The sequence below is a fragment of the Grus americana genome, chromosome 9 (genome assembly GCF_028858705.1).
Source record: "Grus americana isolate bGruAme1 chromosome 9, bGruAme1.mat, whole genome shotgun sequence".
NCBI lineage: Eukaryota > Metazoa > Chordata > Aves > Gruiformes > Gruidae > Grus > Grus americana.
The window spans coordinates 5862264-5932524 of record NC_072860.1 but is presented as its reverse complement, the minus strand read 5'-3'; the positions used below and the strand labels follow the sequence as shown (position 1 = coordinate 5932524).

General features: G+C 45.3%; 2 protein-coding genes and 2 long non-coding RNA genes across 5 annotated transcripts in view; 3 read left to right on the top strand and 1 right to left on the bottom strand.

The window, feature by feature from the left end:
* ITM2C (integral membrane protein 2C) overlaps positions 1-20962 on the top strand; it is a 24176-nt gene extending 3214 nt beyond the window's left edge. The window contains exons 2-6 of the mRNA XM_054835523.1: positions 10804-10941; positions 12767-12955; positions 13269-13379; positions 17096-17246; positions 18552-20962. Coding sequence (XP_054691498.1) covers positions 10804-10941; positions 12767-12955; positions 13269-13379; positions 17096-17246; positions 18552-18643 — 681 coding nt within the window. The 3' untranslated portion in view covers positions 18644-20962. The remainder of the gene's footprint in view (positions 1-10803; positions 10942-12766; positions 12956-13268; positions 13380-17095; positions 17247-18551) is intronic.
* Positions 20963-32736: 11774 nt separating this feature from the next.
* On the bottom strand, positions 32737-67054 carry LOC129210063 (G-protein coupled receptor 55-like). 2 transcript variants are annotated; one of them, XM_054835521.1, is made up of 4 exons: positions 65026-65117; positions 36343-36431; positions 34557-34861; positions 32737-33879 (listed from the first exon to the last, which is right to left on the bottom strand). In XM_054835521.1, the coding sequence occupies exon 4, from the start codon at positions 33864-33866 to the stop codon at positions 32964-32966; it is 903 nt and encodes a 300-aa protein (XP_054691496.1). In that variant the 5' UTR covers positions 33867-33879; positions 34557-34861; positions 36343-36431; positions 65026-65117; the 3' UTR covers positions 32737-32963. The 2 variants fall into 2 exon arrangements, with proteins under 2 accessions (XP_054691496.1, XP_054691495.1); XM_054835520.1 differs by lacking the exons at positions 32737-33879; positions 34557-34861; positions 36343-36431 and adding exons at positions 58509-61997; positions 66281-67054 and having other exon boundaries at positions 65026-65258.
* On the top strand, positions 39041-40731 carry LOC129210065 (uncharacterized). The gene is made up of 3 exons (XR_008578295.1): positions 39041-39553; positions 39673-39805; positions 40543-40731. It is a non-coding gene; the product is annotated as an uncharacterized LOC129210065 (long non-coding RNA).
* LOC129210064 (uncharacterized) lies at positions 47096-62582 on the top strand. The gene is made up of 5 exons (XR_008578294.1): positions 47096-47167; positions 47331-47523; positions 48237-48414; positions 49201-49361; positions 60888-62582. It is a non-coding gene; the product is annotated as an uncharacterized LOC129210064 (long non-coding RNA).
* Positions 67055-70261: the final 3207 nt, after the last annotated feature.

Sequence of the window (70261 nt, the reverse complement as noted above, 5' to 3'; positions counted from 1 at the left end):
AAGGGGTTTCATTAAAATCTTCTGCTTCACGAGGGGTAAACAATAAGAACTGGAGGGAAGAGGCGCCTCTCATCCCTTTTACTCTGTACGTAGCGGAGACCGGCTGCTCGGCTGCCCAGGGCTCTGCTGAACGCTCCTCCCTGCCGTCCCGGGTGAATTGTGCCTTACAGCAAACGCTGCAGCGCAGACCGGGTGCCCGTGGGGAGCGGGGCAGTTTGCAGAGGATGGGAAGACATCTGTGTCCGTCAGGGGATGCTTTCACAGAAACCTTTGGGGAGAGGAAGCAGAAAGCAAAACCTGTTGTCTTGCGTCTGGGAAAGGCCGTGCTGATGAGACGGCACGTGCGATCGTGCTGCCGTGCAGGCATCTCTGCCGGCCCTCTGAAGCTTGGGGGTAGCTGCTGTGCCAGTGCGATGCTGGGGTTTGTGAGCGACCGCCTTGAGGTGGAAGACAGATAGTAAGGGAAGGGGATGTGAGGAAAAAGTCTTTGAACAGGTTTTTTGACAAAGCAAGCTGTAAATCCTGAGAGAGGGAGAAAAACTAGCTGACAGTGATGTGGATTGATTATGCTCAGTGACGTGTTTGTGTGCTTGAGTCCAGGCTTGATGCTCCTGAGCTGTGAGTATTTTCACCGTGTTGAGGTCTTGATTGAGGGATCTAAACACAGTAGATATTAATTTGAAGAAGCTGCCTCCTGTAACAGAAGGTTATTCCTGGCCTTTGCCCAACCCTCCCGCATCCCGTATGGGCTGAAGTGATGACTTCTTTTTGTATCCTGTATGGAGTCATCAGCTTCAAAAGAAGCCTTGTCGCTGGTTCTCGGTTTTCCGTGGTTTGGGGATGCCTTGGAAGCGGAGGAAAAGGGCTGAACTGGAAGAATGTCTCTGGACCCTTACAGGATCTGCTCTAGTGGAATGGTAGACTTGAGTGTCTTTCTGGACTCCGGACATGAATATTTGATATTCTAGCTGAGCATGACAAAGGATCTGGCTAAAATTGGCGGGGGGATTAAGAGAGGGAATGACTATTTCTAGCAGAAATGTTATAAATGCGACTGAATTCGGAAATGCAGAGCTGTCTTTTACCAAAGAGATGTAGACCGAAGAGCTGGAGACAGAGAAACTTGCAGTGTCTGTCTAGAGGCGTGCATTCTCCCAAAACTGGAGGAGAGCCGAAGCCAATGCAGCTTTGCACATAGGTGCTCTTCACGTGGGAAGAACCTAGCACGCTTGCCTGCCTTGGGCACAGCGAGTTCTTTGGCAAAACACAGAAAACCAAGAAATATCTTTAAAAAGTAGCAGTTTTAAAGGGTACAAATGAACCAAATGTAATTATGAGGTGGAAGCTTTGCTGCACACACTGCATGTATTAATACTGCAGCGCTATAGGTCCTGTCCATAGGACGGGGGCCCTCCTTGCTGCTGTAAGAAGCCCCGTGCTGGGCAGCGATAAGCAGAACGCTGGTTTGCACCCTGTTGTTGCACCCTGCTGCTCACGTGGCGCTTCGGGGAGAGGTGGCCTGGCAGGTGGGCTGCATGGCTGCTCGGAGGAGGGACGGCAGTTCCCACGCAGCAGAGCACCGCTTCCAGGTCTGGAGAAACGAAGCGTCTAGGGAGGATGAGTTGTCCTTGTGCGCAGTTCTGCAGTTCCTGCTTTTGCGCTACCAAGTCTTTGCTCATTAATGGGTTTACAGGAGATGGAAAAGGCATTTTTACTTCTAGATGAATATTTTCTTCCCAGGTGATGATGCGCTTGCTTTGCAGAGTTGTCTTCCTTGGTGTCATGCCCTACTGTTGAAGTGAGTTTGAACAATAAAGCTGAGAAGGGTAAGTTTGCCTCTTCGCTCTTGCTGTTGTTAAACTAGACGCCATTCCTTTGTGGTGGATTTTCAAGTGTAGGACTGACTGTCAGGTTTTTCCAACGCTGCTGCTGCGAGGAGAGGTAATCACTGTCAGTGTTTCTGAAAGGGAGCGGTGACTTCATTTCATGGCGTGACACTGTGTAAGCCCTCATTTTCAGGGAAGAGGCAAATGTTGTAACCTGAAATCTGGTTCCTTGTTAAGATGCTTCAGCTTGAACTCTGGGAAAGGCTGGACTCTGACCCCTCTGCTCAGAGCGAGTAGTGCGGGTTTATGGCTCTGATGCCCCCTCTCATCTGCAGAGCCAGCAGAAGGCAATACCTTGGTTGTTCCAGCTCGGAAGTGCCCTGGGCATGGCTGCATCCTCCTTTCCACCAGCCTTTTGGAATCGGTCGCCTCTAGTGGAAGAGTGAGGTGGAACAGCGGTGGCTTAATTGGCACAACCAGATCAGCAGTGCTTGGCTTGCCCTTGGTGACATCCCAGATGCCTAATTTGCTCTTGACCGTCTCCGCCTGCCTGACTGTAGAAGCTCAGAGGTGGGTGCTGTAGTTTTAAATTGTACGTTTGTTTGGACCTCAAAACTATCTGGATGTGGAGCTCCCTGGGGCGAAGCAGTGGTTAGAGCCCAGCCGTGGTGTTCAAGTGAGTCCTCTGCCCCACTGCTGCTCTACTCTGGTGCCTCAGCAGGATCCAAACCCATCCCTGATGGTGAACAACTTCAGGTGAAATCGTGTGCAACCTTTTAATGTCTGTGGAGGTCTTTTCCCTGTCACGTTTTCTACTTTCAAATGCATTGAGACAGCACGCGATCCTTCGCACCTTTTGCAAAATCAATCGCTAGCTCTCTTGGTTTGTGCCCAGGACTCCCTGGGCCTCTTGTGCAGGTTGGTAGGTGGTTCTGGTTTATATTGGAGCAATTGTACAATTTTAGTCTGGAAAAAGGTGAGTGTGTGGCTGTCAGAAGGGAAGTCCGTCGAGCTCCTTCCCGAGCGTGTGGTCCCACTGTCCTGTCACGGGACAGCTCGTCACTTCGGTGGGCAGTCAGGCTTGTGGCTTGCTTCTTCCCAAGCCACACGTGAAGGTGGAAGCAAGCAGGCTGGTTTTGTGGGCAGCTGGTAGCAGCTTCTCTTCACTTCACCTGGGTGGAGAAGGAAGACGCTACACTGAGGACAAGCTAAAAGCTGTTGGCATTTCCTTGCATCAGTTTCTCAGCATTCTTGAGTATTTTTGGCCTTGGTCAAAGGTCTTTTAAGGAGTCAGGTGTCAGCCCACCTGCATATGTCTTTACCTTTGAAGTAAGTCTCTCTCCAACTTTTCGAATCCCTCGATGTACGAGTTTCCTCTATTCCCAGAGCAGCCGCTCTGCTTCACTCTTGCTTGAGCTGCCTTTTGTCTTTAATTGCTCTAGGTATGTTTTGAGACCCAATGCCAAAGCTTAACCTTTGTTGTTCTTCTGGGGAAAATTCCCATTCTTTTAATGCCACCTCCCTCTTCGGGGTTGCAAAAAACCCCCCGGCCTTCGCTTGGCCGTGCTTGCTCCTTCCCTCTCCCAGGTGGGGTCTGCACGGTGCTCCAGAGCCTTTTAGCTGAGGTGGTGGAGCTGCCCCGGGGCAGGGACTGATTCTCCCCATCATCACGGTGAGTGGCTGCAGCTCCTGTTGATTTCTGGAAATCAGGCTGTGTTTATCAACTCTGTATTTTGGCAGTCAGGCTGTTAAATACCCAGGTTGGGACATTTTTTGCCTCTTTATCACAGCTGTTTATTTTCTCTCTGCCTGTCTGTTCAGCGTGACACTTGGGGCTCTAGCTATGTGCTGGTAAGAATAGCTTTATTTTTACAAGGGGCTTTGTTGGCTCTGCTAATGCTCTGAATGGTCTTACTCCTGGGAAAGAGGAGAGGGAGGCTGGAAAAACTCCAGCTGGAAGTTGTTGTGCCTCTGCCAAAAAATAAAATAAAAAATATATATGGAAATGAATTCCTCACCCCTGTGCAAAGGGGGAGGAGAAACAGTCCCTTTGTTCCAGAAAGAGATGGAAAAAGGAGAAAAGAGGGGGGTTTATATCTCTCTTGCTGACAGGGGAGAAGGAAAATATGATCACTGAGCGCTTAGGAGCTCCCACATGCTAGGCTGCGTTTTTAACATCCTGCTGTCTTTGTCATATAGTAACAAAGCTGGGGGTTTTAATTAGCCAGTGGTTGGTTTTGATGTTCTAATTTCCAGTGCTGCGAAGTGACTCCTGAGGCAGGTGGCTTTGTTGCTAGTCACGTGTGGTGGTGTCATTTAAAGATGTGATTAGATTCATTTATTGCAACCTTTTTGCCTTCAGCTGTGATAGTCTCTGATAGTCTCTTAATTACAGCCTCTTTTTTTTTTTTTTTTTGGCTTCCAGGCATCTTTGAGTCCAAAAGCTGTCATGTTCTCCGTGGAAATGCTGCTGCGTGCCCTGCACAAGCGCTGCTCAAGTGCTGCGAGTTCGGTTGCCTTGGAAACCGTGTGCCATATATATACGTGTGTGTATCTCTATGCATACACACATTGTTTTCTTTATGATCTAATGTTTTTCAGCCTGGAAGGACTCTCCTTCCAGGTGCTGGGCTTGTTCAGGGGCCTCTCGTAGCCAGTGCTGAGCACTGGCCCCTGTGACTCTCTGCCAGGGCCATGGCCCAGGCACTCTTCCCCGTTTGGTGTTGCCTGGTGTTTCGCCTCACTTCACTCCCTCTCCCCTCTCCAAGCATAGCTGCTTTTGAGGACAGGACTTACTTTTTTGTTCATCTGGCAGAGGAGCCGTTTTTGGAGCCTTGGAGATGCTTGGGTGGGTGGAAGGATGAACTGCCTTTGATCCCTCTCTCTTGTCTTCCTTCGTCTGCCTTTTCCCTGCTTGTAGTCTCTCACTTTTCCTTTCTCCAGAGCTCCAGCTTGGTAATCGCTCCAGTCCCAAACCCTGCCTGGCCACCCCTGCTCGCTCTGGCCATCCCTGGGAGCTATTCACCACCAAGCTCCCCCAGGTCTGAATGCCGAAATACAGGAGTAGTAGTCTCTGGGAGGCAGGTCTGGATCTCCTTGCCCTGCAATTCATCCCACAAATTCTCTGGTGCTTTTTATCATACAGAGCAGCAGCAGTAAGTGCCGGCAGTCTCCAGCGCCTGCAGGTAGTCGGGATGCTGCCCGTGGAGTGGATGGACGGGAGGGCTTTGCTCCGCATGCGGGAAGAGCAGGCTGCATCCGTGTGGACGTGGAGGTTGCTCTCCCTAGAGGTGACGCTCAAATCCAAGCCTGGTGCATCAGAGGAGAGGTCAGTCCGTACCAGCTTACACCCGGTGCAGCAGAACTACAATTTGCCAGCAGTCAGCTGTGGGGTTTTTCCATCTGAAGTCAATGGGAGGTGTGGCTATTGCAGGTCCTTATGTTTTGTAAAGCGGTAACTGATTTTGATTGTGAATATGGGACTTGACGTGCTGGAGATAGAGACCTTGAACTGATTTTTTTTCTGTTCCCATAGTCCATATTGGCCTTTGGTTACCAGAAATGAGTAAACTGCAAGATCAGTGAGATTTTCTGATGTGGGTTTCTCGGGTTTCGAGTCTGCTACCTTTGATGAAGCCTTGGCTGCCTGTGGCAGTGGCTGTAGTTTCATCTTCTACGTGGAGAGCTCAGGCTGCTGCTCCCTTGAAACAAGCAACCTCCCAGAGAGGGATGACATATTTTGCTGCCTTTCAGATAGCACTCCTCTCCAAACCGCATCCCTTTGAGTATTTACTCTGCATCGCCTTTCTCTCCTCAGTTGTCAGTCGTCAAAATCGCATCTATTTTTACTCTCCCGAAGCTTCTTTGCCTGTTGGGGGGTGTATATTTAGACACTTGCTGAGCTGTGCCTGCTATTCATCACCCCCTGCTACACCTAAAACGAAAGATTTTAAACCTGTGTGTTTCAGAAATGCAGGAAAAACAGTTTGTGGAGAACTCGGAGCTGTTTCCAAAGCTGAGGAAGCAGAAAAAGGGCGTGAGGCGAGCCCATCTCTGCCGAGGCAGTGTGTGATTCAGGAGGGAGCAAGGCATGACATGACACCTTTAATTTCCTCACTTCTGTCATCTTCAGCAAGACATTGGTGATGGAGTGATAGAATCAAATATCTATTTTTCATAAGGCTGTACTGTATTCATGAGAAAGGCAACACCTCACTGGGTATCGTTCTTGCTAGCAGCTTGTGCTCGTGTTGTGTGTCCAAAGGCTCAGGACCTCCAAGGACATTTTTTTCAAAAGGCTAAGTTCTTCAAAAAGACAGAGGACACCAGGGCATGGCAGTCTCACTGGGAATCTACGTGGTTCTCGCTGTCAGAAAATCTCTCGTGTGGGCATTAGCCCTGCTTTGCAGGCTGGGGAAGGACGCAGAGGGTGAGCGAGGTGCTGCGGCAGCCCAGTTGCCGGCACTGGGGACTGACGTTTCCAGCTGGGAGCGAATGCTTGCAGGCTCTCGTCTTCCCTGGCCTCACAGCGCTGGAGATGCTGACCTGGGACTGGGGAGCTCAACGCCGGGCTGCAAACTCCTCTTGACCCCATATCTGCAGTGCTGTGAAGCCCGGGGGATTTTGCTCGGCCCTCAGCGGTGCCTGGCAGGCATCGATGGTTTCCCTGCTCTGTCTTCCTCTGGCTTTCGGACTTGATTTCCATGTTGCGGACCAGACATCGCACCTGTACAGCACAGCCAGGCTTCTGTCCTACGCCCACTTGTAGGAGAGGCGCTCCTTAGCCATTGAGTAACAAACAGGGATAACGGGACAGCAGCCGTTTTTATCGTGTCCTCAGCGAGACCTGAAATTCTGAAGAAAATCCCCAAGACTGAATTAGGATTTCCCCCCCCCCACCGAATGGTCTGTATCATAACTTCATCCTCTCCCATCTGGGCATCTGCTGCCTGTGCTGTTCCTGCACCAGCCCCGCGAGCAGGCAGGGCGTTGAAGCGTATTGAAGAGCCCATTTTATCCAAGGAAAGGAATTTCTTTTTGTATTCCATTATCTATCTGCTGCCAGGCACTGGGTTGAGTGTCTGCAGAGCAGCTGTGCCTGCAAACTGGAGCCGAGTCAGCATGTCTGGTTATTCAGGCTCATGTGCCGGAGCTGCCTCTGTCTCTTGTCCGGTGGGGTGAAGTATGAGCAGGACAATGCCTGGCAGAAAACCAAGATGTGCAGGTGCTCTTCTTGAGAGATGGTTGCTTTCCGCCATTGCCCATGCGGAGGAAGAGCGAGCTGTGCTTTCCCCTCGGGTTGCTCAGGAAAAGGAGCTCTGCCTGCCACCTCTTCCAATTTTCCCACTGGAAAGGGAGCCGGACCAGCCCTTTCTGTAGCATCAGCGAAGCGGTGGCCTCCGCTGCCTGCACTGGCGCTGGAGCGTGTGGTGGTGCGAAGAAAGGATCAGCATGTGGAGTGGCAGGGTTTTCCTGCCCTAAAATCATAGAATCATTTAGGTTGGAGAAGATCTTAAAGATTGCAGTGGGATGTTCTGCAGAGCTGTGGATCTGTCTGTGCATCCTCCTCGTGTGTGCATCCGTAGCACCTGGACCGTGGGCATCGTGCTCTTCTTCCACTGCTGTCGCTTTTCCGTGTTTTTGTTCATGGAGGAGCAAATGGATGTTTGTCCTCTGCACAGCCCAGAGAGCGGAGGAAGGGCCTTATGTTGATTTTTGTGTAAAATATGCCCACTGTTGGAATATCGTGCTTAAAATGATGAATAAAGGAAAGCCCAGCTGCTGAACTGAAATACCTGTGCCTGCATCTGCCCAGAGATGGTTTTGACCCCAACATTTCCCATTTCTTTTGGCCAAAAAAAGGCTGAAAAATAGTCGGATGGCTCGTTGCAAGAAGAATGTCTGGTTAATGAGTTCTTATGGAATATTGTTAAACATCTGGTGAACATACAGTATTTTTGCATGTTAATATTTTGATTTTTGTCCTCGATGGAAATGCACGTCTTGAAGGCGTAATTCGCTCTTCAGGGGAACCCCACTGCCGAGTCTAATTCTCTTCCCCACCACCGAAATTTATGGAGGTCGGGAATGCAGCCAGATCTGCAAAGTCTGCCGTGCAGCATGAGCACGGTGTGTGGTTTGGTTTGCCGGTTGGTCCTGGGGGTCTTTCTGGCGGGGATGGCTTTCCTGCAGCTTGCTGCTGGGACTGCCTGGTTCTCTTTACGGGAAGGTTAGCTTCGGGGAAAACTGCTCCCTTGCTGGGGAGCCAGGCGTTCCTACGGCAAGAACAGATGGAAATCAGCTGCGATGGCTTTCCTGTTTTTTAAAATACCCACATTTCTACTGCAGGGAGCGGCGGTCCTGTGGGGAAGGAGGGACGTTGCGGAATGAGCAGGGCAGCAGCCTCAGATGGAAGAAAATGCCTGGATTTTTCCAGCCTGGTGAAGATTTGTTATCTTGGGTGAAATGCTGTTAAAACAGGTTGTGCGCTGCTCCGTGCACGGGCTGTCAGCACTGAGAATTTCTCCAGCCCAAAGCTCGGGTACCGACTGACATGTAGTTGCTTTTAAATTGTAATTCAGTCATTGTGACAAAGGCTGGTGGCCTTTTAATCTGCTGGACTGGGGACACAGATGCATGTTTCAGTGAGGGTTTACAGAGGTGATTTTTATGCAATATTCTGCAGGACTGTGGTTAATTGTTCCCTTGGCCTGCCTGGCAGCATTTTTAACCTCGCTGCCTTAATCTCTTCTCCGTCAGAACGGTTGCTGTTGAGTTTTTCTTTCCTCCCTCAGAATTTGAGAGGGTTTTTTAATTTTTCCTGGTGTTTAGTAATTTTTCCCAGGGCAAAGCTCTACTTCGCTTCCCCCACCTTCTCCTGAAATGCAAAACTTGGGCATTTTTCCCCAAACCAGGAATGCTTTGTAGGGAGCCCAGCTCATCTCCTTCGGCGATGAGGGGTGGGATGTCTCGCTGTGTCTTTGGCTGTGCAAAGAGCACAGACCTGCTCTAGCAAATAGCAAACCAGTGAGGGCTTATTTGTCCCTCCCTGCCATTCTTCAAACACAGTTTTTCTTTTTCGTGGGAGTAATTTTTTTCTCTTTGAGCTGCTGTGTCCTTCTGAACCCTCTCCCCAAGCTCTCTGCGGAGTTAGCGCTTGCAGCTCACCAAGGAGGCGAGCAGTGCATTATCCATCACAGGAACCTGGCACCTTTCGGATGTAATTCACTGACGGAGCGTTAAACATTTTCTCAGCCGTGCTTCGGTGTCAGTAGCAGGAGAGCTTTTCGTTCCTCTTCACCCCCACTGTCTGCACTGTTTCTCTGATGACAAGTATCGGGGGAAATCTGTTTTTGTGAAACACTTGACATGTAGCATGACTTTCCTGCCCTAGCAGTTCATGTCAGAGAGCCTTTAAACTTCCTCTAGTAATGTGATTTTTTTTTTCTTTTTTTATTTTCTTTGCGGCTTGTCACAGTTGCTGCCCCTCATCCGTAGGAGGAGGAGAAGGGAAAGATTGGAAGTGAATTTAAAAATGTGGTATTTTTCAGTTTGCTCATCCCTTTATTTGCTGGAGGAGCAGTTACAAGCTGATTAAACACTGATCCTTCATTGTAGGGAGCTGGCGGTGAATAGAGGTGCTGCAGATCTTTCAGCAGCTGAGATGAAGAAGAAATAAATATAGATTAATTTCTCCTGGAGGTGTGCTGGAATTGTAGCTCTCCCACAGCAATTTGGTCTTTGCGGTTATCGGTCTGAATGTGGCTAGAAAAGAAAAGGTCGATAGCTGGAGCGGTCCGTGTCGGCTGGGAGGGGAGTGGGTAGCAGAGGGGTTGCAGGATCCTGGCTCTGCCCCTGTTCTGCACCTCCGTGGAGCTCAGGTGCCGGGGAGGTGGGGGGGGATCCCCTCCTGGCGGGCTCCCCAGGGATGCTGGGGTGCCCTTGCCTCAGGGGTAGGAAAGACCTGTTAAATCTGTTCCTCCAGCTTGTACGGGACTCTGGCTAGCCGTGGAGAGAGTGTCTTTCTGATCAAACACGTCCGATCACGTACCACGGAGAGGGAGTTAATGTGCAGGAGCCCTCCCTGGCGCCTCTCTCCCCTGCTGCCTGCTCAGCTGAGGGCAGCTTTCAGCTCTTCCGTGCGGAAACGGGGGCATCTCTGAACCGACTTCTTTCATCTGCTTCTGAAAGGCCTCACAGCCTCCTGCTTAACATTTCGGAGGGTTATTTTGGTAGTAAAAACAAGAGCGTCGTAGGCTGGGATGAGTGGTCGCCGGGAGGTAACACTGCCTTTGCACTGCCCTCCTTTTCGAGGGCTGTAATGAGGTGAGCTGGCTCCTGTCTATGTAGCTTGGGCAGCACTCTAAAAATGGCAGATATGTTTTCTGTTGATGCTCTGACCACGTTCCTGGAAGGTGTGCAGGAATCTGCTTGAAAATGAAGTTGAGATCAACGTAGCTGTTTGGGTAGGCTTACCCCAGCGTGGCCAGGAGGTACCTCTCTGAGACCAGTAATTTCCATGTCAAAATTTTCCCCTGAAAAATACTGCAAGAGTGGCAGCATATCAACAGAAATTTTTGAGTATAAATACATAAATGCTGTTACATTCAGTCGCTAGGAACTGTTAGTTCCTGATTTCCTTTTTTTCAGCTGATCCTTATCGCCCACTGATGCAAAGCTTGACTTTGTTCTGAGCACTTGGTGGGAAACAGAGTAGGTATATATACATATACGTTCACACACACACATATATATATATTAAATATATATATATTTGGAGTGTGGGAAAGGAAAATGCCCAAGAAGTGTTTTACTCTTGCCAGAATGCCGCCGGATGCGAAGCGGCTTTGCAGGATGGTGCCTGCCTTCTTCAGTCGCACGCCATGAACTTGTGCGCAGCCTTTGCTTAAAATATAGCTGCTTTCCTGATCCCTCGCAGCAGCAGCAGCTGACCAATGCTCTCATTTTCATCTCACAGGAGGAGCCGGCTCCTGCGGTGCAGGGCCGGAGGTCATCGCTCAGCGGGGTGTGCTACCTGACCATGGGTCTGCTCGTGCTGCTCCTGGGCTTGGTCTTTGCCTCGATGTATGTGTACAGATACTTCTTCATCACCCAGGTAGGGGCAAGTCGGGAAGGACTGCTGACTCTGAGCCAGAGCAGCCAGACAAACTGCTTCAACCTTTATAATAGGTGGTGCTGTTAGTTATTGCTTTGCACTGTGGTAACTCGGGAGCCAGTCCTCTGGGCACTGCAGACGAGGCACGTCTTAAGTGGTAGGCTCAGGCTCACCTCCATCCCGACTGCCAGGAAGGGCTTTCCAGAAACCTTCCCCTCCCTTGTGGCTTTGTTTTGCTTTTTTTTTTATTTTTTTTTTTTTCCAAACTCCATAAAAATATCCTGCCAGTTCTACCCTTTAAACCCAACGTTATTGCTGTCAGGGATGAAGCAGTCTGAAAGCACGGCTGCTTGGGAGGGGAGAGCAAGTGCTGGAGAGAGCTGGGAAGTACAGGCAAGGGAACAGATCTTCGCAGTAGGTTTTTACAGCTGTAGCACAGCAAAAGTCTGTAGGTGTAGCAAAGAGAGGTGCTGTTATTAATAAAGCAAGCAGAGAAGTGAAAAGTAGGAGATAGTATGGAAGGTGAGCCCTCGACCTCCATTTAATTCAGCACCTTTTCTTCCATGTAGTCTTTGCAAAGCCTGGCCTAGCTGAGGCACTGGGCTGGCAGCGTTGTGGCGGGTCAGAGCATAGGGAGTGAGACAGGGCAGAGCTGCTTTTTAAGGACGAAACTGCTGAGCTCTGTGGCTCGTTGTTTAGCCGAGAAACTCCAGAGCATCGATTTGCACTGAAGCCCTCATTCTGCTGCAAAGCAGCTATTAGTGAATGAGTTCTCCCAGTTCTGCCTTCGTCTCTGCAGCCAGCACTTACCCACTTTTTATACACTCCCTTGCTCCATAGATTTTCTTGCTGTGAAATTAATTTGCAATCTTTAAGTGCTTTATTACCCGTGCTCATTTATACTTGATCTGGAAACCCTGTGACAACCGTAGGGCTGCTCAGCCCTCCCACACACCGCTGTGTTGGTGTGATGGGACCCTGTTGCAGCGTTTCCTTATGAGAAGAAGCCCCTGGCACTGAGGGAAAGTTATCAGCCAGGTGATGGACAGTGTTCAGTCCATCACCCTGTCAGTAACCTACCCTGAATAGTGCTGGGAAATGCCTGCTGGCCCATTTGGGGCCACCCGTTGTCACCCCCACTGCAGGCTTGTGATACCAGATGGCAGTGTATATCCAATTACACGGCAAAGCCTGTTCGGCATGGCCAGAGATGCTTTGGGGACCAGGGCAATGGGGCCTTTATGTCTCAGTCTCCAATGGCTGCAGTTTGTCCCTGTGATCTTCATGCTCAGACTTCACTCTGTGTTAGCTCTCTTGCCCGTAGCTTGTGCTTCTGGAGCCGTGGCGAGCAGCAGCTCCTGTTTTGCAGTGAGGCAAAGCTGCTTTGTCGTGGTGGCTTTGCCATATCCAGGCTACAAGTGCCTTTAGGAATGATACTCTGCTCGCTCCAAGCTTATATGCCTTATGTAGAAAAGTGCAGTTACTGGAACCTATGGAGGGATGTGAACAGCCTGGTTATGAAATTTAAGAGCCTACAGGCAGTCAGTTTGCCTTTCTGAATTACCCCTCGTGAAATCCCCCGGGGAATCCTTTGCTCCCTTTGGAGCTGACTAGCAGGATGGGAGATGTGGCTGTTTCACAAGGGTGTTTTGCACTACCTTCACCAAGAACGGTTTCTGACAAAAAGACTGATCTTAAAATATTCTCAAGCATCTGTTTGAAAAGGATGTTTTTACCCAGTATGGGTACATTTCTTCCTGTGTTTGCTGTAGTTGTTAGTGGGGTGTATGAGTGTTGTACCTCCACCTGGATCTCGTTCCCACAGCTGCCCCGTGAGAGCGTGTTCCACTGCGGCGTCCTTTACGAAGACTCGCTGTATTCGCCGTTCAAAGGGCAGCTGGAGTTGCACGAAGATGTCAAGATTTACATTGAGGAGAACTACGAGCAAATCAACGTCCCGGTGCCCCAGTTTGGAGGGAGCGACCCTGCAGATATCATCCATGATTTCCAGCGAGTAAGGAGCTCTTGGGGCCTTTGGGGGTGTATGATGGGGCTGAGCTGGGGTGCACCAGCATGGTGCTGACGACCTAGTGCTATCTCTGTTGTCACATATGTCTACGATGATCTTGTTACTGAGCTGTCCTCCTTCCCAAGGCCCTCTCTGAGATTTTCCAACCTGCTGGTCTTGCTTGGTAGGGAGGTCCTTGGACAGGTTTGTTGCTTAAAGCGATTTCCTATCTGCCCTGAATTCCCTTTTTTCACCCATCTTCACAGCCACGTTTCATTGTGAAGGGCTCAATTTCTTAATTTCTCTACTTGGAACGCAGGGTCTGACAGCTTATCACGACATAACGCTGGATAAGTGCTACGTCATCGAGCTGAACACCACTATCGTGATGCCTCCTCGCAACCTGTGGGAGCTGCTGGTTAACGTTAAGGTACAGCTGCAGTCCTTCTTATTTTGCATGCTCTTCTTGAGTTCGCTCCTGAGTGCCAGCTAGAAGCTTGTGGGAAACCAAAACTGCTGTGTCTGTGGAAGTAAGCCTTGGCCCTGACAGAGCTGAGCCTTCATGTAGAGCAAAGGCTTCGGTGGGTTTAGCTGAAATACTGATTTTGCAGACAGCACTGTAGCACTGGCATGACGGATCAACTTGACCAGGGTGACACAGAGAAGCAGCAGATTCCTTCCCTCTGTTTACTGATAGTAGGAATCAAGGAAAAAAAGAAAACTTTCCCTCCTTTCACTCTTGCCGTGGTTACCGCTGCGGTTTGCCATTTGCAGAGCTCTCGGTGTCCCTTGGGGGGTGCCAGGCCTTCAGCTTTCACCCTTTGGGGAGGAGTCTGTGCTGCCCTCCCCGCTGTGCCGAGGGTTGCAACACTGGACTTGGGCTCGTGCAGTTTTGCTCACAGCAGGCATTAATTGGGTTTAGTACCAGCAGGTTTGTTCAGTTCAGAAGCCTGTGCTGCTATTGCAGTGACTGAAAACAGTCGTCTTAAAATAAAGTACTATTTAATCTTAGCAGCAGGAAAAAACCCAGGATTTTTAAGACTGCAGAAGGTGCATATCTATCTCAGTCTTTTGCAGGTACAGCAAAGCACTGAGCCTGGGACTTACTCCCTTCTGTGACGATCTATTGAAAAGAAAAGAAAAAAACAATCTGACTCTTACTCTTTCTTAAATTCCCTTTGCTCACTTGCTGCTACATGCAGTGTGATGAATTTTCTAGGGGTTAAGCTCAGAGACAAAAGGTTGTGTCTTGAAAGATGCCTGATCTCCAGTCCTTGTCAAACTCCCAGTTTGTTGCTTTGCAGTCCTCGCAATTTCATGCACTGTAACCGTCTGGCAAATGTGCTGGGAACCCTGCTGGGGTACAACACATGTTTACTTACAACTCGTTCCAAAGCAGCCACAGCTTCTGACCATGGCAGGTGACCAGTCTCTGGGGCAGAGGGAAATGGAAAAGGCAGGATTGCACAAGCTGACAGCATAGCCCCAGAAAAAAACCTGAGGAGATTGGGAATGTTGGTCACATCCTAAAATAAAAGATGTAATATCACAGTCAATGAAAATGATGCTTTATCTTTATCGAAAATGGAATTAAAAAGGGGACAAAAATACAGTTAAAATGGTCTTACGTGTTTGATTCTTTAAAGAGAGTACAAACAGATGTGGGTTTAAATAACTTTCTGATTATTGGGATGGGTAAGTGTCCAATCTGTCTATGGAGGTTTTAACACGCACCTTAGAGACATTGTTTTTAAGTGTTTAGCTTGCTCTTAAGCGCAGAAAAGGGTTTTCGGCATGAGGACAGAAGCGGTGGAACAGGTTGCCCAGGGAGGTTGTGCTGCCTCCTTGAAATCCTTGGAGGTTTTCAAGACCAGACTGGATAAAGCTGTGAGGAACCTGGTCTGATCTCATAGCTGCCTCTGCTTTGGATGCTGGATGAACTGCATTGGTCCTTGAACTTGGAGGCTTTTGCCTTGTTCCTCTTGCACTTCCTTTTGCCTTCTCCACTCTTCTGAATCCAGTTCAAGTCCCTAATGAATGCGACTAGTTTCCACCTGAAAGTTTAGTTCTGAAGATGTTCAGTGGCTTCAGTTCTGTTTCTAGGACCAAACCTCGGTCCAGCAAATAATATTAGCTGTTTGTGCCAGCAGGCTGTGGCAGTACAGGGATTGAGTGAAGCTCCTTTGCCCTTTCTGGTGCCGGGGTGCCCCTTTGCAGAGTGGTTGCTGCATGCCCTGTGCTTGCTCTGCCATCCCTGCTGTGTGTGGGCTGCGCCAGATCCTGCTCAGGTCTCCGCGTATGTGTTACCAGGCCCCTCGTGTCTGGTTTTTCACCGTAAATGGCTCTGCTACTTCTTGCAGACTTTATTCTATGTAGGTGTAATGGTTTAATGAACAGAGCTACATTAGTATCTGAGAGAAAAGGATGAAGGGATGCTCTTCCTGCAGCAGCAGGAGCTTGGAGGTGGCCCAGTTAAATGGTGGACGATCCACACCTTTTGCAGAACCCAAGATGCTCAGTGCTCTGGTTACCTTCAGTTCTCCACCAAGAGTTTTAAGAAATCGTGCTTGTTCTGCAGGCCTGCAATGGAGGAGCAATGATTCCTGACTACTTCAGCTGTCACAGCTATTTAAATGTAAAACAATCAAGAAACTAGATTGTGTGTGCGCGTCTGTCTCTCTAAGCCCTGTTGCCATGTCAAGGATATGGCAAATCCCGAGCCCCAGCCCTGGGTGTTAACATGACAGCCCTGCCAGAAACTGCACGTATCGCGTGCCCTCTCCTGCACTCTCCCGCTGAGAATCCATAATTGAATTTCTTGCAGAACTGTTGTGTTAGTGTAGTACAAACTTCCACTAATAGTCCTCCAGCATCAGAGGAGAGCATTATTGATCCAGTAGGCTATGCTAATGGTGCTAAGTTAAGACAGCGTGTTTCCAGGTCCATCTCTATGGAGATAACCAGTCCTGTGCTGAAAACTGAAGAGGTGATACTTAAAATTGTGCTGTTGATTGCTTTCTGCCTGATTATATTTATATTGGCCCTAGGATCTGCTGGTTCTTTTATTTGACTCTTAAGCGAAAGGGACCACAAGTGAGTCTTTGCTTCATGGCCGAGTTAGCATCCGTTCCGCTCAGAAGTGCCCCCCCAGCCCAAGCTGTACTTGTAACACAGCTGCTTATTGCCGCAGCGATGCCCAGACAGCTGTGAGATGCCCTGAGCATCTGGAGATCAGCCTGCAGAGTCCTCCTTGCTGAGAAAGGTCTCTTTTCTCTCCATTGCCTCCATTCCTGAGGTGCTCCCTGGTCTCCCATTTTCTCTCTCCCAGTTTTTTCTAGCCGCTGGTGGGTTTGTGCCATGTCCCCCCTCCAGGCACCCACTCATCACCCTGAGCTCCGTAGCGGCCTCCACCCCAGCAGCAGGGAGCTCACGTGTGCTGCTTTGCCTCAGCTCGGTCCCCAGCAGGAGCCGCCTTCCCGCACTGCCCCAGGGTCGCTGGGCGATGTCCCTGGGGTGACAAAGTGTGCGAGAGCTCCCTTTCCCCGAGCGCCCACCACTACCATGCAGGGCAGTGTTTCTAAATGTGGTGCCCATGGCCCATCTCTAGTCCCCATTCCTGGGGGCTATGAGGGCAGGAGATGATTGTGGCTGTGCTGAACGGACCGAGGGGCACACGTGGAAAACTCAGGAAGCTGTTGGAATCTGAGCAGGGCTGGCCTTTTGGGGTTTTTGCCTTTTGAAGTAAATGTAAAATGCGCATTTTCAGTGGAGTTCCTGGCATTTTGCTTGAGCCTTGATCCCTCTCCGGATGGGTTCCTGATGCTCTCAGAGTTACAGCTTCACACACTCCCCTTTAAAACTGGGGTTACTTTATAACAGGGTTGATTCAACACTGGCTTCATCCCCTATGTAAACAATCAATTTTTGGATCTAATCCGTTTTGTGTGCCCTGTGCTAGTAGCAGGGGACAGTTTACTGCAAGGACAGGGACGCGTGTTAACCGGCCTTGGTAAGTGGAGTTTGAGCGTTCACACAGTGAATTTCCCGCTGTTTGCCTGTCCTTGGCGCTCTGTGTAAGACAGTTCTGTTCGAGGAGGAGATCATGGCACCCTTTGTGCTTTATTTTGGTGGAAACTGTCGTTTCAGAAAGGGACATACCTGCCTCAGACGTACATAATCCAAGAGGAGATGATCGCGACTGAGCACGTCAGTGACATGGAGCAGCTCGGCTCCTTCATCTACCGCCTCTGCAGCGGCAAGGAGACCTACAGGCTGAAGCGGAGGAGCGCGAGGAGACGTAAGAGCCTTGCGGTGTTCAGCTGTCCTAACTCTCTTCTCCCCTGCATCACAGCTGTTATTTCTGCTGTTACAGCCATGCTGGCCTCCGCATGGCGAGAGGGGAGGTTTCCCTGCGGGTGTAAGCACACAGGAGATCTTTTGAGGTGTTTCCCATCTAATTCATTTAAACCCAAATCTGGGGTGATGCTGCTGCAAATGGGTGATGGCTGCTGTGTTTCTGTCGCTGCGTCTATCAGCCTAATAGAAACATTGAGAAAATGGTTGCAGGAGCCAGCAATTCCTTTACACGTGGGGTCCTGGGGCTCAACTAACAGTAGTGCTGTTGGGAACTGTTTGGAAAATTTCCCTAATGGAGACACCCGCTTCAGTTGCTACTATTCAGAGCAGATTAGATCTGCAAATTACCTTTAATTAATTAAGTTCCTAATAATATGGGACAATCTGTGAAGAGGGAACATTGGACTACCTTAAAATGATTTCATGAAAATCAGCAATAGGTATCTTATACAGAAATGGTAATATTACTGCAAAAAGCTCCTTAATTTCAGTATTTGTATTTGTTTTTGGATACTGGTGTGCTTAAAGGCTTACCTGAAACATGAACCTATAGTCAGTTTGGATCTCTGGGGAAGCTGCAGGCTGCTGAGAGCGTTTGGGTGCAGAAGTCACTGTGGCTGTAGTCCATGGCTGCCTTCCCAGCCACAAGCTGCACAATTGTGCACGGGGCTGCCGACACGCTGGCTGCCGCTCTCGCAGAGCCCTGGCACCGTCCTGTGTCAGCAGGGCACCACCGGGTTTGCCCTAAGAGGGGAGTAGCTGCCTGGGAGAGCCGCCCAGAGTTGAGGTCCTGCAGTTTAAGGGCGTGAGGAGCATTACTTGTTTCCCAGAGAGGCTGAGGCCATAGCAGGATCAGTGCCTGCAGGGATGCAAACAGCCAGAGGGGTGGCTATTGTAAGCCCTCCTTGGCTGCGTTCAGAGCTGTGCTCTGTACCAGCCTGTGACTTCTGCCGGTTTCGTGAGGCTTTCTGGTCTCAGAGATAATATTGAGATGCTGTCAGCTGAAACCAGCTGTTTCCAGGTGGCTCCCCCAGCTCATGGCAGCTCTTGCTGCAGGACCATGGCCTACAGAATGTGGCTTTTCTTCCAAAGACCAGATTATGCTGCTTTTCATGTGGGCTGTGTTGTCCCTGCATTTCAGTGTTCAGCGGTTGCATCTCATCTGCTTTCCTTCCGCCACTTGCTGCAGCTCTTACAGCTTATAACGTGTTGAATTTCCCCTCTCCTCTCTTTCAATCACTTCTAGGTATCAGTCGACGTGAGGCTGGAAACTGTCATCGTATTCGTCACTTTGAAAACACTTTTGTGGTTGAAACTGTTATCTGCAAAAAGTCGTGAAGCCACTCTACGGATGTAACCTTCCTTGGCTTTGCTTGCACACCCATGCACACCCATGCTCTCAGCCCTCTCTTTAGACATGGTAACCTGTCTTACTTTTTTTACTCCCTCCCCTGCTTGTGCAGCTCTAACTTCCTGGGTCCATTGTGGCCTCACAGTGAATTCTCTTCTCTCCCTGCTACCTACCCGAGACATTTGGGCTTAAATTTACACAGTGGTCAAAGATAACCTGGGAGTAGATCAGCTTCTTCCATGCCACAGGACGGGAACCTCTTCATGGGAGCAGGTTTGGGGTAGAAGGGATGGCTGAGAACTAGGAGTGCTGGAAGTAGGTGCTCTTTTCCTGGCTCAGCGATTTCAGGCTGGTATAGTGCTTTGAGGCTGCCTTGGCACCGGGGCAGGAGGTTACCATTTTCATGCTGATGTAATGACCAGAAATACGTAACCAGATGCACTTAGGAAAAGAATAGTCGTGACAGGGTGATTCAGAAAGCACAGCAGAGGGAGGGTTTCTGCCCAAACTATGCTGTGGTGGTCCCAGCTTGCTGTGTGCTGTCCGCCTGAAGACCAGATTTTCGAACATTGAAAGCAACCACTGTGTGTTGTTTTTCTGTCTGGTTCCTGGACTCACCCCTCACCACATCTCCTCCTGAATGCAGCACGGCTCAGCCTGACCCGCTGAGCAATGCAGGGTGTCCTCATGGGTGCTCGGGGTGGGCAGGAGGCCAGGGCAAGGGGCAGTGAGGTGGGCTGGGAATGACACGAATGACACAGCGTCTTCCTGCTCCCCGGCCACAAAGCAGAGGGTGAAGTGCAAGGCTGTGTAGCCTTTTCTCTAACACACAGTTGCAGCTGGACAGATCTGCTGTCACTTTGCTCAGGTAAAGAGGTGAATCTTTGATGGAAGGTGCCAAAGCTCCACTGATGTCCCACCTGTAGGCTGTGGCTGTGGCTGGAGCAGAGTGGGTTCCTCCAGCCCCGTGTCTGTCCCAGCCAGCTCTGCTTGCCTGCAAAGATGAGTTATGTTCACAGGGCCTGTCTTCCTGAGCTGTCGAGATCCCAGCTGTGTGCGGATGGGGTGCCGTGCCTGCGTACAAAGTGGTGCCAGCAGCAGAACTGGTAGTTACTGGCAAATGCAGAAGCAGATTTTTTTTCTTTTTTTTTAAACAGAGTGTGTATTCTTGTATAACTCCTCTGATGAAAACTGTTTTGATAGTAATTACTGTAGTCCAGCCGTGTATCACATTATCTGCAGGCACCATTGTAGTACAGATATTGATACAAGCTGATCAATATACTGCAGAGAAATTGTGTGAACGAAACTGCATTTCTATTGATCATCAGACAGAAGAATTGCAGAGTAATTAAATATTCTTCCCTCTGTGCCATAAATATAGTTAAAACTAATTACGTTCTTGAAATGCAGGCAGTTTTTTGGCTTGAAAGAATGGGGTGAGTTTCAACTTGGCACGTTCTTGTTAATTGGTTTCCAGCAAATCTGGACTTGTTCACCATCTGTTGAAATGAGCTTGTTGTTTTAGAAGAGGAAGGATAAAGTAAATGCAAGTACAATCCTTAACTCAGCAGAACCAAAAAAAAGTGAATATTGTTTAGAATAAAACTTTTAAGTAATAATACTGGGAGTTAATTATGTGAAAACAAAACAGGATCTCAAAATGGTCATGTAATGCAATAGGAATTAGTATGTCTTTAGAGGCTGAGAAATCATTTTTAATATATTAACATAGTCAACTATAAACGTTAAGTTTTAACAAGTAGAGGAGGACACTTTGGTTTCATTCTGCTTTAAGCTTGATGTAAAACAAAGAATTCTGTGCACTTCATGCAGGTTGGTAAGGAAAGCTTCCCACTGCCAGAGGGGTATTTGCTTTTCTAGCATTGTGTTTTTCCAACGATAACTTGCTGCTAGGCCTAACCTTTCATTGCGGAGTGGATGACAAGAAGTGGGTCAGAGAATTGGTTCGCTTAATGGAAGTGCCATAAACTGGTAAATTTAAGCCCTGTGTTTCTCTTCATTTCTAGGAACCTAAGCCTGCACTCAGGTGAGCATACAGACCTTTTTCCCCTTCCTTCTGATGCTGCATGAATTAACTGGTCATTGAATATGCTAACTCTGTGCAATCCCGCAGCTGTAAGGACAAACCTTGGTTCTTTAAGGTGAACTAATGTGGTCACTGTTTCATAGGATGAGAATGCAGTTGTCTAGAAAGAAAACATAAGATGCTTTGTATATTTTGTCTGGTAGGACTCTTACTTCTTAGGAAAAATCCATGGGATAATAAAATCTTTTACCTCTGATACGTAAAGCGTGTGTGTGTTTGGGATGAAAAGCACATGCCCTCCACGAAGCTGTTGCTCGTGGGAGGCAGCCGCCAGATCACCCTGGAGGGGCTGGGGCCGCTGGGCAGTGGGAGGATGCTGCAGTGTGGGGACCCTTCCCCACGGGTGATGGGAGAGCTGGTGGGGACGTGGCAGAGCAGCCTGCTGGGGAGCCCGCCCACACCTGCAGGCTCTGTGGGGCTTTTCCCCTGTCCTTGCACTTCCCGGGGAGACCCGAGGGCAGCCCGTGGTGCGTAAGTCGCTGCCAGACTGAGGTCTGTGAAGCAGCAAGATACCTCTGCTGCTTGGGCAGCTAGTTGGCGTCTGATCTTCACGCTCAGCCTTGCTTCTCCAGCTCCCTGACTTCTACGTAGAAATTTGTTTGCGTGTGGCCTGAGCCGGTTGTTGCCTTCTGGCTGGCTCTGCAGGGCAAGCTTTCAGAGGGCTTCCCTGCTCTCCTCGCTGCACGCAGCGATGTGGGTCCCTTAGTGCTTTCCTGAGCTTGCTCCTCCCCTCTTTCATCTTTCTGGTAGGGAAGTGTCAGAATATTGTTCCTGAACTCAACTGTTCCTCTTTCCACAGTTAGTCTCTGGTCAATCAGTGAGGAACTTCACGTTTTGCTTGTTAGGGTCATTTTTGCTGCATTTACGTCTTCAGTATCTGGACGCTTTTTCCATTATTGGGGTTCTGCGCAAGAGAGCTGCATCTTACGGTAGTTATTTTTGCCAAAGCCACTTCTCCTGGGCTGTGCCGTCCATCGGCACTGGAGCAACGCTGCATCACCCCATGGGCAACCTGACCCCTTCAGACATGTTCGCCTTTTGGAGGCTGAAATGCTGATGTTAACATGACTGATGCGTTTCAGTAAATCCAGTTACCAGTAAGTCACCAACCTTGAGGCTTGTCCAGAGCAAAGAAAACCAGCTTATATTGTGAAATTTTACATTTTCTTTTGAACATTCACTCTTGGTTCAGTTTTTCATTTCCTGAGGTTGTGTTCATTACCCCTCGCTTTTAGGAAACTTGAAATAACTCAGTTCTACTTCCTAGTCTTGCTCACACTCTGGCAGGAGGCTGCTTTATTTGATTGAACAGTAGCACAGATAAAAGCTTGGCAATAAAGCCTGCTTTAGGAGGACTGTGGCAGAGGAGCAGCTGCTCTCCACAAATCACTTTTTGGTTTTGGGGATGAAGAGGGTTTGTTGGGCCACTTTTGTGCTGTGAAGAATGAAAATACCTGTCGGGTGTTACCCTGTGAAATGGCTCCCTGATGCACGTATCTGGAAATTGAGCAGTCCCCATTTTATTATTGTTTATCAGACTTCCAGTTGCCCTTACTGGGAATTGACTACAGCCTGTTTAGCTCAATGTGAACAGCTGTCTGATATATTTTGTGGATGCCGAGCTACTGAAAGCCTGTTCTCACTCTTAGACATACTTCTGCATGTACCTTAGGATGTACAAAGTTGTTCCTGAGCATTTTGCTACCATCGTTCTGATTTCCACCCAGGACATGATAAAAGTAAGTACTGTGGATGGTGTCACAGCTTCCTGGAGAAAAAAAGCTATATAATCTACCAAAAATAGCTTCCCAAATTAGTGTTCCAGGTCTCAGGAAAATGCCAGTTTCTCGTCCTTTTGGTAAGTATAATTCCTGATGGTGGCCTTCATGTTCAGGTGAAATCAATGAGGTGCTGCAGGTCCACTGGAGGGAATGTTTTCTGGATTAAATGAACAAAAAGCAGAGTTTGAGGGGAGAGAGTCACTAACAAGTATAGGTTGAGCTTTAGTGAATGTTTTCAGCTGAAAAAAATATAATCAGAGCATAAAAAGGCAGATGGAAGCACCTAAACTTCCTGATGTTAAGCTGAAGCATTTGTTTTAATAGCTTAGTAATTAAGTTAGTTTCTTGTTTTGAAACAATTTTTATCTAAAAATGCTAAATTCAGATGGTCAAGTAACATGGGTATAAAACAAACACTGTTCATTTTGTGTTAAAAGAAACATTTATGTTGACCAAAACGTCAACAAAACATTACTACTTTTTTTTTTGTGCTGGAAAAACCTGAGATAAAGAATCTAATTTTCGTTCAATCTGATTTTTTTTTTCTTTAATTTGCTCCATACCCCAACAGGAAAAGTCCCTTATTTTCTATCCAGTATCCAGCCTGACTGCCAGCAGGGCCCAAGGCGACTGAAAATGGAACTGGAGCTTGGAGCAACATTTGGACCATCCAACTTGTCTTACTGAAATTAGGAGCCTTTGCTTCCCAGAGAGTAAGGACATCTCTAGAGGATGATTGTGAGTGCTCAGTTTGGGATTTTCTGCACATCTCGCTCTCCTACGTTAGACAATATGAACACCCCTGTATGTCAGATATTTTTAATGACTGGTATTTGTTAAAACAAGACTGACTTTAGGATGGGGCGGTACTGGCTGTTGCTTTTCCTGGCTGCTGTAACATGGTCCCTCGTACTTAGGACACTTCTGCTCCTCTGCGTGAGGACTAGACCTGCTTGCTCTGAAACATGGCCGGCTCTGACTTGCTGTGTCTGCAGGTAAGGAGGTAAGTGCTGGGTGGAAATACTGGGCCTGATTATATACGTTTACCCACTTCTGTAGGCAGGGCTGGAGCTGAGTGCGTTAGGCAGGAAGAGCACGTGGGGCAGGGACTGCTCGACAATTCCCAGCACTTCAACTCCTTCACTCTTGCTAAAATCTTAAAACAAATGGGTGGGTTGAGGAATCAAGAATCAGATGTTTCCTTAGGTTTGCTGAGAATGTTTGCTCTGGGAATGTTGTTATTCATAGTGAATGTGGAATGTGTTTGTGCCAGCTCTAATTAACCATTCTTGCTAGCACAAAGATGGTCTCCAGTGGAAGCCAGCACGTTATTCCTTTCATTTGGATTAATTAATGTGAAAAGGCCAAGCATGTAATTTTATACTTGAACTTTTAGATCTGTATTTGAATTAAATTGAAATCAAGTTATGCAATGATTGGAATATTCTCATGATCTCATCAGGGAAAGAAGTTTCAAAAAAGACAATGTTGAAGAAAACCTCTCAAATTAAATTTGGTTGTCTTTTAAAGAGATTTCTCTAGGATGTCACTCTGTTCCCCCATTTGTTATTCATGGAGCAACTTGTTCTCAGTAAAAGGCTTTGGATCAGGCCGCAACTCATTTCTCTCTCTTTTCAGATGATGATTTTGTGGTCGCTAGAACGACAGTCAATCCTCATGAGCCGTTCTCCCTTCTCCAGAAACTATAGCATGTTAAAACTCAAAGCAGCAGCTATAAGCTTACTTGCTTTGGTGCTGTGGATACGTGGGGCTGCCTTCTGAAAACGCCCCTGTCAGCAGTGTCGTCAGAGCATTGCCCTCTGCCAAGTTGGTGGAGGTTTTGGGGGGGGGAGCAGCCTGCCGCTGCCCCCCCAGGTACCTTCTCCTGCTGGCACGGCTGGTCCGGCGGTACCGAGGAGCCCTGGGAAGCGCTTGTGGGCAAGCGGGCTGGGGCTTAGCAATGTATGTCATTAAGGAATTTGGCAAGCTGGATTTGAGAAATGAAAGAAAATTACAGCTCAGTGTTTTTGAAGGTATAGTTGCCGTTGTGGTAATTAAACCAGAAACACTGTGTTAATGGTCTCTGTGGGGGAGTATTGGAAAATACAGATCAATAGAGTTACCCTTAGGACCTGGCAGAGCTGTAGGTTTTGTTTTGAGTGCTGAAAGTAGCAACTTTAGGCAGCATTTTATGAGACTTAGGTTGAGTTCAGACTGGTCTCCAAATGGACTGATCATTTTGGAGGTCGAATATTTGGGAGCAGTCTAGTAGAATGATGTGTTATTGTTATACAAGCTAAGAGTAAACACTGGTGGATACTACAAAAATGTTCAGGGAAAAAAAAAAAGCTCAGAGAGGGCTAAACTGTGCACAGACACCTACATCTATGGGGTGGCTTTAAAATTAGCTGTGACTGGCTTTGCAAAGCCACCTGCAGCCCGGCTCCCAGTGGGGGAAGCAGGGGAGGCTGTGTGGGTAGGCAGCCCTGTGTTGCCGGCTTGCTCGTGTCACAGGTTGTGCAGCTGGTTGCTTTTGGTTTTGCAATGCTTTTAGCAAGATCTCAGGGTGAGTTAGGGCTGTCAGACTAGCTGAGGGGGGAAGGGGGCTTGGTGTGGGGGGCTGGATGCTGGCTCCAAACTTCAGAAAGTGCTCCCCATCCTTGGCCCTCCCGGTGCTACTGAAGACTCCCTGCATTATAAGGAGCTTTCAGTATGCACCCTTTGGATGCAGCACAGCATGCATGCAGCTCGCTGAGGGCCTCACGTCCCTTTGTAGGGCACATACCGCAAAGGGCTTGCAGCACATTGCCTTCGAGGCTTCCTGCTAGGGTCTGAGGTGCTAACACAACCTCCTCTCTAAAAACTAATAGCACACCCGAATTATTGAGCAATGCTGGAAGAATCCCACGGCACCACACGCAGCACCTGTTCGTGCACAGGTCCCCATGGTGTAAATGAGGCAGACACAGAGCAGGAGGGTTCATCTGCCCCTCCCTCAGGCACTGATGTGGCTGGGAACAGCCAACAGGTGATTTCCCACTTCGGGGCCAGCAGTAACTCTGTTCGAACGAGTTGTGTTTGCCTTTGTGGGCAAGGTTGTTGTGAAACCGTCCCCTAAGTTAGGGGTCTAGGTCTGGGCAAGTGCGGTTAGTCCCTGGGACCTGCATGGATGGCCACGGTGAAAGGGCAGCTGTTTTGGGGCAGACTGTCGCGTTTTCCTCTGTCGTGCTGGATGGTGACATGTTGGGAACAAGCGCTGGGCTCATCCAAAGCCCCCGAGCCTTGCCTGGCTGTGTGCTCCCTCCCTGGCCTGCCAGCCACTGGGACAGCACTTAACTAGGTCTTTATCAGGCGCTTAGTTGTATTTTGGGGACAGATGCGTGTTTGAGGGGTCACAGCTATCCGTCTCGCCTCTGCTTGAGCCCAGAGAAGGAAATGAGGGCCAATTAAGCATATCCTGTCTCCTGCCCTATTTTGGTCACTTTTCTCTGTTCAGTTGAAGACATCCAGGTCCCCGCCACTGCCAGGAGAGGCTCCTCTCTTGGCAGCAGCAGGCTGGGCTGCTGAGCAGTGGAAAATGAATTGTCTAATAAAAGTGCTTTGAGAAGCATTTTGCAGCGTTTGGAAAGGAGGTGTTTAAAACTGATGCTCATCCACCTCTCCAAGGAAAATGAGCGCTACTAAAGTGCGAACAGTTGCAGTGAAGCTTGGGCCCCTCTGGAACATCAGGCGGGTTTGCAATAAGCATTTTGGACCATCTCTCTACGAGCTTTATAACAGCTTTAAAAAAAGATTCAATTAAGATGTCATGGATATAAATGCTTTTTCTTTCTCCCCACCCAAGTATTTTAGTGTTAGTCCATGAAATGCATGAGCAAACAACAAACAAACTCAAACCTAGTTACCTTTATAACAGCAGGTACCAAATATCGAATTGGCTGGTTGAAATGTTAAGTGTGGAGAGGAAGGCATGTCAATTCTGTAATGAGGTTTGCAAAGGAAATGCACTTTGCTTTCATTCAGTGCTTTTGATGAAGTTGTTTAATTGCATTAAAAGGTAAATATTTGGTATCAATCTCCTTGACGATTTGAATTCACCCTGCATAGCTGTTTCTGAAACACCACCTCTGCCAGAGCAGTGCTTTGTGCTTGCCCGTAGGGACTTGGAGGGTCTTTACATTTTCAGTTCACTTCTTTCCCCAAATTTTCCATTAAGAGCAAGCGCCCGACTATTTTTGTGCTGTGACTGCTGGAAGGGCAGCTCCGTGTGGGGCTGTTTGCAGAAGCCGTAAAATCGATTAATGCATTCTAATATTTGCACCTCTCGGCGAGTTCAGTTCGTTTGCTGTGAAACCCGTGGTTGGCAAAACCTTAGCTGCAACGGCACAGGGTACCTGCTGCTTGGGCCCCCCGGTTTGGCCATAAAGAGGAGGAAGGCTCTCCATGTCCAACACCTGCCTCTGAGGGCTCGTGGCTGCCGCCATCACAGCTCCAGTCCCATGCAGCAAGTGGGGCTGAGGGCTGCTCAGCACCTGTGCCATAGCATATGGGGCTGATTGCATAAATTAGCATGTCATTAGCTCATCAGATGACCCCCCCATTGTTCAGCAGGTTTCTGTGACTCCCTTCAGCTGGCTGAAGGACCTGCTGAAGGGGTGGCTCATGGCGGCAGCACTGAGGGAAGGCAGCCCCACACCTCGATCCTCCTCACATTTGGTTTTGTATTCACTTGGGTTAACATCCTGGCACTCACCCAAACACAAAGTAAGTGGGGGAAGGTTAAACAAAAAGTTTAATGTTGAAAACTGCATTGTTTCCTCACAGAAACATGGCCCTGTGGGCAGAGTTTTGTCACTGGAGCTGCGAGAGTTTCTGTGCAAAATCCTCCCGGTACAGGAAACTTTTTAAAGTAATGCTGTTTTTCTGACTGAAACCGTTCTTCAATTTGGCAAATAGCATTGAGGAGAAAGAAATTAAATCGTTTGCTGCCCATATTTAAAAGAAACCCTTCAGCCGCCATGCTGAGGCACAGCCTGCAGTTGGCCTTGCCCTGCCAGTCCCTTGGTCTCTTGTCAGGGGCCATGGCAAAAACAGAATCCCCAGGACATCACATGGAGATGAAATTCCAAATGTCGTGGTGCATTTAGGAAACTATTTTGAGGATGGTTTGGTGTTTTTGTTTTGTTTTAAACAAAGCAAACCAGCTGTGGCAGGGGGCAGCAGGAGGTGAAAGGGCTGGTGCTGCTCTCCGGGGATGTGTGACACCAGGAGGGTGGCGTTTTCTTGTCATTTGTCATTGCTTTCTCACTTTACAAAATGTGATTAAAGAAGTCGCTGCCATGATTGGAGTCAGACACTGGGTGGCAGCGAGCCCTTTCTGCCATGGATGTTGGATGTGACTTGCTCTTGCTGTGCTCTGATGTCAATGGTGTAGTTTGCGGAAAAAAAAAGAAAAAAAAGGAAAAAAAAAAGCTGTCTTATGTCACCAGAGCTTAACAGGGGAAAAAATTGTAAAGCCATTGAGAGAGATACATGCAAAATACAGGATTTATTCAAAGAGCTGTCACTGTATTTACCTTTTCTTGGCATTTTCCCCCTGTGGCAGTTTAAGGCTGGAGTTTTCCCCACAAATGTAGCAGTCCTTTGCATAAGGCCTTAAATGCTCTCCACCTTCTGCTGCAGGCATTGCTGACTGCTGCTCTGCTGCTGGTTAGCTCGCTGTGCCTGCTCCCAGATGCTCCCCCAGCCCTCCGTGGCCTCCCACCATCAGCCTTCGCTGGCACTTGCTCGCCTTGGGTCGAGGGTCCCATTGCCAAGATCTTCCAAAGGAGCTTTTCACAGCCGGCACCTGCTGAGGAGAGCTGCCGTTGTTTGCCACCACTCTTCTTTCTACTGCATTTTTCTTTTCTTTCCTTTTTTTTTTTTTTAAATTCTTTCTTTCTTAAAGCTTCTTTCTCCTTTAAAAGTTTGGTAACAGATGTTAAAATTGTTCCCATCTAAGGGTGTGAATAGGAACTAAATGACAAAAAGAAAGTTAAAGCAAATCGGACACTTGCTTTTGGTTGCATCTACCAACTCCCACCTAGGGATGCAAAACCAAATATAAAAACAGTCTGAAATTTTGTTTACAGTTTAAAGAGCAGCTGATGCCTCTTGAAAAACCTTCAGCCCAGAAGGATTCTGCTGCTTTGTCTCTGACTTTTCTTTATTTCTCCTTCATTGTTCTTCCTAACGAATGCTATTTGCATGAAAATGGGACCTTTTGTGTCTCAAGACCTGATCCATCCCTATTACTTATTCCTCATTTGGACATTGTCCACCGGAGTCTGAGTCTGTCCAGAGAATGCAATTAAATCAGACCCTCCAGACTCTAATCCTCTGGGATGCTGGGCTCATTTCCACAGCAACTGATTGTGATACAGAAAGGGTTTCTAACTTCAGGTGGATTAAGTATGCAACAGAAGTTGAGTGAACGTGGTTGTAAAGAAGAGTGGGGTGCAGTAATACAGAAAATGTAAATTACATCAGTGAACTACCTTTCTGACGGGGATGCTTCCTCCGAGTCTCCAAGGGGCAAATGTAGCTGTTAAAAGAACTGAAATTTGCATGTGCTGTTTCTGGCCATGTTTGAAAGCCCACTTCTTCCCCAGGGCTGTGAATCCTGGAGCTGCGGGTGCCGGAACTGCTGCCCCTTTGCTCCAGTGGGCCACCTACAACACGGCTCTGCTCCACGGCTGGTTTGTCACCTGCCACAGGCTTGTGGTGCTGCTGCTTCATCTCACTGGATTTGGGAAACTTGCCTAATGGTACCTTGCGCTGTCTTCGTTAATACTCAAAATGTCGCAAGTCTTTTCTAGGTGTCCTCAAACTGACCAGCAAAGTGCTTCCTTCTTCTTATCTCCCTGTCAGAACCATCTTCAAGCTTTGCTGCTTTGACATTTTGTGTTTATCCAAGAAAATAGTGATTTTGTACCCTAAACAGCTTCGCCAAAACTTTGGTAAGAGAGATTGGTGACCTATGTGTTTCTGTGTACATCTGCATTTAAAGGACATGCAAACATGAGGTGGGAGCTGGATTGTAAACCTAATGTGATTAGGAAGAATGTTGAAAATAAGATTCTCAGACGTATGCAATGGAGTTCTGGAAAACAAACATTTCATCTGATGCAAACAAAACAGTGTTTGGTCTGGGGGTCTGGCTGCTATGTTGTGCAAGTTAAACTACCTGACTGACTAAAAGCTAGAATGGGCATATTTACCCACAGGATCAGATTTTTGATCCAAAAAGTGGGAGAGAGATTTGGGATGTCTTTTAAAGATACTTTGTGATAGGTGTACGTGGGCATCCCAAGGCAAGTGACACAGGCTAATTTGAGAGCAACAACCCATAATAACGTGAAGTACAATAATGATGTGAACGGTGCGATTATGTCCAGAAATGAAATCTAGGATAAGACTCACCGATACAGCTTGATTTCTGCCCCATTGTTCCAAAACAAGGGAACATATTATTCTTGCCCATGTATTTTGGGTTGCAAAGGCAGGGGGCATTAAAGGTCTAACAAATCTATCCACAGGGTTTTTACAGCCGCACCGACCTTGGTCTGTTGGAAGTCCCATTCCTTTATTTCTGTCCCCTTCCAGCTGTGCTGTTTTTGAGCCACTGCACTTCCTATTAGCATGAATGAAGTCAGACTGGTCTCTGCAACTTCTCGTACTTTCCTAAGCTCCTCTTTAAACTTAATAAAGCTATTTCAAATAGCTTCATTGTTTCAGGTACCATGGCTGGCCGACTGGGACCAGGTTAGATGCTGATCTCTGGGAGATGCCTTTACTTGTAGTCACAAAGTTAATACTTACCAGGGAATAGTCAGAATTGTGTTGGTATACTCTGATGCGTAATCTAAACTGGATTTCCTGTGTTTGTAATGCTTAGTTTTGGATTAACAATTGCCTAGCAGTGTTTCTAACATAGGGGAGAGGCTTGGGAGAAGAAGAAATGCCTCAAGTGCTTTTAACTTGTCCTTCATACAGTTTTAACTGTGCTTAATTTGGTCAACATCCCTGCCTCTTATAAGCAGTATGTTATTGCTGAGGTAGGTAGCCAAGAAGCTAAACTTTCCTAAATTTAATATTCATCTCACTGATGCCTCCCAGCACTCTAAATGAAATCACAGTGCAAGTTACTTCATGATCTATGGGACCAAGGACGGCAGGGTAACAAGTAAGAACAGGCATACTTCAAAATGGAAAAAAAGCTGAGTAACAGAGGAAGCATAAAACTACAGGTGAGCTTCTAGTCTCAATTATAGCAGTGTAAGCCCGAAGTCATGTCAGTAAAACTAATGGAGCTGCCTCAGGCTATAGAAAAGCAATTGAGATCAGTTTTCTCATATACTTTGGCATTTTCTGCCTCCTGAGGTACTGACAAAATCCCTGTTCTCTATGTTCAGATATTTTCAGTTAAAGTGGAGGCCTACTTGGCATGGCCCACTGCTTTGAGATGTAAAATAAATCTTCTACATCAGCGCTATTTTTTTCTATTCTTTGTTAACTCTGCTTCCAAAAGGACCCTGAAGTTTCAGTGGTAAAACCTTTGTGTCAATTGAAGCAGTTAGTTAAGAGATAAGTTATGAACAAGGAGATGGTGAGGATGCAGTGTCTGCTGGCAGGGAAGCTAGTCAGATACTCTGAATTTACTGAGGGAGTCAATGGAAATGACAGTTGATATGGAGAGGGAATTTTTGCTGGAATATCCTAGTGGGTTTTATTTTCACAGACTTGGACATAAGCAAGACATGGTTGGTGTAATTGCACAGTCCTTGTATGCGCAGAAGCACAGTTCGCTGGTTGAACGCCAAAAGGACTCTGTGAACAACAGCACATACTTAGGTCTATGGTGGGTCAGTGTTTCCCTCCTCAGCAGCTGGACTTCTTTGGTACGATCTCACACATAGATGTAGCAACTTCAAAAAGTTTCACTTTTACAGACTGGAGTCTCCACATGCAAAATTGCCAGCATGGGGAAGAAATCAATACACAATCAGCACCTTATCCTTCTCAAAAGTGTACAGAGAAAAGACAGTTGAAAGGCTGTGATTAGTATCCTTGCCTAAAAGAGGTATTGCGAGGATCCAGCTCAACAGGAAAATGAAAACTAATTGCTTTGGTTTTCATCATCCTCATCGCTCGGGAAAGTGGCAGCTGGCTGCCGGGTAGCAGCAGGGGCAGCAATGGGGGTCCCCCAGCGCAGTGAGCTGCCTCTCCCCAGGCTGGATGCATGTTGTCATTCAGTTCATCTAGAAGTCTGTGAGCACTGGTAAGAAATAACTGACTGGCATGTTAGGCTCCTCCTGGTGGATTGTCTTTTATTGCCTTGTTTATTTGGGAAGTGGTAGTGCTCAGCTTGCTCTGAGGTCTGAAAGGTTGCTTTCCCCCTGGGATCGTCTGTTGCTGGCTGCTGCTTTAGGGATCAGGGCTGCTCTTATCCCCCAGTAAGGTGGGGGTTGTTCCTTCAGGTTCATGTGTTTGCCACTACGTTGGACTCGGGCTTTTTATTTCATGCTCTTGTTTGGTTTGGCTCTGTTTATGAAACTAGGTTTGTAACCAAGCAGGAAGGAACAGATATGTGAAAAGCCTGCGAGGAGGAGAGGAGCTGGTGAGGAAGTCTGGAACTGGGATAGCAAATTAATCTGAGTTATCCAGGGACTTGAGCTAATGGCAATACTAGTTAGAAGTGCGATGTGGTAGGCACAGGACCTGTCACTGACACAAGTGTTGTACTTAGCAGAACAAGTCAGCCAGTGGAGGAATGGCATGGAGATCGTACTGTACCCATGTTAACCTAAAGCTGCCTTTGGATCTAGAGATACAATAATTTTAGATTTTAAACAGCATGTGCAAATCTACACCTGACAGGTGTGCATGTATGTGAGCACAAGCATGTATGATCAGGGCAGGGGAGGCAACAGAATTTAGTCTGAAGCTTTTTACCATAAACTCTAAGTCTTTGTTTTTCAGAAGCCCAAGTCTGTAGTGACTGAAGTCCTGAGGAAGGTTTGCAGGTGCGGTGTAGACAGGGAGACTGAAAGATACTACCACATATAAGGGAACAATTTTTTTTTTTCTTCAAAGTAAAGAGGACTCACATCCAAAGAGATATACATCACCATTTATAGGAATAATTCCATTTCTTTTTACCTGTAAATGCTAACACAAAACGTTATGGAAGGAAATTAAAAAAGTGAGGGGCAGTCTCCTGGGAATGGACTTAGTTCTGGTTTTTACGAAATATTTTCAGATCTGAATATTTAAAGTAAATCGCTTAGATAAGTAGTTCAGGACCCTGTACTTTCCATGAAAGCCTTTCCGCACATCATCCCAAGTAATTAATATGCAGCACATGGATCAAGGCTTTCATGTCGCTAGTTTTCTACTTTTTTGTAATGTGTCTTCCACAGACTCCTTTAAAACAAAATAATAACACACCCCATCAAGACAGCAGTTCAGGTTTGCCCAGCAAAGGGTGACCTGAACAATGTCTCGTAGCACTTGCTGAAAACTGATGTGAATGATGTTATTCTTCACCAAAAAATACACAAAGTATGCCACATGGTAAGGTGTGAAACAGACCAAAAATGCCACAAGGTTTGTCACCACTATCTTTTCTGCTCTGGTGGTGTGTGTTCTGGCGTTGTCTGATGTTCTGTGCTTTCTCAAACACCTGATGGTCTGAACAGTGCAGAAGGTCATGGCTGCCATGCTGCCGAAGAAGGTGGTCTCCAAGGCGCTGAACAGGCCTGCGTTTTCCCACGTGCTCTTGGAGAAGCTATGGAAGCAGGACGAGATGTTGTGGCCCTCTCCATGTAGTTGGAAAGTAGAGACTGTCCCAACTGAGGTGCCCAGGCAGATGACAGCACAGACCATAGCAGCTTTCTTGGTGGATCGCAGGGTGGGAGCTGTGAAAGGGTGCCGGATAGTGATGTACCGGTCTACACAGATGCAGAGGGAGATGAGGATGCTGCCGTACATGTTTACAAAGTAAAGACTCTCCAAGGCAGAGCAAAACACAGACCCCAGGTTCCAATTGTCCTGAAGGTGGTAGGAAATTATTTTAAAAGGAAAAGTAAACAGCAGCAAAGTATCCAGGAAAATAAGGGCTATCATGTAGACTGTAGATTCTGTCAGCTTTTTAACCTTAAAAAACAGGAACGACAGAGCCATCATATTGAACAGCAATCCCAGGGTAAACGTGGGGGCATACATGATGAACTGGAACAGTTCCACGGTAACACTGATATTGGCACGGGTGTCATTCATATCTCTAGGTATGCTGGAAGAGAAGAAAATCACCTTCACCACAAGGAAGGATGCAGATGACATTTAAGACCCAGTATGACGGCCAGCAAGGTCTCTGTGTGTCCACAGACCTAGAGATGCTTTTTCCTCTTGCTGCTGTGCACTGAATTGCAGCCCCAGTAACACAGAGCTGTCAGTGCCAAGGGATCTTGGGGCAAGGCTGTGCCTCAAGGAGGAGCAGGGCTTTCTGGGGTCCAAGCCTTACTTGCACTGTTAGCTGTTACCCCAAACAGTGCTGCCCTATGATTTAGGCTAGGCAGAGTGGAGATATGACTGCACCGTCCCCTTGGAGTGATGCAATCTCTTTGCAGAGCCAGGGTAGCAGCCCCTGATTTTAAGGTTACTCGGATTGTGGGGATGGAAGCAATTAGCTGGATCAGATTTCCTGAATCAAGCTGTCAGGGAGCCAAGAGCACAAGGGTCCCGCATATTTATTAATGTGAAGATCCCAAATAGTTGTTGCCATCCTGCACCCTCTCCCACCATCGCTGGGCAAAGAGGGGCTGTGACTGCCTCTGGCCCTTCTGACAAGCTTACTAAAAGAAGGCAGGCAGGAAGTTTCAAACAGGGCTGTTTCTAGCAGAGGTTAAGTCTTTAGAAGAAGAATCAGATTTAAGAACCCAACCTTTTGCCTAAACCAGCCAGACTTACCACAGCGGATAAATTTGTGTCTGCAGAGACGGGAGTTGCAGAAAACATGCAGCTGGTTTCTCCTCCACAAAGAGGGGACTAAAAATGTCGAAGAAGCTCTGAGCATGGGTCCCGAAGTAATTCTCTTCTTTAGAGGAAGGGTGCTTGTTTGATCCTGCCCTCAGACTCTCCTGATAAGGACTGGGAAGGCTCTCATTGGTTTCTGTAATGCTGGTCTCAGCTGGAATGGCTTGCAAATGCACAGGAGTACCCGGTCCTTTCTCCCAGCCAGTTCTGTCACAGCAAATGTAACCTGTAAATAAAGCCTTTCAAAGATCTCTATGTCAGCACCCAGAGATTACTTTTGTCTGCTGTTCTGTAATTGTTACTACTTCGACCTCGTGCCTTTCCTACACGAGTTACTGATCTTGATGCTGTTTTATTTCAGATTTGTTAGCTGGTTGTGAACTGTGCAGTAAAAGTTCCTGTTCTGCAGATCAAGTCACTCCCCCAGTGTTTCAGAGGTAAGCTCTCCCGCGCTGTGGTTTGAAAGAGATTAGGATCAGCAGAAAGGAAATTTATTTCTTAAAAACTAGCAATTATTGTTAGGAAGCAAGAGCAAGTTAGCTGTTTGCTCCTTAAGGACACACTGATGCCAGGTAAAGGATCCTGTAAGCTACTAGTTTATGTACAGAAATGAGAAAACCAGCTGCAGAAACGCAGCCTGGTGAGGAGAATGAGGTGCTGGCAGGGCTCTGGGTGCAGTGGGGTCTCTGGCTGGGTGAGGTGCGGGGATCCATCCGCAGCTTCTGGCCTGCTGTAGCAGGTACAGGTTTTATTCGGGTCCCTGCAGTAGGCAGTGCTGCCGGCTGTGCAAAGCACTTAACAGCCTCCTTCCTTGCAGAGCACTGCTGCCTGTAAGGCGTGGGGAGACATGGGGGACATGGCTCAGTGGGGCAGCAACCCTCTCCACAGTGCCTGCTCTGCTGCTGGCTGCGAGGGACTCAGGGAAAATAATGAAATTCCCTCACCAAATAAAAAAGGACCGGAAAGGCTGAGTTTGTGAAGTGCTGGAGGGGAGAAGCACTCCTTGTTATGCTGTCGGTTGTTTACTGCTTGGGAGTTAAACCCTCCCGCAGCCATGGGGCTGGGGAGTTTGTTGGGAGCTGGGTTGGGTCCTTGAACCTCCTCTGTCATGGACTGATGACCTGGGCAGAGATACTGCCTGGTACGAGAGGGTGACCTAGGCTCGGCAACCCAATATGCTGCTTTCCTGCTAAGTCCCCTTCATTGAGCGAGGCACAGTGAGTCTAATGCTGGGAAGAAACTCATTACTGAGAGCCCAAGGATTGAAAAGTTAATTAAGGAATTCCTAAAAAGTAATAAATATCGACAAAGTCCTTTACTCCATTGTCTCTGTAGGAGATTTCATTAGTCCTTTTTTCTTTTTCTTTTTTCCTTTTCTTCAGTGCCTTTTTTTTTTTTTGTATGATAGTGTGTCTAGGAAATTCTGGGTCTACAGACATAAAATTTCAGCTTCTTACCAAGACATTTACTTGATAAAAATCTAGTTATGATAAAAAGGCATTTTAGATTAGTCCATTGTATAGATTTCTAAACAAAACAGAAAATATTTAAAGCATAAATGCAAAGGATAGCAGTGTTCGTTCTCAAAAAAATAATACGTAGATATGCTATAAGCAAAACAGATTATATAAAATATACTTATTTTTCAGATCTTGTAGCAAGAAGAAAGCTTTTAAGGCAAGGTTTCACTACAATGAAACATTCTCTCTTGTCATCTTACCTTTGGGCTGTCTTTAGCTCTGGTTGTTGAGTTTTTCTCCTTCTCAGCTTGTAGAATTCTTGAGTCGTGTTTTAAGGCGGTGGAGTGAGCTGCATGCAAAGTAACTGTTGGTCATGATGTCAGAAAACGTGAAGTGCTTTTCATTCTATCATGTATTTCCATTACAACACCAGTCTCCTTGCGCTGTGTCTGCATACACGCACTATGTACATAGTATGTCACACAGACCTCATTTAAGGATGTAAATAGATGGTTTTGTGGGACTTGTGTCTCTGAGTCATCCATTCAAAATAGTTTCCAGTAATGAAGAAAGAAATTTTGGCCCTATAGACCTTTATCTGATACTTTTCTACAAGATGTGATTTTATTGATTGTATGTAACATCTGGGGGTAGAGTGTTAGCTGTCAAAATGTGCTTTAAGCTAAATCCTGAGCTATCACAGTCATTGTTTCCCTTTTCATGATACCAAAAAGGAAAAAGAGATCATAGATTTTTAGTGGTGAACTGATATGTTCTCTTCAAGTTGATATTAAAAAAAAAGACAAGAGTTACTCTTAAATCATTTTATACCCCCAAGGAGCAGGGAATGTACCTGTGGAGAGTGTCAGGTGCTGATTTTGTTCAGAGGGGAACATGTATGTGGGCAAATCTTTGCAATCTTATCAAAGGAGGCAAGAGAGGCCAGGGGGGTAGTTTTCCTTGGTCCTCTGCATACCTCTTAAATATCAAAACTGAGGATTGTATTGGCTGAATTAAAACTGTGCATCTGTGAAAGAGATGGGCGATAGGAGGTGGGAGAAAAAATAGTACTTGGGGTTTCCCCATGGTATTTTAGTTGAAATGACTCTACTTAAAATAAAATAAAAAGAAACCCCCCAAAACCACCAAGGGGAAAAAACATGTAGAATGTCTGAGTGAACAATACCTCATCGCATTCCTCAGCTAGGTTTCACTTCTGTGTATCCAGTGGTGGTCTTATGACCCTGACTGCATTTTGGATGTTAAAAAAAATAAAATCCAAATACCCCCAGACAACACAGGCCAGCAGCACTACCATGAAGAGTCACTCGGTGCCCAAGCCAGCCTGGGTGGTGGGAACTGAGACTGCTGTGAGCATGGGATATAAGCCCAGCTGCCAGAGTGCTCTTGTGCTCCTGCCCTGGTCCTGGGTTTGCCCATACCAGAGCTGATACAGTCACCAATGCTCAGAGTGGATGCTCTCTCTTCCCCATTCAAGGTTTTCCTCACCCACTTGGACCTTTGCCTCCGTGGGTGTGCTTGCTGCAGAAAGCCCTATGTGGCTACATATCAGGAGAAAGATGGTTTGGAAATGGGAGGATGAGGAAGTGGCAATGCCAGGGCTGGCACGTCACCATCTAGCCACTACCTGTGGTTGGTCTGTTTTTTTCCTGGCAAACATCCTCGTGAGTTTTTTAGGGAGGGATCTGAGCAGAAATGGCCAGGAAGGCATGCAAAGGGTACAAATGGACTTGGGACAAAGTGTGAAGGCTCCTCTCCCTTCAAAATTGAAAGGGTGAAAAAGGATGATGCTGAAAGCTGATGATGAGGTGAAAATGAGACTGAGCAAGCAGTGTAATGGAAAGGTTGGGTAGTCCACGAAGGACTCTCAAACTGTTGATTAATAGCTTAACTTGTGACACAGGGATGAGGAAGCTGTGGGCAGCCAAGGTACCTCTCTTTTCTCGCCATAGGTCCTACCCTGAGCTAATGGGACCTGGCTCTTCACTAAGTCCTCAAGACCAAATGTACTGTCCTTTTGCAGGGACACACACTGCAAATTCTGCTCTGTCCTTAGCGCCTCTGTGCATGTCACTGATGCCACCAGTGTGCGAAGCACCTGCTGCTTTGTGCAATTTCAGATGCTGAATGCATCATCTTGTTCCTTTTTCCTGACAATGGAGCTTTTTCATGTGCGTTTTTTTGCTAGTATTGAGGACTTTGCCATATTGCCGCTGCCACACTGACCTCCCCTTCAGGCCATGCATGCATCCCTGGGTAGCAACCAGTGAAGCTTTGCTGATTCCCTGTGCTTGCCCTTGGGGCCAACCTTCTCCTTGCAGTGTTAGGCTGTGCCAGCCACCCCAAGGCACTGCCGGTCCGTTGCACCGGACCGTACCACAGACAGCAGTGGTCCTGGTTCTTCAGCTGTCGGTCATGGTTCTTCAGCTGTCAGTCCTGGCTCTCGGGAAGAGTGTCGGTGTGGGGCTGGTGCTGCTGACATTCTTCCAGTTTAGGAGCTATATCAGTATCCATTGCACCACACAGGGTTGTGCAGTGGAGACATGGTGGTTTATTCTTGATCTAAATCAGAGACTAAACAGTGAGAAAAATATTTGCTCTACTTGAGAAGAGAGATCATCCACTGCTCTGATCCCCTTGCTTTCTTCCTTGATTTCCCACAGATGCCCTTCAAGTCTTCTTCACTTTTCAGTTTCATTCACCTCCCCCCTGCCTTCCCATGTCCCTAGGCGCCTGGATTTTCTCTTTTTGAAGGGCTGCTCTAGCTCTGTGCTGGGGAGGAAGCTTCAGAAGCCAGCTGAAGGAAACAGCAGGAGTTTGGGCAACAGAGGCCACAAACAAAGCAATGTGTGGAGCCTTAGGATGGTCCTGGTGAAGCTTTTACTGCTAGAGCATGCTTGGTTGGGGTGCCATGGGGGGCTGAGAGCATGTCTGAGCTCCTTGGTGCTGCTATGAGGCCTTGATGGGTGGCACCCAGGAACACCAACATGGACCAGGAAGCTATTGGAGCTTGCTCCTGCCCACCATAGGCCACGTACTCACCTTGGGGCATTGGAGCATCCCACCAGGGCTGCCTGCAGCCTCTGGGCGAGCCAGAACTGGGATGAAATGTCCCATCACCGAAATCGGTGGCTCTGCAGAGCCGTTTGTTATGGAGTTGCTCCATCTCGTGGCTGCAGGGGAAATGAGAAACACAGCTTCAGCCCTGCGATGCCTATCTGGGGCTGGTCACCCGGAGGAACCGCTTATCCTGTAGCTCAGACAGCTTATCCCACAACTTGCTTCCACCAGCAGAGCACTGGACTGCTTGTCTTCACCACCCTCTGTGTTTGCTCCACTGTCCACACCGTGGACAGCCCAGGAGCGATGAGAAAACAGAGAACCAAAAGCTCTGATGGTGATGGGCGGAGGGGGACAAAGCACAGAAAGAGCTGAAATGGAGCTTTTTGGGTAAGTGACCATAAGTACTGTCTGTGGGTTGCTGGTGAGGCCGAAGAGCTAGGGTGAGAAAGCTGCTGTGCCAGTAGAGAGGTCTGACCCCAGGCAATGGCCTTCTCACCGACTTTTAGTGTCCTCTGGAAGGATCCAACGGCTTGAGGGAGGCACCAGCAAACCTTGGCTGTGCACCAGGGCCAAGAGAGTCCCAGCCGAGAATGATCCTTTCAACACTGGAGGAGCTAAATCTGCTGCTTGAGAGAGGAGGTGAGCTGATTTCTCTCTTTGAGCCCTGATATGTTTAGTTTTGAAGTGATCTAGTATTTGTCGAGAGACATGTCTCAGTTTCCACAGAGAAACCAGCTGGGGATGCTCCTGTGGGACTCCTGAGGCCAGGTCAGCAGGGTGGGTATTTTCTGTGTCAGTGCTCTGAGGCTGGGGAGATGTGAATAAACTCAAAGGAAAATAAACTCTTTTTCCCAAATCTGCTACATTTTGATCTAAGGCGCAGGCAATTCAGGCATTCCTTCCCCTACATCTTTGTTTTGCTAACTCGCGAGCTGCAGCACCAGTGGCAACAACTTGGTGATCTGCCTCTTGCGTGGAAGCCTTTGCACTTTTAGTTATTCTCCGGCTCCGCAGAGCAGGATTCAAGCAGCATTCATGCACCCTGGCTGAGGGCCCTACGTACCACAACACAGTGTGTGCCTCTTTCCAGCCTAATGACTGAGTCATTTTGATACTTCTAAGGTATTTTTTATATTATTTTTCCTACTCAAACCATTAGCTACACTGGTCTTCAACTCATAATTACCTTTGAAAGAGTTGAGACAGCATTTTCGCAAAACAACTATTTCCCAACAGATCATACAAACCTCCAAACCTTAAGACAGCCTCCCCCCTCCCAGCATGATGAGACAGGCACTTCAGCTGTAATTTTGCAAGGTGGGAAAAAAAATCACTTACTGAAGATGATCAAAGAGATTTCCTTTTATTTTTCACAGTGCCGAAGTGCACGTATGACTCTAGGAAAGTAACTGCGTAACTGGCCCTCCTTTCCAAAAGGCGCTTGTACACTTTTCAAGCCAACTGGGCTGCTCGTACGGCTGAGGAACGGTGTCCTTCTGGGGTGCACCCCGTGGTGACTGGGAGAGTCTCGATCAGACCCCGCACGGCTCCGTTGCTTCTTAACAGGAAAGGTCAGTTTTCCTTGCCTCCTTTCTGGGGCTCGTGTAATGGCACAGCGAGTTTCTGAGAAATTGTTAAGTGTAGTTACGGCAGCCCTCATGGCAGGGAGGGAACTTCGTTTGATGTCATAATGAGAAAATAATGAACTGAAGAGCAACATAAGAGTCATTTTAGGCAAGAGAAAAAGTGCGTCTAATATGACATCCTGTCTTTGACTGAAGCCAGCAGTGGATGTTTAGGGGAAAAGCATAAGAAACTGCGTTCCTGTTGCTGATAACGCTTCTGGCAATAAGCAGTTCAGAAAATAAGGAAAACTTGATCATAAAGGCTCCCTTAGTTAGGTTCCAGACTTTTCTATTTTGCAGACAATTCTAGCATCTTTATGCTGAAAATACCAAAATGTTTAATCCATGTATCATTAGTATTCTAGGGAACCAGCTGGATATTGATGAACTGTATTACCTAACAATTGCTGCTTCAGGAACGTTGCTTAAAAAAAACCACAAACAAATTGTATGATACTACAACTTAAATTTTCCAGTGTCTAGTAGGGGTAGTTTGTTTGTTAGAGTTGCTTAACAGAAAAAGTAGGTAGATTGCCAGCTGAATCATGGTTTCTGGTCTTCCTAAGGTAGCAGAAATTGAAAGAAAGCAAACCTCCAAGTTTAGATAATGAGCATTAAGAGATTAATTAGTCAGAAATGCAGTGACAGCAGTCAGAATTTGGCAATGCTACTTTTCCCTGAATTTATATTGATAACATGTTCCTTGAAGTAAATATTTTTGCAAAATGATGTATTTCCAAAAGACTTATTGGGGGCGGGGGGACGTGAAGGAGGAAACTTTAAAAATTATTTAATTAAAATTCATTTTGCTTTCTCTGTGCTCTGCTCTTTTACTTCATTATGTAAACTGTGTGTACCATTATTATGCCAAACATCAACTCATGGTCTATTATAATGTTAACAGGCCAGCATATGTTTATTATATCGTAACGTACTAGTAAGATTTAACTTTGCTATCACCAGAGGTGGAGTGCACAGAGGATTTGGCTGTTAATGAAAATCCCTCTCCTTGTTGTATGCATAGCTGGACATGTCAGTTTGGTGCTTCACTAACCTTAGAAGCTGTTTATCAACTCTTAGCTCTGCCGAGCATTGTGCTGATGAGGTGTCACATTCGCTGTGCCAAACCACACCATTTTTAGGTGGTGTCTGTCTACACAAGGACCTCACAATGCACCATGACGTTGCCTGCTTGACACTGTTGAGCTTGGGGCTTTCCGTCCTCTCCTAAATGCAACTGTTCTGGTGTCATCCTGGTGCTGTAGGTAGGGTCTGTTATCTTTTCCATTTTACATGTGGGGAATCAAAGCAGCGATAAACAAAAGGACTTTCCAAAGGTGATCCAAGATACCTGCAATGGAGTGCGGTTTCCCAAATCCGGATACCTCCTTCCCAATGCCAATACACTATTTTTAGCCTGTTCCTTCCTGGGGTCCATCTCCCTGTCTGCAGCCCAGGAGAAACAGCATTGCATCAATCACGTCTGGATGTTCACACCCTTACTAGATGTCCTACGTTCTTCAGAAATAATTTGTATGTCTGCCCTTTCCTGTTCAGAATTAACTATTCTTGGTTGGTAAGTGTTGAAACTGTGTTGAAACTATTTAGTAACATGCAAAAATAAGTGATCAAGAATATGACAACATCTATTTCATGTCATTATTTTCCATATATATATGTGATCACGTAATTAATTTGAATCTTTCAGTCTTTCTATTTAATTTCAATAACATTTTAGTGAGACTGTGTATATGTGATAAAAGCATAGCATCTCTGCAGTTATACTCTGTGCAGATTTCAACAAGGATTACGAGAAGAATATCTTCCTCTCCCTCCTTTTTTCTGTAGCCAAACTCAGGAAGTGGTGGCCTTCAAGCACATCTTGCACTGTTGTGTGTAGATGGTGTGGTGTTTGTGCAGAAGCGCTTACCATTTAGTCACCTAAATTATGGAAATTTGCTGAGTACTTATAATTCATTATTTCTTTTTCCATTATTGTTCCTTTTAAGACAATACAGCTTAGAGAAAGAATCTACTTCTAAATATTTCATTTCTTTGGCCAAGTGTTTCTTGTGCATTTAGCAGAAGGCTTTCTTCTTTTCAAGCCTTGCCTTGCCTTGCCAGCACAGTTTTTCTCACAACAGGGACAGGTGCTGAAACACTAGTTTGGTTATGATAAAGCCTGTTGCAGTGCTGCTGATGGTTTTTAGCATGGTGTTAAGCAGTAGTGTTAAGCATTTTCTTCTTATGTGAAATGTGTGTGCGGCGTCCCACGTGTCTCCAAATCTTAGAAAATAGTTTGCACATTCTTATTTCCTTTTCACATATTTGTAATTTGCTTACCTTTGATACAGTATTTTTAAAGTGGTTTGTGTTGGTTTTTTGTTTTTTTCCTGAGACACTGATATTTATAGCTTAGGTTGCTAACAGCGAGAAGTTTATGCAGAAGGAAGTCCATTCCCTCATTCCTTTCATGTTCAGATGAAAGAGAGAGGAAGACTTCTGACAGCTTTGCGTCCCTTCTCATTGTTACCATTTGGCATTAGGTACCTTTGCAAGAGCTAGCTTCTGAGCTGCTCTCTCTTCTCAGAAGAGCTACTGTGCAATAACTACATTTGGGTGCAGGAAGGGAACTCTGAATTCCTAGCTCTATTTTTAACACCAATCCCTTTAAAAGCCATTGACTAATAAAATAGACTATTTCAGTTGGAAGGGACCTACATTGATCATCTAGTCCCACTGCCTGACCAATTCAGGGCTGACCAAGTTAAAGCATGGTGTTAAGGGCATTGTCCAAATGCTTCTTAAACACTGACAGGCTTGGGGTGTCGACCACCTCTCTAGGAAGCCTGTTCCAGTGCTTGACCACCCTCTCAGTAAAGAAATGTTTTCTAATACCTAGTGTCTAAACCTTCCCTGGCACAGCTTTGAACCATTCCCACATGTCCCATCACTGGATCCCAGGAAGAAGAGCTCAGCACCTCCTTCTCCACATCCCCTCCTCAGGGAGCTGCAGAGACCAATGAGGTCACCCCTCAGCCTCCTTTTCTCCAAAGTAGACAAACCCAAAGTCCTTAGCAGCTCCTCACAGGACATTCCTCCCGGCCTTCTCACTAGCTTTGTTGCCCTCCTCTGGATGCATTCAAGGACCTTCACATCCTTCTTAACTTGCGGTGCCTAGAAGTGCACACAGTACTCCAAGTGGGGCTGCACCATGCTGAATACACCAGGATAATCACCTCTCTTGACCAGCTGGTTAGGCTGTTCGATGCACCCCAGAATGCAGTTTGCCCTCTTGGGTGCTGATGACCTCATAGACATCTTCCCATTACCTGACATCAAGGTGGATGGAAGGAGAGCTCCTCATGGGATGGAGCAGAGAGGGGCTTTTCTGCAGGACAGTCGGGACAGGAGCCAGGGACTCTGGTGCACATGTTGGCTGGGACTCTACAAGTCAGTTTGAGCAGTGGTCGCTGGCTTGTTCCTGTCCTGCAGGCTGGCACCAGTGCTTGTTGTAAACCAAAACAGCAGACCAAGATGCCTGGAGAAGCTGGTCAACCAGCAGCCCTATGATTCAACAGTGTGAATAATCCCCTCAGTGTTGGTTTACCTATCAAATGCGGAACGTGCGAGGTTTAGTGTTTGTGGAGCAAAACTTACAGAATAGTTTTGTTCTCACGTTGTCCTTAGAAAAGCATTCATTGAACCACATTCAGGACGTGACTGACAGACTTGAAAGTATGTTCAGAAAAGCACTTCGCAAGTGGCACATTTAATCTTCTGAGCCCCTCATGCTGCAGAGTCTGGGGAGAGAATGGCTCAAGCATTGTCTTAAGAAATAACCTATAAAATAACCTGATTTAAGGGAAGCAGTTCTTCCTAATACCCATTGTTTTGCATCTTTGTATTGCTCCGTTGAATCCCACTAAGTTCTTGGCACTGAGACAGGAAGAAATGCAATTTAATAGAATGTGGGTTGGTTCTTTTGGTGTGTGGGTTTTGTGTTTTGTTTTGGTTTTGTGTGCGCGTGTGCGCGTTTTTACATTGTGGAAGTGGTGGGTTTTGGTCACGTTTGCAAGTAAAGGCTTTTTGTGTTATTAATTATGCTGATATCTCCATTATGCTTTCTTGCACCCCTAATTGTTCAGTAAGGCCAAATTTAGGGTAATTTTTTAATCTTTTTTGTCTCAAAGACAGAATCCTTAGAGCTACAGGTGGCCAATGCAGACAGAAGTGATGGAGCCTTTGCTTGCTGTCTGCACATGCTCGTGGAGAGACACAGGGCTCAAGGGGAGGGAGAGGAAAGATGGAGGAAAGAGGTTTGATGGCATTTTTACTTTTTACAGGGATTCAGCTGAAATTGTGAGGGGTTTTTTGACCCTTCTGTGCTTTCTTTACATTTTTCCATCTGTCCTCACTGCAGGTGTGTGCAGGGTGTTCCTGTCCTGCAGAACTAGGGCAGGGAGAGGTTCATGCCACCTGTACCCTAAGATAGCCTTTGCATCTATATGTAACTATATGCTATAGTACGTATGCATAGGTAGATATGTAGTCCCTGTAGCAAGGGGCCCACATGGCACCACAACCTGGGTTTCAACCAACCAAAGGGAGAGCCCTGGCTCCTGCCCTCTCCTTCATGCTACAGCCCCACTTCCTCCTCTTTCCACTGGCCACCTCTGGCTTTCTTCAGAGGGTTGGTATGGGGGGGCTGAGGCTGCACCGCTCTATGCTTTTTCTTTTTTTCTTTTTCTTTTTTCGTCTCTGTGCCTTCAGCGAAAAGTTTAAAGGGCTTTTAGCGGATAGCACTTGCTGTGAGTTTAAAAATGTCTGTCTTCCTGCCTGAAAATGGAGCTTATTTAACTGCTAATTTTGTACTGTGATATGCGTACACTTCAGACTTCTCACACTTATTAATTCTTAGTGAAATTAAATTCATATGAATAAATACAACACTGATGAAGTTGTTACACGCATTTATCAGGCCACATCCTTTTCCTGTTGTTTTCCTGGTAAGCAGTTCTAAAGTCAAGTATTTAAACATTTTAGCATAAAATTTCTCTGGTCTTGAGCATTTCTTTCTAAATAACCACAACCACTGAAGCAAAACTAACTAGGGCTATAGCATTGATGCTGATTAACCAGTCAGGCTTGTGATACGAATTAAGGTGGAGGGGGAGAAAGTGTTAGAGTATCTTTTTAACTACCAGATTTATTTTTCTTTAAATATTCCTACCATAGTTCAGGTTTTGCAGCATTGAGGCTTGGTTCATGCTTTGCAGTGTTGACATTTGGTTCTGGGTAAATTGTTCCAGGACCCAGAATATTCTGTCTTCCATTCCATCTGTATCTCAAACTTGTGAAAAGTTAGATGAAATTCGAGATCAAGATGAGTCCAGGTTTCTAAAACTGCAGTTTAATAGCATATACATAGCCTGCCACATTTCAGCCCAGTCTCTTCCTGGAACTACAACTAGTGGTTTAAAATCTGTTCCTCTTGAGTAGGACAAAAAAAGTAATGATCCTAAAGTAACTATTTGTTGTACCTTCTTTCTTCTTCTTTTAACCTGACTTCCTTTATCAAACTAAGAAATATTGACCATTTCTGTGTAGGGGGAACTCTTGCTTCTGATTCTGGATCGAGGAGATGGTACGTGTTTGGAGGACGACCTACGCATGCTAATTTAATTGTAATTCCCCCACAAACAAATGGACACACTATTTAATTGTAGCTTCCCACTGTTCTGCTCAAGAGCACCTTCCACACCAATGTCCAAATGACCACTGGTTAAGGGAGCTGCTACTCAGCAGGACAGATTTACAGCCTGGTCCTAACAACACATAAGCAACAGGCTAGGAAAAAAAAAAAGAGGTATGTGATGCTGTTGTAAAGCCATTTGTATTTGTTGACTTGATGCTAGTTACACCATGACACTTCTTGCACATACTGGAACCACAGAGTAAATGTGAGTGCTGGGTTTTGTTTTGCATTCAGATGAGGGTTTGGTTTTTTTTCACAGCCAGGTCGTTCATTGCTGTGCACGGGCATGGAGGAAGCACAGCTTGCCTTTAGCCCCGCTCCAGCTTGCAGGGGGTCCAAGGGCCAATTGCTGCCCAACAGAAGGGCAGGAAAAGCAGGCAGGCCCCCAGCGTTGCCTCTGCAGGAGCCTAAATATTGCCACCTTGTGCCTTCCTCCCGGTGGGCCATGCTCAGAGATGGACAATCTCCTTTTCAGAAATCTCTGCCTGTGTTAAAGGGCTGTGTTTTAAGGTGTTTTCATTATTTAAACGTGTTTCATTTCATTTCAGATAGGTCTGTCTCCTATACCAAGGTACAGGAAACACCCAGGCTGCATCATGCTGCTGAAGACAAACCTGGGTGAGTGATTGAGAAGGGTCTGGATGCTGTACAGTGAACCTCCCAGCAAGAAGGAAACCCAGGCAGGGTTTTCATGTTTGTGGTGTTTTCGTGTTGCACACAAGTCATTTCATTACTTGCAGTTCTTCACTTTTTACTTAGCGCCCATGTTCTCCACCCCCAGGCATACAGAAGATCTTCAGGTCTCCCAGCTCACAGAAGTGAGAAGAAAAGTGACTCAATCCCATGCCTTTTTAATGTACAGGAAAAAGCAGTGTTTTCTCACTGCTGTGGGAAATCTGGGGCAGATTCTCTGAAGAGTCCCAGCTGTGGCTTTCTAGCAAGCATCAAGCCTTGGGAAAGAGCTTTGTGGACAGGTGACTCCCTGAATGGGCAACACAAGGTAGAAGAAAGCAGAAGACACCTGTGGAGCAGGAGGAGGGGGATGGCTGCTTGGGGTGACTGCCACAGGTGCTGGAGGGATGACTGTCCTTTTCCTTGGCCTGGGGGATAACTTCCTCCCTTAGGTGGAGGTTAGAGGACAAGCAAAGTGGGAAAGTTTGGTAAGGACCTTATTGAATTTAAGCAACTGAGCCACAAACCAGTTTTGAGACTGAAACGTAAGATTAAAGAGCCAAATTTTAGGTGCAAGGCTCAGGAATGGAAGAGGGTTTGCATTTAGCCAAGGCCATGCTCAGAGACAGAAACATGTTGCCCAGAATGTTGAAATTTGGGCTAACTGGTATTACCTTAGGACCTGGAGGAGGATTGTGATGTATTTGGTACTCTAAATGGTACAGCCACTTAAAAAATGAAAGAAATTTTGGTTGAAGAGCATAGCTAGCCCAGCATTTGTCCCATAGGAAACTCTGCACTTGCTGAGAGATGGGAAGTGCTCCTGGGATCACTCTGCAAGTGTGTGTTGGTAGCTTGGCTGTCTGTGGTGATGGGGAACAGAGAGTGGTTTATTTATATTGTTTTATAATATATGTATATGTTGACTTACTGCCTTTTGCAAAGGAATTGGTTTGAAGCCATGTGCCAGGTCTTGTCAATGCAGTGAATGTGTGTCACATGCTCTGTCCTTTAGAGACCAGCTTTCAACATGCCCCAACTTCAGTGCTGCTCTCCAGACTGTGTTTGTGTTAAAGAAGTATGCAAGCATATCATAGAAAAAGAGTGGAGTTGACATCTTTAATCATTTGAAAAAATTTTAATACCTTATGATTCATGACAGCCTGCTTTTAGAGAGGATTCTGGCCACAGAGGTGAGTCACCGATGATATTACCGTTATGTAATGCACTAGCAGGCATGTTTAAAAGGACCACAGCTCAGCTGTAAGCACCACTGTTGTACCCCTGTGTGCACCAAGGGGCTCTGCAACCTCTGCCTCTTCTCCAAATCTCTTCTTCAAATGGGGCTTGGCAGCAAGTCTATGAGATGAGCTGTAACCCAAAATCAGACTGCTGTGGAGAAGCAACATGAGGCAGAGTTGGGGAACGCTTGCCCCGAGCCTCCTGCTTTGCTGGTGCTGCCCTGGCTGATGGGCACAGCCCCGGCCCTGGCCTGGCTGTATCCCTGCAGACCTGCCAGGGTCCTGGGGCGCAGGCTGTGCCTGGCTCCCCATGCTGTGCCTGGCTCCCCATGGCTGCCAGCTCTGCTCAGCTGGCACAGACGCAGCAGGATGCACCGTACAGGGAGGGTATGGCCACCTGATGCTCCTGACAGCCTACCAGAAAGGAAAAAACCTGCCCATTTAATGATGATGCCTAAAATTTGGCCGTGACTTCGTGTCCAGCTAGGTTAAAAAGCTGTGACACTTTTGATCTTGGTAGGTGATGCCTGTACATCTTTGGGCTAGGCTTCTGGTTCCTGAGTTCTAGTTACAGTAAGAAAAAACAAAAAGCCCAACCCTGTAGACACCCACTCTTTAAAAAAAAAATTCAAAAAAATCAACTATTTTTAAAAGACTTTAGAAATTACAACAGTCTGAAATTATTTTGAAGTTCAGGTGCCTCCTGCTAATGTATCTCTGATCTTTGGGCATTTACAGATCTCACTGAAGCTCGTGGTTGTGCTCTCCACCTTCCAGTCAAATGAACTGAGGTAACAGCTGACTGTTCCCTTTTTTAGTGACTGAAAAAACAGAGACCTGAAGACTAGGCTAATGATGGTGAGCCCCTGGTGCGGATGCTAACTCTGGCATTGACAGAGGTTAGTAATGGTTATCGGCCACACTGAGCTCTGGTTAATTTTAAAAAACCTTTGGTGTTGGCATTGAAAAAGGTTTCCATCAGTGGGTGGACTGGGTGTGAACAGGATGAAAGATTTATCTGGTCGCACGTCTCAATTTGTACAGGGGTTGAATTGTAGGAAGAATGCAGAAGGAAGTCAAGACAGCAGTTTAAAAGCAAGAGACAAAGAAACCAAACTGTGGCTGCATGACCAAGGGTGTTTCAAGCACAGAAAACTGGAGGGAAGATGTAGCTAATGGCTGAGAAGTGAGGAAATGTCTCCTTGCTATTTCCCACCTACTACACAATGGGAGACAAAGCATGATGTATGTTCTCTGTCAAAAAAATATACGTTAAATCTTGTCAGCTTCCCACAGGGGAGAATTCTCACTGGTTGGTTTACTGGAGTCAGAGGTGGTGATAGTATATTCTGACCTAAAGATCAACCTGAACATCATTTTTACATAGCAGACCTGGTACTTGGTGCAGTTAGGAGGTACCAGATTTGACAGTAGGACTTTTTTGCTTTTCTTGTTCTCCTGTCTGCAGTATTGAGCCAACCCAGGGGCAATTCCCACTGAGTTAGAGTGAGATCTGCAAGTGATGACACTTGAGGCATTAGGTTGTGCTCTAAATGAATAACGGTGTGAGAGAGCGGGCGTTTGCTTTCCAGCATGACTGTGGAAAGGGAGTGTGTGCTTGTTCTCACACGATGTCAGCATCCTTGCTGGCGAGGCTCTGGCTGTAGCATCGGCTTTGGTCCCTCCTTATGTTTGTGTATTGCCAGAAAACAGCAGTGAAATGCACTTTTACAAAGTTTAGCCAGCACAGAATTTGTTTGACAGGGATGTATAAATAAGACATGATTGAACCGAATTCCCCAAGGTGAATTTCCAGCACTGGAAGTCAAACCAGGAGAAAGAACAGAAGGTTTTGCTATGTAAATTGGGCAAATGTGGTTTAGCTTCATTTCGAGAAGTTTGTGACTCAAAACAAGTCATGCTGTCTACTTTTAAGAAAAAGATTTAATTCTCATGGTGTCTTTGCGCTTCTACTACAAAAGCCTAAAGAGACACAGGTTTTGAAGCTGGTACTTTCTGTAGTAATTTGACTGTCTTTATTGAGCTTAGTGCTTGGTGTTGTGTAAAGAAAAATAATAATTAAAACGCACACTTGCCACAGTGCAAATTTTGGTATTTCAACCAGTCAAGTGATCTCCTATAGTTTCAAGGCAACTGTGTCACAGGGCCCTGCTTTGCAGTATGATCTCACTAAGTTAGGAGGAGAGAGCTGGAGATATGCAGAGTTCTCTGATTTTACTGTAACTGTAATGTACTGGGCATGCATAAGAAGATACAGTGCAGTGGAAAAAGAGGTACAGAGATTTGCAAGAATTCAGTGCAGCGCTTTTTTTTTTTTTTATTTTCAACTGCTGTAGGAACTGGGAGTGAGTCTTGCTTTCACTGGATTGGAATTACTTGTCTTTGGAAAAGACTTGGTGTAGGAGCAGAGAAAAGGCAGAGTTCTGTAAAAGGTTCAAAGCCAAGGTATTAGGATCTCTTAAAAGAAATGACATCTTCCACATGCATTAATATGATTCTAGGAAATACTGAGGAAAATTCCCCAGCCAACGTAAACTTGAGCAAAGGGGAGACAAATCAGTTATGTTTACTCAGTAAATAAACAGATCAAAGGTTTCAGAAAAACACCGGAATCTTCATTTTTTCCAGTAACACTAAGCAATTAGTAGATTTAAAACAGATACTAATGACTGCTTGAACTCTTCTTAACCTACAAGGGCAGTCATGCATGGTCTCCTTTCCAGAGCTCAGATAGCTTCTGGCATAATTATTGGCTGCATCTTTTTCAGTAATGAGTTGATTGGGGCGGCAGAGATGCTTAATAAGCAGCTATATGGTTTCATCTGCAGGATACAGACATGCAAGTATCTAACAGATGTGGAGTACACAGATAGGTGATCTGAGAGCTGAGATGTCCTAGCAGCCTTCTGTCCTTGGGGAGGACAGACTGGCCCTTGTTAAGGGCAATCCAGATGTTAAAAAGTTAAATTGCTCACTGGAGATGCCAGAAGCTCTTCAGTGACTGTTGAGGGAGCCTCAACAGTTTCTTTATTTGACACTGTAGTAGGGTGCTTTGCTTGAGGTGGGAGCAGTTGCTTCACTCAGGGGACAGTGTGGCGTATTTACAGTGTCGTAAAATGCTGCTAAGAATTAGAGCTGCTGTGAGGACCTCTGGGACACTGGAATAAAAACCACTGAGCCCTGGCACTGCTGTGGTGGGCCAAAATGAAACCTTAGTTTCATTTCAGCACATTGTACAAAAGTTAATATATATTTTAAATCTATATCTCATATGACCGGACAACCTATGGCCTTTCTCTGCTGCCTCTGTTAGCTTTAACTGAAATTTCCCATGTGCTTACTTTAAACTGCATTTTTTAAAAGGAGAACAGTGGTTTTGGTCTGTGATCTTGATGTGGCAATCGTATGCATCAATGCTGTTGTTTGCAGTTTCCAGAACTGCAACAGGACTTTATACCCATGCACTGAACTAGGTAAATGCAGTCTTGGTTGGAATGAAGATTAATTGTGGAACGATGTCTCTTACTTACAAGTGTAGTTTGTCAGGACTCAGGAAATAGGAAAAAAGAAGCAGCAGACTAGGGCCTTAAAACTGAACAAAAAAGCAGTTTTCACCTTTTTCTTTTAACATGGAAATCTGTCTGTCCTTGAAGCTGTTGTACTTCAGTAAGTGGAGGGGGAAACCACTGATTTTTCACATCTCCCACAAATGTAATGGCACACAAGCAGCAGCCTGCCCTTGGCAGCACTTCTGGGAATGAGCAGGAGGGTGCCACAGAGCAGGCTGCGTGGTGGCAGCGTCTGTCAGCCAACATAGGATCTCTCATGCCTGTGGGATGCCCCTTGCCCCGCGGGAAGCTGGCCGCTGCGTGTGGGTCCAGGGCTGGGGCCCAAACTGCTGGCTAATAGAGGAGTCGCAGAAGTGGTGAGCTGGGGTGAGGAGAAGATAAATGACAGGACATGGTTGCTTCGAAACGTCTGCATCTTGGGCAAGCTTTGAGACTTGCCACGAGGTCTGCAAGCGTGCCCTTGCCTCCCCATGAAGCTGTGTCTCATGGTTGAAATGAGTAAGCAGTGTGACCTTCAGTACAGGCAGCGTGCATAAAAGCAACTGGGCATGGTGTGGAGGAGGTGCCAGATGCTGGGTGAGGGTTTTTTTGCAGTGAAGTGTGTCAGATGGTATAGATCAGACAATGTAGATGACATCCTGGTGCCCCAGAGCATGTTTACTGCAGGTCTGTTCAACTTGATTGCGTGCAGTCCGGCGGTGGCTGAGTTCACTCCTGGGAGCATGAGTCCTCACCTCGGAGCAGCAGGTGCTGGGGAGAGCAGTGCCATCCCTATGACCAGTTGACGAGGCAGAAATGGCAGCGATTTGAAAAATAAGTAAACTGAAAATCCATGGTTCCAGCATGAGTTTGGCTCTGCTGATCCCTCAATCATGCAGTATGCTGCAGTGAGTACTGTCAACATTTCTTTTATTTTCTAGGTATTTTAAAGTGAAATAAATTAGAGTAAAATTTCAGACAGGGCCAAAGGCAATGAATTGTGCCGCTCCAGGGACACAGAATCGCCTCGCAGAACCTGAGCTACACCAGCTGCTTGGCTACCGCCTGTCTGGTTCACCCTTTTTGCTTCCTGTGTTTCCAGCACTAGATGGAGAGCAGTCTGCACAGTGGAGGATCGTGTGTCTCTCCTTCAGTCATTCTGACTTCCTCAGATGAAAGACATTATATAAATATGACTATTCTTAATCTGGCAAGGTGTGCTTCAGTGCTAACGCTTGTTTTAGTCTGTGTATTGGCCTGACATTAAAAAGATAAACAGAAGATTGCCTGCAGGAACTTGATGTGTCTCTCCAGTTTTCCAGCTAACACTGAGATTATAGAACTGCAAAAGTGCATCACACTGATATTTTGTGGCAAGCAGTTTCTAGGAGTGATATTCCAATGCAAATAGCTCTCTTGCCAACAGAAACTCATTTCAATTATATGTTTAGAAGCAGCACAGGATCCCTCACCTAATATTCTCCATGGACTCATGTTTCCTAACTTTAAAAAAAGTAGGTGGGTTTTGTTTTCTTCTCTTTCCCACACACCTTTACAGGAGAAATAGTTTTAGCTGTTTTCAAAAGCAGTCACTGAAGCTGAAGGAAGCCCTAGCCTATGCAGACCCATCTCAGCATCCACCCCCGTGACAGTGGTCACCTCTGCTGAGTAGCAAGACGGGCACCACACGGTGTGCCCAGCGCCCAGTCCTGCCCAAGGAGCAGGTCTGTCTCCTGTGCAAGAGCCGGGTGGGAGCCGCAATGTGAGACGCAGTGGCAAAGGACATGGCTTGAGAGTGCTGGGTGGGCGCACACACACAGCAGCTTGGGGACACCTCTGGGGAGATACACAAAATCTTGCCTTGGGCAGGAAGAGGGGTTGAAGGGGTTTTCAGTGCCTCCTGTGGTTTTTATTCTAGGAGCAGATTTGCACCTTTGGACTGAAGCCACCTTGGGCTGCCCAGGCAGATCCTTCCCATGGCAGCAGGCTCAGCTGATCCTCTGCGATAACCACCGCATGCTGCAGCATCCTCTCCTCCTCTTCCTCTGGCTCTTCCTTCCCCCATACAGACACAGTGGGCTTCGAGAGTACGAGAAGAAGCTGCTACCCCTTTCAGTAACTGAGCCTTTGAGCTGTTCTCTCCACAATCCATATTTTGTCAGTGCTGGGAGAGCAGCCAGAGCAAAGAGTGTGTGTGTAGGTTGTCTCTGTTTCTCTATATGCTTAGCAAGCATCCTAATTTGAAATCTAACCAAGCCAGCTTTCCCATTTGTACTGTTGTGTAAATAACAAAGAGGGGCAGATTTCTTTTCGATTTGCTCAGGGCAAGCACATTTCTGCCCCTCTTTGTAAAGACAGTTCCCCTTGGGAAAAATTTAGTGCCTTTTGGTGTGTGGCAGCCAAAGTCTCATCGTCCTCCTGGCTCCATAAAGGGGTTGTCCAAGCTACTGCCATTTGCTGCTACGATGCTGAGCAGGTCCCTGCAGGCTCTCATGGCAGCTGCCAGAGTCATCTCAGGAGGTCTGTGTGCAGGGCCGGTGGGTTTTCACCTGTTAGACTTGCCAGTTCCTCAAAGGACGCTGCTTCTCCACAGCTTCTCTCCTTGCCTTCATGTGGAAGGACAGAGAGCGCACCCAAGATTCATAGGAATGAATCAGTCTAAAGTGGAAAATGTTCTGAACATGAGAAGGAAAACACCTGCAAAAACACCTCTCATTTTGATGAGACAGAAGTCTGTACCTTTGAGCAGCATTGGTTTATCTTTTGTTCATTTGCGTGCATTTTGGACAGGTTAAGTCATGGTGTTGGAGAATAACCTTTGAGTAAAATATTACTTAGAGCAGCACGCAAAGATGTGAGGGTTACGACGATATCTCTCTGAAGATCAGTTTCAGTCTTCAAACTTGTTTCAACTTCATTTTGTGATCTGGAGGCTGCCTTAGGCAGTTGAGGTGGCTGTTCTTCTCACTTTGCAGATTTCTGAACACTTGAAATTACTTGATACGATAAACTGCTAGAGTGGCATTTATTAAGCTTTGTGAGTAAAACTCACAAAGAAGAAATGGTGGCTGATCATTTTCACATGGAAAAACTGTCTGGTTTATGTTTTTTAACTAATGTATTTAATCATAATGAAATGATGTTGGACTGCCTCTACGGGGTGCGTATCCACCTATGCTCACCATGGCTCCTTGTAGAAGGCAGAAGACCATCAGTGCTTTGATCTAGGCTTGGATCCTTCCTCAGGTGCTCTCCAGCTTGTAAATCATGTAGTATCATACAAGCAGTTTTATGAAGACTATAAAAATAAATTCCATATTAGATCCTCTACTTGCTATTAAACCATTTGCATTTACTGTTTTTTTTTTTGTTAAAAATCATTTAGATATGTTATTTCAAAGGGACTTTGGGGCAATATTACTTTTCAAAAAGTCCGCCATTATTCTGACAGTACTTTTCTAGCATTAGAAATTAGTGGAGTGGAACTGATCTGAAGTTCAGTGCTCAAGCAGGCCTGCGAAATAGAAGGTGATACAACCCACCAGGCAAAGGGACAGGAAAAGAGTTTGGGGAACAAAACCCTGTGTGGTTTTGATGTGTCTTTTTGGTAAGGGTTTTTGGTTTTTTTTTACTTTTTTTGCATTTTTTTTCTTCCTTTTGTCCAAACTACTTTTACATTTTATGATCTTTCAATTGCTGCGTGCGTCTACAAAATACAGCTGGGGATCACATTCACTATTGAACAAATACTAATTGTAGGATGTTGATGGAGTAATCTGCCAGTGATAAAAATATCCTTGAGAGTAGCCACCCCTCTCCTGTGTTGTGAAGACCTGTGGGGTTTGGCCCAGCTGACTTGACTGGATAAAAACAAAACTGCTTTTTGTGAATATTCTCACCTGGCTGTCCTGAAAGAGCCTTGTCCAGAAAAATTAAGATTAAATACAGCTGCTCTTTAAGGACTGCGGTTGATTGCATCAGTTTTTGTTCAATTCACGGAAGACAGCAAAACTGAAAATGTAATTTTTAAAGGGATTATTTTGGGTAGTTTTGGTTAGCACTTGATTTATTTAATTTTTTCCGCACTAGGACAATGCTTCTTTGACTTTTCAGTACAACTGTGACCCTGGGAGGAGATCTGGGCATGTGAGGTGTTCGTGTTCAGGTTCCTACCATTTTTCTGTGTATTAAGAATAACATCAAGACAGAAGAAACTTCTGTTGTGCAGTCTGAACATAGAAATTGTGAACTTGTGTATTGACTCAGGAAGGCTTTTGTTGTTGTTTTTAAAATATAAAATACTTTGCAGCTTTGTTCTTCAACAAAATTCTTGTGCACCTTCTCAAGCTGCATGAGGTTTATCGTTGCTTTTGTCCTGCTATAAAAATACAACCAGCTGGAGATTCTCCAGAGTTAACAGTAAATTTCGTAGAGGAGCCTGTATGTAAAATTCTGATTTAGAAAGAACTGTAATATTAGCTGCAGGTCAAGGACAACAGAATTTAAGTATATTATTTAAATTTAAGTCCATCTTGAAAAGCAGTGAATTGAAAGTGACACCTTGCTCAAAAGATCTGCTCTTTTTGTGATAAAAAATTTGACTGTTGTAGTAGCCCTGTAAAACAGACACAGCTGGGCTCTCTTCCTTCTTTCTCTTTTTTTCAGAAATTTCAAATATGCTTAGACAGGGTGCTCTCATTTAAATATATAACAGGCAAAATTTAGACAAATGGAGTTATATATAAAATCACTTTTGGCCAACAAAGTGGCACTGTTGGCAATAAACGGGAAGAAAGTAGTCCAATTTAACTTTCAGATTCTGTTCTCCGAGTTTGCTGCCATGTATGACATGAGCAGACTGAGTCTGCAGAACAGTTGTACGTGGAGGGTCCCACTACTCCCCAATATGACAGCTAATTTTTCGTAAACTCACTTTTGTTTCCTTCTTTGAAAAAAATTACATCGATTTCTTTCTGTAAGTGGAAGTCTCTCCCTGCCTGAGTGTGCTGGAACTCTACCACTGACCGAACATTGGCATGAGCGAATGCCATCTCCCTAGCTCTCCCCCACCCACACGTACGAGAGTCCCTACACACTTTTCCTCTCTGCCTACTGCATATGTGCACTTATTCTTTTGAAGATTAGAAAATTATCTTTTCCAAGTACTTAGTGATAAATGAGTTGAAAACAAAAGGTACTGCTTCATTAGTCCTGTCTTTAATTATCATAGCCTTGTGTGATGGCTCACAGTTGCTGCTGCCTAGTAATTTTTAGGCAGCTAGCATATTTCCTCAGTCTTGTGCTGTGCTTGCAATAGAGCTATTGACAACCAGTGCTATAACATCAGCAGCACTAAGAGGTGGCTTTTTGTCTCGGAGGAGAAAAAAAATACACAAACTTGCATTTGCTGAGAATTACGGAGCAGTGGAAAGGGACCTCTGGAGCCAGCTTCCTTCTCCAACACTAGGTCAGATCAGCCATGACTTTGGTCATGTCTTGGAAACCTCTGTGAGAGGATATCACAAAGCTTTCCTGGGTAACTCCTTCCAGTGCTGCATGGCCCTTCTAGTGAAGCAGTTTTTGCAATATTGAACCTGAACCAAGGGCCATTACTCCTTGTTATATTGTTGGGAACTACTGGGCAGTGGTTGGCTCCCTCATCTCCATCACTACCTTCCAGCATGCTGGATGAAACCAGTTCAGCTCCCTCAACCTTTCCTTGCAGACCTGTGCCCAAGATCCCCAACCATCCTGCAAACCATCTGCTTGAACCTCTCTGGTTTCTCCCCATCTCTCTTGAACTGTGAGGCCTAGAGCTGAACATCCTATTCCAGTGAAGCCTCGCCAGGTTCGGTTCATTATTTCTTTCTTTCTTGACCCCATTTTTAGTGAATCCTGGTATCAATTTTGCCATATTTACACAGGGGGGGCACCACTGGCTTGTATCAAGCCTTTTGGGAGGACATCTACATCAGACCTGCTTTCCCAGCCTTTGCCGGCCCACAGGGTTGTAGTGCCATGGGTGCAGTACTCTAAGTTTCTCCTTTTTTGCCCTTCAAAAGGCTTCTTCTCCCTCCTCCTGGAGTTTATAGGACCTCTGGAATGAGGCCTTGCTATCTTAGCCATACAACTGGTTTAGTGTTGTGGACAGGCTTGCAGAGGGTGTGCGCCCTATCACCACCCATTGCATCTGCATGAAAAGCTTTAAATAAAAAGGCTGGTGTTATACTTTGTACCTTGAAGCGCTGTGTTTTTGCACAGTCAAAAAATTGTACTGATGGTAATGTAAATTTTCAGATAGTTGGTGTCGTGGTTTTACCCATCAGGCAGCTAAAACAACCGCACAGCCGTTTGCTCACTCCACCCCCCTGAGCAGAGAGGAGAATTGGAAAAAAAAAAAAAGGTAAAACTCATGAGTTGAGATAAAGACAGTTTAATGTGACAGAAAAGGTAACAAAAGATAATAATAATGATGATAATAATGACATAATAATAAAGGTAATAAAAGATTATAATGATAATAATGATAAAAGAACATATAAAACAAGTGCTGCACAGCAGAATTGCCCACTCCCTGCAGACCACCGATGCCCAGCCAGTTCCCAAGCCATGGTCTAAACCCCTGACCAGCTTTCCTGAAGTTATAAACTCAGCATGATGTCATATGGTATGGAATATCTCTTTGGTCAGTTGGGGTCTGCTGTCCTGGCTGTGTCCCCTCCCAACTTCTTGTGTACTCCCAGGCTACTCGCTGGTAGGGCGGTGTGAGAAGCTGGAAAGTCCTTGACTTGGTTGTTGCTAGGCAATGTTTACACCAAAACATCCATGTATTATCAACAGTATTCTCATCTTAAATCCAGAACACAGCACTATACCCGCTACTAGGAAGAAAACTAACTCTATCCTGGCCAAAACCAGGACAGTTGGCTAATCATAAAAGCAAGAGCTCAGAGCATTTTGGAGGAAAGATTGTGGGGAATTTAGTGGGGGATTGTCAAGAATTTATGGAGAGGGTTTCCACAGAAAAGATATTAAATTATCCAGACTTCTGGGTGTGATGGTCTTGTTTTTACTTTTTCTATTTATTACTGCTTATTCAGTTGTTCTTGGTTGCCATAGTTACAAACCTGAAGTAGTTCCTGGGAAGGAAAATCTCCAACTAAGTCTTGGAGTTCTTTTAAGGAGAAAATGATAACAATTTATGATGAAATAGGTAGATAAGAATCATATGCTGTCAGACTGGGGAATGAAAATGTATTTTCAAATCATACACTTCATATATACAGTTTATTTAGCAGACGGTGTTCTTTCTCACACGTATATTTGATATGCAAAGTAATGTGAAAGGTGCAAAAAAGACAGGTTAACTCATATTGAAAGGGCTGCAAGTTTCTGAATGATCAAGGCAGTAGCAAGTAATGTTTTGAAAACCTACTGTTTTGGAAAGCACTTCCTCTTGCCCGTCTGCAAATAATGGTGAAGGTAATGATAAAAACCTTTCTTTGCCTCTGAGCTCTTTGCGTGCCTCAGCTGTGATCATAGTGTTAGTACTACCAAGTTTTAAAACATTAGGTCCAGTATTAGATATGTGAAGCTGCCCACTTGCACAATCAATCATTTCTGTGGAAATCAATTGACGGCAAATTGTATTTTCAAAATACTGCCCCCCTTTCTTTTTAATTTGCTCCAGACAGAAGGTAATTTCTTTTCACATTTTGAATAAAGCCAATGTCTGCCCCAGAATGGACTTGATTACAAGCAATCTTAGACCATTTTTACAGCTGTTTTTAAAAGGCACAGAAATGGCTTTCTTGATGTGAAAGTGTTTCTGGCTAAGGGCATGAACCATGCCAATATAACGGTACCAGAAATGGTAGGCTTAAATTGCAACAGAGAAACTTTTAGTTTAGACTCAGAGCCAAACTTGCAAATGGCATAAGGGTGGTGACATACCAGAAGTGCTGACCAAGACGTGTTGAGGCACGTCCAGAGATGTTTTGTGAAGTGTCCAGTACAGGCTAGAAGGACTTCTCTAAGGAATAAGGTGGATAGAGCTGGTCCAGTCTTACAGCTGGGAGCAAGGAGTGTATTAGACAAGTGCTCATTATTTTTCTGTGATGTATTCCAAGAAAGAATGAGGAGAGAGGCAGAAGAATTTCATACATGTATCATATCTTTGATAGAAGTACAGTTAATCACATACAGTCTTTCACTAAATGCCATATTTGAAAGGGTTCTTTTTGGTTTTCATGTGCAAAACCAGTTTTAAAACTGCGGGAGAAAACCATGCTGATTCCTCAGCAAAGATAATCAGAAATGTTTGTTGCTCAAGGAATTGGTGGTACCCAAGATACTCCATTGGGGTTGTATACTCGGCTGCCCATCTTCCATGGAAGAGCAGGGGCTTCTGTGCTGTGTAGCGGCTCTGACCAGTGTATAATGCTTACAGGAGGGAGGATTCACTATTATCCCAGTCTGGCCAAGCTGCTCAAAGCAAATGAGCTCTGACAGTGACATTCTGTAAGCTTTACAGAAGGAAAGAGCAGAGTCAGACTTTTGGCCGGATACTGCCTTTTAACTCTCAGATACCTTCTAAGTTAGAAAGAAGGTTCTGAGTAGTTATTTCTATGTTTGGCCCTTAGCAACAACTTTCTGATTATGTTGGCAAAGGAAAACTGGTGCAACAACGACAGAGGTTGATTTTTAAGTGGCACTCCATGATCTGGGTCATTTTCCTCTGGCAAGCCTTTCACATTTAGTAGATAGCGTCAAGGGTAATGCTTCTTTTGGTGTCAGTCCGTCACTTTGCTAATGCTTGTTCTTTTTTCCAACATTTTTCTTCTATCATCTTTAAAGGGAAGAAGAATATGGAACATGTTCACATTCACCAGAAAAACATTGTTCTTCTCCCTCCTGCACCCTCCTTGCCGTGACCAAGGTGACCTTACTGCTACGTCAGGGATAATGCTGTCGGTGTCCTGTGAGGCAAGTGGGAGTCGAGGAAGATCTGTTCTTCTGCTGCAGGCTGTCCCGTCATGTGGCACGAGGCTTAAAGACAGGACATAGCTCAATAACCTTTTTCAGGTGTGTTTTTTCACGAAATTCTTTTGCAGCAAAGTAATAAAAGATGGCATCCAGGCAGCAGTTCAGGTTGGCTAATATCATTGACACTTGAATGAAGAGGCTGATGGTTTGTTTCAGACTGCAATCCACTATCACGTGCTGCCTTACCAGGCACTGTAGGCAGATCGCAAGGTGGACAGGTGTGAAGCACACCAAAAACACCACGAGGTTGATGATAATGACTCGTAAGGAGCCACTGCCTTCTAAGTTCTTTTTAGCTTGACTTCTGTGCTTCAGAAGAATCCAGATGTTTTGGACAGAGCAGAAAACTATCACTGCGAGTGGGATCAGAAATCCAAAAATTTCCAGAGAAACAATGAGGGGGACGCTCCACGCCTGTTCTGACATGTTGTAAAAGCATCTAAAATCATCTTTCTTGTGAAACACGTACATTGGGCTGCTGCAAAGCCAAGCTACTGCCCAGATGAAGGAGCAAATCAAGATGGCCCATTTGGGGGATTGATTAGCTCGACCTTTAAATGGGTGCTTTATGCTGATATATCTGTCGACAGTAATGCAGACAATGATGAAGATACTGCTGTACGTGTTGACGAAATAGAGAGACTCTATGAATGAGCACAGGAGTCCAGATGCTTCTGTGTTAGAGTAGTAGAGCTTGAGCGGGAGCGAGAGAAGCAGCAAGACATCGGCAAGCGCGAGATTTATCATGTAAACTGAGGTTTTGGTCTGTTTCTTCCAAACGCAGCAGAACACGCAGAGGGCCAGACTGTTGAGAACCAGCCCGAGAATGAAGGTGGGGATGGAGATCCCCATCTGCAGGGTCTTTGCTAATTTGTCGATGTCTCTAAAATTACATTCCCTGCTGCTGTTGGTCATTTCTCCCTTAAAACAACAGAACAGGTTGGAAATGTGTAAGAGTCAGAGTTAATGCCCTGATATATCAGAACAAAGTACTTTCAAACACAACTCTGGGCTTTTTTGGTTTTGAGCAATACAGTCAATCAGTCTTTGGCTGTTACTGAAAGCGAATCCTCATTTCAAGCACAGAGCTTTCTATTTCCAATTTGAGTGGCTTGATCTGTTAAAAAGGAGCTTGATTCTCAATGGCAGTCAGCATCCACTGACTACCATATCCTTTAAGATAATCCCATTCAGATATTGAAGAGACTGACCCATTCAAACATGTTTTCAAAAAATCTCAAGTGTACTGGCTAACCTGTACATCTATTAAAACTTCCATAACACTTATGTTGAGTTCCTTTGCTACACAGAAATTTATGAAATTATTGTTCCATATTAAGGCAGGTCAAACTGATAGCTGAGATTTTACTCTTATATCCATGATTCCCTATGCATCAGTAGCTTTTGCCAATGTGCTTTTACTACACCCGCATTTATATGGATATTTTCATTTCATATAGTGCTTGTATCCGATGCAGTTTTTTTAGAAGGTCAGCTTAAGATGCCTGATATTTTATCTAGGTGCAAACTGAGTAAGCACGTTTTCTAGCTTGTGTTTAACTTTCAGCATTGGTTAAGTTTTGGGTTTTCAAGTACTTTAAATTTTAACTAATTATCTTAGATAATCTGGCAAAGATTAGAAAAGTCATGACACCTTAATACAGTTCTTTAAAAAAAGTATAATTTCTGTGGACTAAGTGTTATCACTGCTCTTAAAATTATACACATCCTTTAACAAATTATGCCTTAAAAGTGCTTTTTGATAACGTCTTTAAATCAAAATCACAAAAAATCCTAATGAAGGAGAAGAAATTACAGTTAAAGTTTCCAGTCTGGCTCAGCCAACCAAGTAGCTCAAAAGAAATTTTAGGAGTTAGTGAAGAGGTTTTACGAAGAACTCGATCAAGAGGGAAATCTCTGCTTTGGAGGACAAAAAGTGACAGGTAGCTCATAAGCACTACCAAATGGAGCTGGACTTTGCTAAAGAAACCAAAAAACAAGTAGTGAAAGATTTTTTGTTTACATGGCTAAAATAAAATATTTTAAAAAGGGAGACAGAGAGAAATGGAGAACAAGTAGATCTGCTAAATATTAACTGAGGAGATGGCCTTGGGTTTTGCCAAATCTTATACCTCTGCTTTTCACAGGGATGCTGCTATCGTGCTGGAGGTCAGAGGTGGGATGAGTTACAGGAATCAGTGGGTGATAATGGGAATAACTATATCTGAACACAGAACGCACTCAGAGCTTAACATGCTCATATCAGGGAAAACAGTTTATTTCCAGCTCAGACTACGGAAAGAAGAGGCACGTAAAGCTGGAGGTTCAACCCAGTAATTGTTATGAAGCATGTATGTTATTAGGGTATCAATCTAGTCTATGTGTTGAAGGAAAGAGTGTCAAATGTGATTAAAGCAATTTTATAACTGTTGAGTCAAAGCTTTGTACAGATTTTTAAGGAAAACTACTAAATAAGGTTTTGACAGGTCTTGCCAGACCATAATCTTCTTTGATGAATTGTCTGCCTTTTCAGATAAGGGAAAGGCTGAAGATTGAAGGCACTTGCATGGCAGCAAAGTGCACTAGAAATAACTAAATAGCACTAGAAAACCCAAGGTTAGAACAAGGACTGTTAAGTAGGCGAGGAAATCTTTGCAATAAAGCTGATGAGGACTATGAACAGGCTGGACGGAGGTTACTAGGGGGATGCACAAATTCAGATACTACTCCTTGGCAGTGTTTCCCCCATTGTGGGAGCGAGTGTGACCTGTGGGGAGCCGCTGTTGGTCAGGGGCCAGATCCAACTGCCACTTCCAGACAACTGGACTGAGCTGCATGAATGGGACTGTCGCAGCTTTGTGAACATTTAGGAAACAGCAAAAGGAAATCTGACTGTTATCAGTGGATTTATCTGTCAGACATGAGAACGAAAAGAAAACCTTGGTTTGTTAGTCAATCTGAGATTGAGTCAATCCCTCTGAGCCTGCAATGTGTGGCAGCTGCTTAGAAAATCATGTGATTGTGGGACATGAGAGAGAAGATAATTCCACTAAAGGTGGAGATGCATTGGTGCTACATGTACGAGGCATTATCGTAGGCAGGACAAGTAAGAGGAGTGTTATGCTGTTGTGCGAGCATGTGTGTCCTGTGACCAAGAGCATCCATGTAGCTGAGGGAAAAATCAGAACATTAAACATTTGGGAGGGTGTGTAACAACACCTGTTAATCCAGCACTTTGTGTGCTTTATAAATATGTCAGAAAATGGCTTGTGATGTCTCTTAAAGGTATGAGTTTTGATCCTGCTTTTACTTGGTTTCTATTTCACCAAATGCTTTTTTTTAGAATTCATTAGTACAAAATTACGCATAACATTACTCCTGAAAATGGTTAATTTCAAGAAAATGTTATCCAGCCTTTAAACTGGTAATTTTAAGTAGTCAAATGGAGTGCCTGATTCTCAAAAACTTGATTTTTTTTATCATTTTGCCTCCTCTCAAATTTAAATTTCACATCTTGAGTAATCCAAGGGAATTGTTTGCAAACAGTTCACACTAAGTAACACATTTGCCCAAAATTATTTGAAGATTCATTTTAATTAATAAATAACCTTGCAGTTGTTGGATAAGCATCATCTTTACTGCATTGTCCAAATTATTAATAAAAATACTGATGATACTGAACCTGAAAGATACTGAACTGTACCAAATATATCTTTCCTGTATGGTAGAGGCTGATTAGTATCTCAGTGGGTACTCACTAATCATATAGAAGTTTCATACAGATCATGCTTCCTTTGTTTTCTTGTGAGAATTTCTTTAGAGATAGCGTTTGAAGCCTGTTTCCCCCTCCTACACCTCATCCCCCAGTACTGTCAGTGTGTCACAGAAGAAAGTCAAATTACTTCTATTTCAGTCATTCTTGGACGAATCTGTGCAGATTGTTACTTACCGCTGCGGTGCTTACTTCTGGGTGCTTGCAAACAGATTCTTTGGTGGCTGATTCCAATATTTTTCCAAGTACTGAAGCTTAGTGATCTACCATTTCTCTATACCTCCTTTTCCACCTTCTTAAGAGACGGGCACCACGTTTGCTCTTTTCCAGGCTTCTGAAGAAAATTCCTCCGTCCTCCACAAGTTTCCTGAAGGAATTGCCTGCAGCTCTAGGATCGTTTCAGACAACTTCTAGAAGCCAGAAAATAACATAAGAACCTGTAAATAAGACTGCTCAAGGGAGTGTCTCTCAGCTGGTCCAGACCCTGTGTCATCACTGCTCCTTTTATTCTCGATTTCTCCTACTGAGTGAGGATTTTCCATTTCCTATGGACTAATTAAATGTTAATTGGTTTTACTGATAGCAGGAACTTATGGTTAAGCTAGTTGCAAGTACTGACCTAGGAAATGGAACAGCAAGGTTTTACAGTATTAGCTTTGCTAGTTTTTTTGCAGCACAGCGGGATGCATGAATGGTTTCCTCTTCGTAGCTCATATCTGCGTTCATCTGGCTCTAGTTGGGATGCATACAAGTTTGTATGTTAGCACGGATTGGGGATGACAGATTAAGAATCCGTGAAAGCTTCGTTGGCAGGAACATCCTCATCGTAAAATCTATAACTTACTGTAAGTGTAGGTGTAGCTTTAATAATAAGGAAATTATAATCAGATGACAGAACACAGCAAACCAATCATTCTTAATCTAGCTATACTACAAAAGAGGAATGAAGAAAATTCAGGTCATTGCTTCACCAAGGACTTTTACAGCATTTACCATAATTACTCTCCTCCTCAATACAAACTAAGTAACGTTACTGCTATGAATCAGACTTTGTTTATGTCTATTTTCCAGAACATTATTCATGTTAGATATAATTTTTTCTCTTGTGGATGCACAGGAGAAGAGTAAGATGGCTTAGTGCAAGGAAGAGCAGTAAGTCCCACATCTGCCATATACTTCATCTGTAGTTGGATAATTTCTTATCATTCTATTCTCTAAGTATTTTGATTGCAACAGAATATATTTATGCTTATCACTAAAGCAGAAATTTTTCTTTCTGCTCTAAGCTAAGCAGCACTACATGTTTGATCTTACTGTCTGATCTTTGTAAGAAATACTTATCGAACTAGCTTAAAAATAGTGCCCTACAATCAACACTGTGATTAGATTATTGAAAAAAATAAGTAATTAGTTAAACTATGAATCACTTTACCTGAACCCCAGCAAGCAGATCAGCAGTATTGCTTCAGTCCAGGTTGTTCTACAGAGCATGAGAGGATTTGGTTATGTACCATACCGTACCCTACGAATGCTCTTACTAAATAGTATAACCACATCCTTCTTTTCTTCTGTCTTCTTTTTTTTCTATTTCAGAACACATTTGGTGGTTCTTTATATAGACAAGTGAAGGTGAAAGACTGTAAAGACTTAAATCCTCAGCTGTTTCCAGTCAGTAGTCAATGTAGGGCAGGGAGTAGTTTTTCTCTGAAGCCAGGGTTGGTTTTGGAGTGGACTTTATGTGGTGTGAAGCAGCTGAAAGATTTATGGGCTTGTGGTGGCTACCTTCAAATTTCCAATTATTTCTTCAGCTGGAGGGGAGATGGGGAAGCGGAAAGTTGTAGGAGAGGCTGTCATAGAAATAGGGCTTCCTCCCCCAGTTTCTGCTCAATTTGCTTACTGAAGATCAGTAGATCAGCACTCAGGTGCTTCTGAGAGACACAGCTACTTACACGCATGCAGCTGTTAAACTATTTAAAGGGCATGTGCCAGTTTTAGCCAGTTCAGGTGTTTGATTCATAACTGCAAGTCAGCAAACAAATGCTTATTGGTGAGAGGAGTGAGCTATACGGAGCACTAAAGTAGTGCCGTATATGTGAGTCATATAGTAATGAGGACACTTTTCTTGAAATGAGCTTTCAAGGCTTTTCTATCAATAGGACTTTCCTGATGGAGTCTGGAGCTCTTCCTCTGCTCTGGGAGGTGTCGTGCAACGTACACTTTTTGGAAAGGTAATTGTGCTCGCGAAGAGCGAACAGCAGGATCATGGGGGCATTCATCCACTGTTGTCTTCAGGAGATAGCAGACAAGGGTGGGACATAGCAAAGGACACAAAGCTGCTGGTCTCCTCAGATCCTGCCCAGCTGTGGCTTGGTTGGGACTGGCATCAAATGAATGTTCATGGTGACATAAAGTGACATAATTTACTGAAAAAAAATAAATTAATTGTTGTTTGATGACAATGCGACATTCTCATACATAATAATTTTATCTCCAAGCAACAAAACTGGCAGAAGAGTAAAACTCTAAATAGTGGCTCATCTGTGTACGTCATATGGACACTTCATACAGATGAGTGCGAACAGTCTCTCTCTGGAACCCCTCTGGTTTTGGCGTGAAACTCGCTTGCTAGTGCTGAGTGTCACTCTTCTAACTTGTGGCCTGCTCTTTTACCTCGCACACTGCAACCCTTTGCCACAGCACTAAATACAGAAAAAATAAAAACTAAGTGACATTTTTCAAGTTGCCACCCGACTTTGGAAGTAGTTTGGTCTTTGTGGGGAAATTCAGCACTTCCTGCAGAAAAAGTAGCACCAGCATCTGTACCACAGGACTTGAAGAAGAAAAAACTTGCCGTGTCTTCACAGATTTTTTTTTTTTCCATCTGCCTCATCTAAAAATGAGATTTGAAAAAAAAAAAAGCAGAACCCAAACAAAGCTTGGGTAAACCTCATAAGAAAAATCACGTGTCAGAGGAAATGAAGGCAACATGATTCGTATCATTTGGGAAACGCATTTTGGAATTGGGAGGTTTCAAGGGCTTTTCAACTTCTGTCTTCTCAGGGCTGTGGGCTAGCTACAAGTCTTGGCAATGGACCGTAATGAATCTGGAGTCACGAAAAGAAGTCTAAGAGTGCAACTAAGTATTAGCAGAAAACAAATACCCTACATTTATGTGTGACCGTTGAATTAATTTTTTGTGTCATGTTGCAGCTGAAATGGGGTTCCTTCTTTATCCTCTTGCCACAGGCATATTTCAGACTTAGCTGAAAAATGAATTTTAATACTTTGTGCTGCCTTCACTCCCAGCACTGGGTTCATTCCTTGTGGCTCTATGAACTTCCCACTTAGTATCACTTGGTGCAGCAGAGCTAGACAATAGCCCAGCATTTCTGCACACATCAACCACATGTTTGCTAAGTTGGCAATTTGCGTGTGATATGTGTGGGTTTATTGCTTGTAGGTGAGCATGTAATTTGTTGGTGTGCACGTAAGTCGTTCTTTTGCAGGTTGGCCTTTTTGGTTTAAATCAGGACAACTTTTATCTAGAGCATGTTTAATGAGGGCAAGTTATGAATGACTCACTCCCACACCTGCAGGTAGATTATTGGCTGAGAAATTAGAGCTTGTTTGCCCCTTGTCTTTGGTGACTGCTTTTGTAATTTCTCCCACCAGGTGCTATACATGAATATGCTCAGCAGTAATTACTTCAGTGAGTCCTTTGTGCTCCCAATTCCTTTATCACCTGGCATTGCTGCTTGCTAAATGCTGGATTCCAGCGGTGGCTGCATGGCTCTGAGGTTTTTAACGGGAATGAGAAGGGCTTTGTTTGTTTCAGTTTTTTTTTTTTTTTAATTAACTACTAAAATGTGCCCTGCTTAGAGACAACAATCTTATCAATCTTATCCTTTTCCCAATATTGCGTTCCAGCTAGCAAATGAATAGTGGCTGGAAGAACCTAAACCAAACTCTGAGTAACTAAAAGGAACTGTATGAGCAAAAAAATTATAACACTTGAGACAAAGATGAGTAGGGTTTTTTTGTGGTTTTGTTTTTTTGGTTTTGTTTGTTTGTTTGTTTTTAAATTGGTGAGCTTTCTCCATCTTCTCTCCTCTAGGTGCACTAAGTGCTGCTCTTGCTAAGTCAGGCAACAGCATGCAACACTTGCCACTTTCATGGAATCAAAATCTGATTCAGAGGAAACATATTCATGTAGTGCAAAACCACATTGATTTGCATTACAGCATCATGAATTCTGCTGTTCTTTTGTAGTGGAAAACATATCAAAGCAGCTTTGCACTTCAGCTTTCACAAATGTCTAAAATATGTGTTTGCATGTACTTAATGGCCAGAATGGAATAAGTTGGGTCTCAGATCTAGAATTAGGATGCTCCAGTGCAAATTAATCAAATTTCAAAGGAGGGATCCACTGTGTTTCTGTGCTACTCTGAAGGCGTGTGTGACTGTTGTTCTCCCAGATAGCTATAAAATATTGTCTCAGATAACAAGACTTAATCATCCAGAGCAAAAAGAGTCAGAAAAGACATTGCCCAGTTGAGCATTAGGAGGTGAGTTAAAAACTGTCTTTGTCCTTGTGAAGAGTGCTGGATGCAATGGGGAAGTAGAAGGCTTATCAGCCCAGAGCCGAGTCTAGGTTATCTTCTATGTTGTGCTGTGACTTCTATGTTGTACTGTGGTTTCTGATATTTTTGTGTGTTTTTAAAGGTTTCAAAAACTGGATGGCCAAAGTGAGTTATGCTAACAGGTTTTCTTGTTCTGAGCAGGCTACCACCGCTTGCTACCACAAAAGGGATTGGCCGCCTTCTTTTAAGAGAGGAGAAGCTGGGGACTTTGTCTAACTCCAGCTGAGCAGCAGCACACTCCTGGAAGGGAGAACTACACAAGGAGCTCGTGATGCTATCACCTACCTGAAGATGTACCTCGATGCTCTTTCTGCCTAAAGAACAGGTAAATTAAAGAACAAGCTCAGTTTTCATTGATGACTTAAAAATTGTCGTTTGTACTTGGATTGGAATGCAAACAGTTTTTTCTTTATCTGGAGGCCTTTTGCTTCACAGTAGTGCTCTTTGGGTTGCTCAGTACTCTTTTCCTCATCTTCATAAGCAATCAAAGCCTGGCTTACAGTGAGCTATCTTAATTGCACGGTTGGGAACCTTGGATGGCTAGGGGTTGTGTTTTTCTCATGTAGCCACTTTTTTGCAGCAAGTGCAGGAGACCGCAAAACTGGAAATCAGGAAACCTGGTATCCACTGTATTTTATGGGGAACAGTCACATTCAGCCTCTCCAAGATGAGGTAAAAGCCCTTTAAAGGCAGCTGAGAACAGAACAAAAAGTGCAGTTGTTCTCGGAGCTGGCCAGCTATGAGTGTAGGTTTGTTTCTGACTGCGTTTGAGA

What these genes read in the sequence shown, in the direction of transcription:
- LOC129210063 (XM_054835520.1), bottom strand. Translation starts at nt 61,991, where the DNA reads ATGACCAACAGCAGCAGGGAATGTAATTTTAGAGACATCGACAAATTA.